A 67,888-nucleotide genomic window follows, 5' to 3' on the forward strand; every position below is an offset into this window, starting at 1 on the left:
GGGAGGTGGGCTGTACCATTTAGGACGAGAGATGAGGTTGAAAAACAAGGCAGGGAATTTAACCAGAGCGGTGGGAAGCCACTGGTGGTTTTAAGTAAAAAATGAGCATGATGAAGTGGTATTAGACGGGGCAAAGTGGGAGGGAGAGAGAGTAGTTAGGAGGCCATTAAAATAAGATCAGCATTAAGACAAGATGGTAGCTTGGACGAGGCAGTAGTCAGAAGAAGAATCGAGGTTGAGTTCGAGAGAAAACTGGAAGTGGAACCAATGGGACTGGCTCATGGATGGGATGTGGGGACGAGGGGCTGGTATCCGATATCTGGACTGGAAAGGTGAATTGGGCACAGAGGAAGGGGGTGGAAAGCAGGTTTAGGTAGAAGATGAGTTCTGCCTTTGACTTGTGGAGCTGGATAAAGGTGCCCTTGGGACAGCCAAAGGGAGTGTCAGGAGGGCTGTGGGGAGGCCATCTGGGGCTGAGGAGAGGGTCTGGGCATGGGGAATTGTCTGCACAAAGAAGGTCTCCAACGCTCTGGGAGACGTGGGTAAGTCCTGAGCGGGTGGAGGAGCAGGACACTTCCACAGTCTTCCTCAGAACCTCCCAGGGTACAATTAGAAATGCAAGTCCTCTGCTTCACCTAGAGCCACGAAGACCAATTCCCTGGGTGAGGTCTGGGCCTAGCCTCCTTACAGGATTTCTGGGTGAGTGAGCTGGAGGGCCTTTGGTTCCCCTTGGTGAACAGCAACTCTGAAGACTTCAAAAGAATAGGAAGAGCTGTTAGTGATGAGGAGTCACCCCAGCTCACAGATGCCCCCTAAATGCAGTGGATCCACAACTCCATCGGCAAAATACGGCTTCTCACTCAGCGCAGGTGGCCTCTGTTCCCCTCTGCCCTGCCAGTGTGGCTCTTAGCAGTTCCTTCATCCAGTTACAGGCGTCTCACTCCACCAGGCCCTTAGGTAATGTCCAATCCGTGGGGCCCCTCACACAAGGTCACCCATAATCTGCTCCTAACCCTCCTCTCCAGTTTTCATGCTCATTCTTTCCTTCCTGCTTCCTCTAGTCTTCTCCCCCTGCCCCCCGCCACCTCCTGCTTATGTAACACTCAGCTTTTCCTAAGTGCTTTCCATGTGGCTTTTGCATAGGTTGTCCCTTGTGCTGAGAATATCCATCTCCCCTCCCCGATCCCACCCATCCTCTTAATCCTGCTCAGAGGCTGCCTCCCCCAAAAGCTCCCTCATTCTGCTTCTCACTTACTGTGGGCCATAACACTTGCCCTGGATGTCCCCAACAGGCTTCAGGTCCACTAGCCTCTGGACACAAGGCGGGACATACAGATCATCTCAGGCGTCTTTCATCTCTGCATCTCCTTACCTGAAGCACAGTGCCTGGCACAGAAAAGATGCCTACAGGGCCACATGTGGATGGAAATGGTCTTCTATAGCAGGGATTTGCATGAGTGAGATTCTAGGGGCTCAAGACCCAGACTATCTTCAAGGATCTGAGGTCGTTGACCATGAGAACATAGATAATACTGGAGAATTTGCTGGTGGATGCTGATTTCCCTGGCCACCCTGGAGGGGTGGCTGGAGTATGTACTAGGAAGTCACAAGCCTATCTTTGAATATGGCCTGCAGCTTAGGCTTGTGGCTATCACCATTAGACTCATTCCTGTCTGATTACATTCCATCCAGAGCTATCACATGGACATGTCTAGGAGTCAGAAGCCTGGTTGCATCCCCCAGCATCTCAGCTCTCAGTGAGGGGCCTGGCTGAACACCATTCTTCCCCAGCACAAGGAGATAACTCTTTGGGGGAACCAGGATGAGTCTATTCTACTCTCGCGGTCAAGCTTGGCTTCGCTACCTCCCTTTGCTCTGCTCTGGTTGCTCATATGTTTTTGAGCTTTGCTGAAAGATAATCTGAAGCCTCTGAAGGTCCTTAGGAAATGCACTGTTTTCCAAATTTGCCCCAGCCTCACCCCAAGCCCAGGGAATCAGGATCTCCAGGAGAGGGGCCTGATGATCTGCATATGAGCAAGCTCCTTAAGGCTCAGTAGTCAAATCCACACACCCCACACCCATTTACAGTCTGGCTCATGGATGATGGCAAAAGCCCCTGTCGAAGCAGTCAGATCTGGGTGCAGGCTGGGGCTCCCGGCTATGTATGACACTCCCAGAAATCATCTCCTCTCTCTGGGCCTTGTCGTCTCCATCTGTCTGATGAGGAAGGGCACTGTAACCTTGCCTAACTTGCAGGGTCCTTGAGACGGTTGAAATAACACTGGGGGTGGGAAACTGAGGCTCAGTGGGAGAAGAGATTGATTTGCACAAGGTCATCCACCTCTTCATCTGCCTGTTATATGCCAGACTCTGGGGAATTCAGCTGGGAACAGCTTGTTGGGGGGGATGACATTCTAGTAAACGATGAAACCAGTAAATGAACCAGATAATCACGATAAAGGAAAAAAGGGACTTTCCAGAGTTAGGGCAAAGGTGGGGAGGAACCCCCTCCCCGCTCCCACCCCCAAGGCCTGCCCGGGAGAGGTCATTCCTGCAGAGATCTGGACGTCAGAGGGCCGGCTGACACGGCCCTGGAAGGTTGTTATAAGCCCAGTGGCGGCGGAGCCGGGAGTCTCCCTTGGCCTGGCCAGGGCACTCCCAGGGCACTTGGAGGCGCGGTGGGCACGGGTCTTTGTCTCCCTGGTTCTCTCCGACCCCCAGCGCGGTTCCCTCTTTGACCTCGAATATCTTGGTTTTCCTCGGGCTTTGTTTCCCCTGGGTCATAGCCTCCGGTACGCCCGGCAGCCGCCTCAGACCTCGTGGGTCCCGCAGCTGACACCCCCTCTGGCCCCCGCCCCCTACCCGCTCCGAGACAGGGGTCAAAGGCAGCCCGCGTCACGTGGTCGCCGAGCAGCACCGAATCGGCCGGGAGAGCCGAGGGAGAATCGGGGTGGAAGCCGAGAAATCCAGCCCCGAGAGCAGCGCGGGGTCCCGCCCCGGCCCCCGCCCCGGGGCGCTCGCCGGCACGCCTGTCGGCAGCCCCGGCCTACCGGAGCCGATCCCCGCCGGCACCCACGATCCATCACGAGATCGAGCCCCGCTCCCACGGCCGCGATTCGGGGAGGTAGGCGCCGGCGACGGAGGGGAGAAGGGGAGACTGGTCGGGGGCCCCTCGGTGCGCGGGATCGCCCCTCTGTGCTCCGCGGGCCCGCGAGGGGCGAGGCAGCGCGCACCAACTTGCAGTCCTCAGTGAGACCCCCAGCTCTCCGCCGCGGGAGGAGAGGAGGCTGCCCGGGCGCCGGGACTGGGGGCTGGGCACCGGGGTGGGGTGGGGGGGGGAGAGCCAGAGGCTGAGCGGGCGGCAGCGGAGGCGGAGGCGGTGGCGGTGGCGGTGGCGGTGGCGCGCAGCGGGGGTGGGAGAGGCGGGAGGCGGTCGCCAAGGGGTTAACCCCGACCGGGGCCAGAGCCTGGAGGCGCATGCAGGCCGGGGACCCAGGCGTCCGGTGGCTCTTCTGAAGCGCCCAGTCCCCCGGCAGCGCCCTAGCCGTGGCAGGTAAGAGGCCGGGAGGGCCGGGGCCGGCGAGTTCCCTGTCGCCGAGCCTACGGAGCCCGAGCCCAGCGTGCAGGCCGCGCTGGGCCCAAGCGGCCGCCGGCGCAAGTTTGGTGCGGGCGGGCGCCGGGCGGGCGGCTACAGTCTGCAGGGCCCCGCGCTCGGGGCGGGAGGACAAAGGGGTGGGGGGCCGTGCGGGGGCCGGGGGCAGGCCGGGGTGCAGGCGAGGGCAGCGCGGCAGCTGTAGGTCACGGATAATGTCACTCACGAGGAATGCCCCCTCCCCCTCCCCTGCTCGCGAACAGGGGAAACTTTTGTCTGGCGAGGGAGGGGGTTAGAGGCCGGGTCCCCGCTTCGGGAAGGGTAAGGCAGCCGGACCGGTTTTCTCCGGGCTGTGAGCGGCCTGGTCTTTAGCTTCCCTCCACCCTCAGGTTCTCAGAAGCAAGGAGCCTGTGAACGCTGTCCTTTAAAGCCGTGCGACGGGGTGAGGAGAGGGTGTCTACGGACGCGTGGGCTCTGGGACAGGACTGGAATCCAGGGACCGGCCTCCGGGCTCTTTGCCAGATATGAGCACCGGGGTCAGCCAGGAACTGTGCCAGGGCCAGGAGATAGAGAACCCCACCCTTGTGATGCCCCAGTACTATACTCCTCCGCCCGCCCCCCCCCCAAAAGCATTCAGAATAGCCTGGGGCAGTATCGGCCCTTGGTCTGAGGTTCAGACTGACTCGGGTGTCTGTCACTTTCCAGTAGTGTGACCTTGGGCAGGTTCCTTAATTTCTAGACTCAGTTTCCTCACCTGTGAAATGGGCGAAATACAGTATCTGCTGGAATAAGGATGAAATGAACATCTGTGGGACCCAGTAAACGGTGGCATGTTTATGTTCAACAAGTATTTGTTGCACGTTTACTATGGGTCAGGCATTGGGCTAATTGCTTTATATACATGATTTCATGTAATTCTTTGATGTTACTATTAACCATATTTTACAGAAGAGGAAACTGAGGCACAGAATAACAAAGGTCACACAGGTGGGAAGTGCTGGAGCTTGGATTTGACTCCCCTTCCCCAGCCTGAGTCAACAGGGCTCTCTAGGGATCTACTGTGGCTGAGCTCACAGTTTTATTTTCAGTTGAAATTATGAGGACACCTGGCCCCTCTCCCCACTACCCTTCCCTCCAAGTGATGCTCCTCCTGCCTGGTTCTGCTGCCAGTGAGGCCTTGTGCCCTGGCTCTTGTTGTTATGGGCAGCTGGAGCAGGAGGGGAAGTCAGTTGGAGCCTGGGGCTGGAGCTCCGTGATGGTCCAGTTTCTGTCGCTGGATAGGTCTGTGGCAAGAATGCTCTGCCAGTGCGGGTGGTGCAGGGAGGAGCCCGTCTCCCTGGCTTCAGCTGGGGACAGCTGGTGGCTTTGTCAATAGACCTCTCCCCAGCACCCAGGGGAGGGCAGTGCCTTTCATCTCCATTAGACCAGGTCACTTTCAGATCAGCAGGGGGCAGAGGTAGGGCCCAGAAGCAGAGCCCTTGGGGCAATGAGAGGTCTAAGGCTGCGGAATTGATATTTTAGGTGTCCTCTTGTGTGACTCATCAGCGGGGTCCACTTATGGGCTGATCTAGATGCCCCAACCCCAAAGGTCCTTGAGGACAGTAATTCAGCCAGCGTCAGAACTGCAGAGTCCTAATGGAAAATTCATGTGTATATGGGTTTCTGAGACCAGGACACACTGTGGGCCCTCAGTAAATACCCTGTGAGTGCATGTCTGGAGTGGCCCAGACTTGCACTGGCTTTAGTGCCCTGTGATGGCCCAGCCTTTTGGCAGGGGTACCATCTCATGGCTGCTGACCGGGCTTTCACTGGGGGCTTTGAGTAATTTCTTTAAAAATGGAGAGCAAATTGTAAATCATGTCTGAAAACAATGGAGCAGGGTATATAATGAGAGAAGTTCTTGGGTAATGAAAGTTTGTACATCATCTACAAACATCATCTATATCATCTAAAGTTCTAACTGCTCCGAGGGCTTTTCCAGCACTGCATCTGGCATTTGCAGGGTCTGTAGGCTTTTCCTGGGCCCTGGAAATAGGGACCCTCCTAGGCTGACAGTTTATTTTTAGCCTGTAGGAATACAAGTGGAAATTCCACTACTAGCCAGACTTTGAGGGGTCTCAGAAATGTGGGATAATGAACCGGAAGGCTGCAGGAAGCCTTGTGGGATGGTGATGACCCTTGGCACGTGGTCAGATTCTCCTTATCATTGGGATCAGAGCAGGAGGGAGGCCTCTGAGAGAATCAACAGGTGAAGGGAGGGAGCCAGCAAGCAAGAAAAGATGGAGAGTGAGTCTCCTGTCACTAAGGGGTATGCGAGGAAGAGTTTTACAATCACGAGTTGAAGATGTGGTCAAGGATATGATATCATAGACTAGAGGTTGGCCTAGGGGCCATCTAAGAAACTGTATATCTGAGAAACTTAAAAATGGACTCTGGTCTCTCTCTGCCCTGGGCTGTGGACCTGCTTGACCCATCTTCCATACTTTGGGACCAAAGCCAGGCCTGAAATTCCCTAGAGATTAAGCAGACTACTGCTGGCTTGGAATTTGCTTTCGGATATAGCTGGAGTGATGTTGGAGGACTTGGACATGTTTTACTTGAAATGGAACCTTAGGGTAATTTGTTAAATATGTATGGAAAATGTAAACAGGGGCAATGGGGACACAAAATGAGCTAAAGAAGCTGCTGGTTTCCGACAAGGGAGGCTGCTGATTTGATGGGGGAGAGAAGACGAGGATCAAGTGATGGCGAAGAGGAAGGATGTGACCAGTGATAGATGGGCTTTGGAAGGTCGATGAAGGGGAGAGCTACTCAGTTGTTAATGTCGTCCGTCAGGGCTTCCTGGGGGGAGGAAGCATTGGTGAGGCTGCAGGCTGTGGTAAAGCGGGCAGTGGGAGGCAAGATCGGTTGTGGGGAGCTTGCTGTTATCTGCTCAGGACCTTAGATTTTATCCTGTAGTCAGTGGAGAGGACAGAGGGTTGTAAGCAGCTCGTTGAGTTGATGTCTGTTACTGTGGCTTGTGCCTGGCTTCTTACAGACGCTCCATTGACATCTCATAATACCCCTGCAAAGTAGCTGCTGCTGCTGCTGGTAACGCCCACCCTCAGCCCATTTTCAGATGGGGAAATGGAGGCTCAGAGGGATGGCGTCACTTACAGAGCTGCATTTGAACGCAGGTTTGAACTGTTTCTGCCCTGTCGTGTTGCTCCTCGCAGGTCATGTGGCCAAAGATGGTGGCAGGGCTGGACGGGTTGAAACCAGCTCAGAGATGGTGGTAACCGTGGTCCAGCAGAGCTGACCGAAGTCTGACTCAGGCCATGGGACTGAGAGGGAAGAAGGGAGGGGCTGCAGGACTTTGTAACTGCCTTGGGGATCGGCGTCATCACAAGGGGTCTAAGGTTTGGGGAGGGACCCCCAAAGTGGCAATGTCACTACATCGAGGTCCCTGCAGGGCTCTCTGCAGTCAGAGGGCACAGTCTTCTTCTGTGTAGCTCCTAGGGGCAGAGATAGCACCAAGGGTGACAGGGAAGCTAACAGGGGAGTAAGCTGCTTGGCCGGGAGGCAAGGCCCCATCGCTGACGGTATGCAAAGAGGCTGGAGAGTTGGAAAGGGTGCAGAGGGTGTGTACCAGGAGGGTCAGGCCTGGGTGACCTCTTTCAGTTACCATTTTACCCTCAGCATTGGGAGGTGGTGCTTGGCCCACTTCCACTCCCCGTTTTCTCATAGCTTTTCGGATCTGCCTCTTCTGGTACATCTGGAGAAGTTCTCCGTACATGGCGGGCTTGCAGCCCTCCACCTGGGAGAACCCCTGACCCATGGAATGCACTCAGCCCAGCTGGCCTTCGAGGGGCCCCTTGGGATGTCTGGATCAGCCACCAGAGCCTGGGCTGCTGGGGGCTCGGTTTTACAGAGGACTGGAACTTTCTCCTTTTATTTCCCAGTCTGTGAAATGGGTTCAGTCTGCCTTTCCTCAGGTATGAGGAAATAAGTTCGAATCATGAATCAGGCTGAATCAGCAGGGGTTGGAGGAAAGGGCTGGAGGGTTTGAGAGTGAGGAGTGGGAGGGGTGGGGTGAGGGTTATCCCCCTCCTTCCCCACAGTAGGGGTTAAAGCAGGGCCTTCTGGTCTTGGGGTCTCCCAGCAAAGGTGCTTTGTCCTGCCTGGGGGGCTGGTTCAAAGCTCTGCCTATCAGTTTCACCTTGGAGGCTTAGAGCTTGGGGTAAGGAGTGGACAGGGATGTCTTGCACCCTGTGGCCTCAGGGCTAGAGCCAGTATGTCACCAAAGGAGTCACAGAGGGAACGAAGCTCTTATCTAGATGAAGAGGAGGAGAGTTCATATTAAGTTGACTCCCGACCCTTTTTATTTCTACTTGTTTTAATTCCTTGATACAGATTGGAGCAATCTAATTTTAAAAATGTGCATCATGAATGAACATTTATTTATCAGAGGGCAAGGTATAGGAGGTGGCCGGCTATGTAACCACAGTGCCCCATCTTCCATTTGCCCTCAGCCTTCAAACAGAGCCTGTCTCTTTTCCCTCCCTGTGTACGCCCTATCCCTTCCTGCCTGCACATGCTGCACTCCAGTTACTTCCCCTTACCCACCCCAACATCCTCCCCCTCCAGTGCCCAGCTCCAGTGTCATTCCTAATTTCACAGAGCTGGTATTACCTGCTCCCTGCTTTATGTGTGCAGAGCTTGTTATCTGGCCCTCTCATGGGCCCTTCACACACCTGGCTTTGAATTTGGGTTCCTTAGGTATACATCTCATTACCCCTAGACTCCATGCTCCAGAAGCAGAGGCTGCATGTGGCCCGTTTCTGTACCAGAGGAGGTGGGCAGCATTGCAGGGCAGAGTCGAAAGTCCTGGGTTCAAATCCCAGCTCTGCCACCATTGGCTGTGGGATCTAGAACAAGTTACCTAAATCTCTCTGGGCATCAGTTTCCTTACCTGCAGAAGGAGAGTGAGAATCCTATTTTGCTAGGGAGGTGGAGCAGATCATAGTAAGGGCCCAGTAAGTAGGAACTCTTCGAAGATAACGATGGGTGTTATTGTTTATACCTAGGAGGTGATCTGTCCTTTCAGAGATGGAGGGAAGACTCTGGGGAGTTTGAGTTCCTAAAGTTTCTGTCTAATGTCCTGAGAAGGCTTGTTCCGGTGATGAAACTGAGGCCCGGAGAGATAGGGCCATTCGCCCGGGGTGCGGGGGCTGCCGGTCTCATCCAGGAAATCTGGCAGCATTTCCTCTCTCTGTTACACCTGTTTTTCCTCGTCTCTCCTTTCATCAAGGTTAAGGTGCTCAAGTTCTGTAGGTCCAGCCTGGCAGTGGTGTTGAGCAGTATCTAAAACATGTACCAGATAAAATGCCCTGTCTGGCAGGCCCTGTGGCTGCCCCTTCAAGACGGGACCCAAGGCCCAGACTGTGTGCACTGTGGGCCTCCTACCCTGCCTCCCTGTGCCCTGGGAAGGGAAGGAGGATGACGGCAGGGAGAGGGAACCTGGGCCAGGTCTTGAGGCAGGTGGCTAGGACATGAATGGAGCAGAGGCTGGGAGCCAGGCTCTGGAGCCAGACAGTCTGGGTTCAAACCCCTGCAGGGCCACTTCCTGCTTGGGGGACCTTCAGCAAGCTGTTTAGTTTCTTCATCTGTACAAAGTGGATCGTAACTGTCCTCATCTCACAGCATTTAGAAAGATAATGCAGGGAAGATGCTTAACAATAAGCTCAGTCTATGTTAGTTATGGCGATTGTTATAGTTGATGATGTTGTTATTGACTAAGGAGCTCATTTCACCCTCCCAGCAGCAGTAGGAGATGGGCACTTCTTTTAGCGCATGTGGTAAGGCTTGGCGAGGTGCACAGCTCAGCCTGGAGAGGTTCAGACTCCTGTCAGGGCCTACTGATTTCTGAGGGGCTGCTCTGGCCAGACGAAGCACCGGAAATGAAGAAACTTAAACAATCAGAGCTAGCCAAGATGGAGGGGCTGTGTCTGGAGGTGTGGAGCAGAATCGTGGTGCTCATTTGGTCGAGATGCGGTGGGGACTCTGGCCTCCTTGAGACCTGAGGTCTGGCTCTGTGAGGCAGGGCGTGGATTCTTGTCACATCCAGGCTGGCCGAGGATCAGCCTGTCCGGGCAGGTCCAGGGTGGCGGCCGGTGGAGGTTTGTTGTAGTCATTTCACAGCGGCAGCCACCTCTGGTTTACGCTACCTGCCCAGGCAGAGGCCAGGTGCAGGGGAATGAATGTCGCCATCACAGGGCCTTCACTGATGCCGCACCCTCTGCCTGGATTCCCTTCCTCCTCATATCCGGGAAGCTCCGGCTTTTACAGAAATGTCAGCATCACCTATTCACGGAAGCTTTCCCTGATTCACCTGTAAGTTAAACAGTCCCACCGGGGATCTGCTGAATCAGAAATGGGGGGTAGGGGCTCAGTTTGGGGGGACAGGGACCAGCAGTCTATTTTAAGAAGCCTTCCAGGTAATTCTGATGCATGCTGAAGTTCGAGAAAACACTTGGTTAGATTAAAAAAAAAAAAAAAGATGCTTCTCTCCTTGGGTTGTCAGCATATTCAGATACCTAGCAAATGTGGGGAACCCAGAGGAAAGCCTAGTTTCTCTTGACCCTGTCTTCAAGGAGCCACCATCTTTAATAGCTTTGTAACCCCAGGGAACAATCTCGTGATGCAGTGATGAGGTTCAACAGAACTCCAACAGGATTACAGGAGACAGTGCTGGGGCCACTTGAGGAAGGCAGGATTGGGGACTTGAAGGTGCTGGGAGGCTTCGTAGGTGGCAAGGTTGGGTGCCAGGAATAAGCTGGCTGTGTTCTGGGGCTGGGACCAAGGCTGCTTCATGCATGCATGTGTGATTACAGTGGCCAGATGTGGTATGAAAGAGTTAAAAGACCTTAGCTGTCACCAGTCCAGTGGTTTTAAGCATCTCAATAATTTTAATGATGATGATCATATAATTGCCACTCACATTTCCTGGGAGCTTATTGATGCTTGTTAGGCACTTCCATATAATCGCGTCGGGAGTAATCCCCAGAATAATCCGATAAAGTAGGCACTATTATTGTCCCATTTACAGATGAAAATACTGAGGCCATACAGCTATAATAAGGTGGTAGATCTAGGAATTCTGTATCATTCTATAGGGGTGCTTAGAAGCATGATCTCATTGGGAAAAGGGAAGTGGAGGATTGTCCTGGAATATTTGTATAGCAGACACAACTTGGATTGGTTTTCTAGAAATGCTAACATATACATTCTCCCAAATGAGTGAATCAGGCTTTGGAGAGGGGAGGCGGTGATGTGACTGTGTTGGGGTGGTTAGGGCTCAAGGCTCCAGGTTGGGGCCTCCATGCAGACACTGTTGCCCTCCCATCTTATGGATGGGCCGTTTGAGGCACAGAGAGACTCAATGCTGAGTTCCAGGTCTCACAGCGAGGGCAAGAGATAAAATCGGAGAGAGAAAAGTGGGTCTTCTCTGGTTCTAACAGGCGGGGTTAAGAGGGGTCAAGATCAGAGCCCACTGTCTACACTGCTGTTCTTTGCAGCCTCAGTGTCCCCCAGGAGCCCAAGGGCTTTCCTGATGCAGTGTTCCCCGCCATTTCTCGGTGGGAAACCAAGGCCCAGGGAGGAGAAGGGACTCACTCACACAGGCCCACACACGGTGTCACGGCTGGGACCAGAACCTGGAGCTATCTCTGTTCTGACCAAGGGAAGGGCAAGATTTTCTTTCCCACAAACTGTCCTTCTCCCACCCCCTCGTCTTTGGCAGGCTGTGTAGCTGGAGCCCTTAGGGTGGCCCAGAGCAAGCTGGGGGGCAGAGATGGGCGTGTGCTGGGGAGAAAGCTGCCAAGGAGGGGTGGGGCAGCTTCCAAGAGGAAGAGCGCCAAGAAGCCCAAACCCCAGACGGAAACCAAATGTATTTTCTAGGTCCTGAGAGGATATTTGGAACAATGGAAGGAGGATGGGGGAAGTTAAACTATAAAAAGGGCTTCTTAATATTCTTTAAACAAAAAAATCGAGTCTTTAGGTTTAACTTTTGTTTTTCTGAAGGATGTTTATGTAACTTCCTAAAGCAGGATCCCAGGGCCCCGTAAAGTTTGCCAGATGCTGTTGTTTCTAGACTCAGGGCTTTGGGGCTGGGAAAGACTTGGTAGGGTAGTCTCCCCATTTTACAGTTGATGGAACTGAGGCTCTTGGACGAGGGAGGGGCCAGTGAGGTTGCAATTTGAGGTTGCACAATGAGGCCGCAGAAGACTTGGGACTAAAGCCTGGGTCTTCCAGTGCCTTGCGAGGGGGCTGTCATCTCGACTTACCACTCTCAGGGCCCCAGCTGGCATGGAGGCTGTGGAGGGGTCCCCGCTGGAAACACTCAGAGCTGCTGGGTTCAGGGCAAGGCCAGGTCTGGTCTGCAGCAAAGTGGACCGACCCACTTGGGTGACTTGCATCAGGAGGCTGGGATGGTTTGCTTGGTGATGCCACGCCCCCACCCATCCAGATGCTGAAGCCCAGCTGTGTGCCGTCTGCCCAGCAGCTGGGAGCTGTGAGTCACACCCAGTGGGTGCCGAGGCGAGGGTTATTGTGTGTCGTGATTCATTCTGTTCTCCCAGCCCTGAAGAAATGACTAGGCCCTGAGCCCTGATTCGTGCCCACGCCTGTGGACTTAAGCGGCATGAGTTTGGCTCCAAGTTTACAGATATGAGGGAGTCCAGAGGGCTTGGGGGAATCCTTTCTCTCTGCCACCTCCTATCTCTTGATCTTATGTTCCCTATGATCTCGACCCATCCATTCTCACCAGTGCAGGGATCTGTGAGCCCTGAAATCACGTGCAACATTTGGGAGGCATTTCTGTGCATTCTTTTTCTGCAGAGAGCGTCTAGGTTTCATCAGGTTGTCAGAGGACTCAGCATCCCCCCTGAAGTACTGACAGGAAAGCAGGGGGCCGCATGTATGCACCGCAGTCTTGAGAGAAAGTTGGTAAAGAAAGAAGGTCGGTGAAGAGGCATTGTGCTTCTAGTAGAAAGGAGCCTGGTGGCAGCGTAGCATCATGGTTCATGGTGTGGTCTCGAAGGCTACCGTTGGGTTCTAAGCCAGCACCTTCACTTGCGAGCTGTGTGACCTTGGGTAAGTGACTGTGTCTGTGCTTCAGTTCCCTTTCTGTAAAACGGGAATAATAAGAATACTTATCTCATGGTGTGATAGACTTTTAAATAAGATAATGCATGTAAAGGACTTATTCCAGTGCCTGGTACAAAGTAATTGCTTGGTAAAAGTATTGTTGGTTCTAGCTCTCTGCTAACTTAGTTCTAGCTCTCTGCTGTGTGACCCTGGTGAGTGCCTTATCCCTGGGTCTTAGTCTCCACCTCCAGCTCTGCACTCTGTGCTGGGCTTTCCAGGAGCTGCAGGGTGAGGCTGGAGAGTGGGATAGACAGGGAGGGAGGGGGAACCTCTCTGCATTCTGGGACTCCCTAGCCCAGGCCCCTCCTGGTGCCTTGAACATGGCTTTGTCCTTAGGCAGGGTTATGTAACCAGCTGGGCAGGCCAGGCAGGACACGTTCTCAACCTCGTTTTGTCTCCATTGTCTCTTCTCCCTTCCCGCTATGGAGCTGTTGCATTAGCTGACCTGTTCTTCAAGCTCCAGGGATGAAATCGAACCTGTGCTATTCTGCTACCAATTGATTTAAGCCCGAGGTTTGCTGAGCAGGTAGCCCCTCCTCCTGCCACCTGGGCACAGACAGAGCTGATGCCTTTCTGCCTGCTTTGGGAACAGAGACAGGGACTCCTTTACCAGGGGAAAGGCAGGTTGTAGGTCGGGGGCCCTTGACTCGTGAACCCTGTGGTTTCAGCAGGTACACCCAACCCTACCCCATGACTCCCTCCCCAGGAGTGCCCTCCCCATCCTTGCAGCCCAGTGCCAGCGCCTCCTCTCCCAGGAAGCCTTCCCTGGTATCTTAGCTGCAGGGAAGTCGGCCTCTCCTGATCTCCACAGCTTGTTCTCTGTCCTTTTTAAGAAAACAGAGGCCACAAACTAGCAGGCCACATCCGCCCCATGTGCAGATTTTGCTTGGCCCGTGCCAAAAATTGAGCTAGTTGCCAAGAGGAGATTTTACATAAAAATCCCAACTTTTGGCTTTACTTCAAAAATTGGAAGATCAGAAAACTTTGAGCCTACGTTCTCCAGTGGCCGCTACTGGAGATGAGGCTCACACACTCTACTTTGCCCCAGCCCCACCAGCCACTTTGTACTCTTATAGGCTCTTTCTAGCCATGTAGGCATCTGAGCTTGCAGCCTTATCTTAATGGCCTGGATGGCTTTCTTTCCGTCCTGCACTGTAGTGTGGTACCTCTTCTGTCTGCTCTGTGGGCTCTTCGAGGGTGGTGGGGGGTTGGGGCTGACTCATCACTGTGTCCCTGAAAGTACTGTGCTCAGGCTCAGGGCCTTGTACGTGGCAGGAGCATAGTAAGTACTTCCTTTATGAACGAAGGTGTGGCAGTGGTGCTCCCCGCAGCCTGTGAAGGTTCCACTTAATAGATGCCCTGGATCCACCTGCCCTGTGGCCCTGGAATCTTCTCTTACATAAGCCGGGGCTGCTTAGCCACTGACCCAGACAGCTTCTTAAGCTGCGGATAAACAGTCACTGAGACTGTCCCCATGCCACAGTCTAACCAAGGACAGGAACATTTCACCTGCAACTGTTCCCAGGGTTCGCTCTCTCAGGGAGCTTGGAGGAGTTTAGGGGCAGAAAGGAGGCTGGGATCAGCATCCTTCAAAGGGCGTCAAGTCCAGACCTCTGCGTCCTGAGGGGATAGTGATGGAGAAGGGGGGACCGTTTCAGGCATTTACTAGACTGGGCGTCGCCTCCTTCGGGCCTTTCTCCACTTTATTCTCCTTCCAGAGTGTGTGCTTTATCCATCGGCTCCTTTATCCAGCTATCTGTCCATCTGAGGTTTAATTCACCTTTTAATTGAAATCCTAACCATCCCCCAAGGCCAGCTAAGATGTCTCCTCCTGGAAGAGGTCTTAGCTGAGAGGTTGCAATTGCTTCCAAGAAAAACCTGGAAGCTTGTAAAAATGTGTGCAGATTTCTGTCTCCCATCTTTGATTCCTTCAGTCTAGGGTACAGCCTTTCCTGCCCCAGAAGATTCAGACATGAGGGTCCGTAGACACACTTTGAGGACCTTGGCTTAAGTCATGGAGTCCAGGGCAGGTAGGGAAGAGCCCTGAGTGACAGTGGTGCCGTGTGACATCTATATGCCCCTTTCCTTCTCGGGGCTTCTCTTTTACCCTCTGTGCAGTCGCACACTGGGATCCTCCCAGTGGTTGTGGCTAAAAGTTCCCGTGACCCATGAAAGGAGGGATCAGGGCAGGTGCCAGAGTCTGGGTGGGGTGAGGACTCCCAGTCCTGGCCCCACCTTGGCCAGAACCAGAAGGATTTCACAGTCTTCAGAGAACAGGTCAGGAGAGAAGTGCCCTAACGTCAAGGGAGGAGACAGGCGGGGAGCCCGGGTCAGAGGGGGCAGGGGCCGTGTCCCTGGGATCAGGCCCCACAGGGAGGGCCTGAGCCCGGGGAGGTTGGGAGACTGGCCTGGGTGGCCCACTAACCTGGCCACAGGCTAAGGGACACCCCCGTTATGCAGTCCTATGACAGGTAGGCTGAGGCTTCAAGTGCAGGCCTGGACGAGCCATTTACAGGCGCGTAAACTGAGGTCCACGGCAGGCGGACCCCTCCTCACGTCACATATGAGTGCGTGAGAAGTCGGGCCTGGACCCCAGGTCTTCTGCCTCCCAGCAGAGCCACAATCCTCCATCCTCACCTCCCTCGTAGGGTCAGAGCCTGTTCACTCAGCGGGAACAATCGTCTGATTATCAATGATGACCTCGAGACTAGGCCCGGAAAAGTGAAGCCGCCCCGGAGGCATGAAACCAGTTGGGTGTGCAAATTACCCCTCAAACATTCTCCATTCCATTTTTTTGTTTTAAACTGTTGCCCATGAGCCAGCTGCCCCTGTGCCTGTTTCCGCCTGGCACTGGGCTTCACGCTCTTTCTTCTGAGAACAAAGCTTTCTTCTGATGGTCCTCCTGCCAGCACAGGCCAAGGGCGGGCGTGGCGCTGGCCCCCTCCTCCACCTTCTCTTGCTGGGGCGGCCTTTGTCAGATGCCTGGCCAGACCTGGTGGCTCTAGGGGGCTGGGAGGAGGGCAGGCCACAGCCCAGTCCATGTTCTTGCTGGTGGCTGGAGCTGCCCCACGGGCCCAGCTGTCAGACCCAGAAGTTCTCCTTCAGAGGCCAAAAGAATGGGCAAAGGCGTCGGGCAGACACCAATGTAATCGTCCAGTTCTGGTCTAAGCAGTCAATTGTCCTAAGATAGGATGGAGACTTGGCCAGGCACGGTTTGTGTGACACCCCTCTGGGTTTCAGCTGGCACAAGTGGAGTATCCTATCAGCCTCCAAGTCACCCTGGTATCCTAGGGGGCTGCGGAAACCGAAGATGTATTCAGATAAGGAAGGCAATAGTCCCTCATCCAACAATTCTTTTTAAGCATCTACTTTGTTCTGGGCACTAATGGACAAAACAGACCAAGTCTCTGTTTTGGACATGAGGCTGACATTCTCACGGTGGGATCAAATCAACAAACCAACAAATACTAACTCAGCACTAGCTGTTTGTCAGGTAGCAAGAAGTACCTGTAAGGAAGGTAAAGCTGGGTTGGAAGTAGAAAGTGTGACTTGAGTGAGTGGCTCCGCTCAAGTTGTAGGGGTCATGGAAGGTCTCTGGTAAGGGGACAGTAGACTCCAGGAGGGAGAGGGGAGCCAGGAAGTGTCTGGGGAAGAGCATTCCCGGCAGAGGGAACGGCATCACAAAGACTCTGAGGCAGGAGGATGTGGGATGCGCTTGAGGACCAGCAAGGAGGCTGGTACGGCTGGGGCAGGAAAAACAAGAGCCATCCTGGACTTTGCTGTTTAGTCTGAGTAAAGAGGAAGCTGCCGAGGGGCTGAGCCAAGGGCTGACTTGTTTTGACATACACTGGAGAAGGATCGTGTGGGCTACCGCGTGGGGAAGACTGCTGGAGGTGGAAGCAGGGCTCCAGCCAGGCTGCGGCAGTCACGCGGGTGAGGGAGGACCTCTGTGTGGGGTTGGTCAGCGAGGCAGCCGGGGGTCACATTCTGGATCGATATCTAGATGGATATTGCAGGATGAGCCAGTGGATTAGCTGTGAGGTGTGAGAGGAAGAGGGTGTTGATGGCAAGGTGTCTGGCCTGAGGACAGTGTTGGATTCACTGAGACAGGGAAGGCTGCAAGGACTAGCAGGTTTGGGGAAGAAATGGAGATTTCAGGTCAGAGGTGTTAGGTTGGCGCTTACACTGGGGTGGGGGCACATGGGTAGAGAGTGGTCCTGGGCCTGCACGTTCTTGTTGTTGAAGGGTGCTTTCCTCGGGGGCTGTGAGGGTGCACTGTAGGGCCCTCCTGAGCCCTGAGAATCTAGTCTGTAAGAACAAATGTTTCCTGGGCGCTTCTTGTGCTTTCCCCTCTTTGCAAACCTACTCCTGCTTTCCCCTTCCTTCTAGACAGAGCAAAAGGCAGATTCCGGGGACTCATTGTTGTGGTGGTGGTCTGGGCCATTCTGCTTGGCATGCCACGTGGGTAGGAGTGCCTCCTGGGGTAGGGGTGGGGGGCCTTGCCCTGGCTTTGCTACCAACAGATGGAGCTTTCTCTCTGTGCCGTGGTTTCCCCTCCTGTACTAGAAGCATTGAGCTGGCCCGGGTCCTGAGGAGGCCGCATAGCACAGTGGTTAAGAACCCAGACTTAGGAATTCAGGCGTGGGTGTGAATTCTTTCTCTGCTAGTGACATAATCTCTTGGCTGTGAGACTGTGGGCCAGTGACATAACCTCTCTGATCCTCGATCTTCTCATCTGTGAATATGGGCCAACCATAGTCCCTGCATCACTGGGTTACTGTGAGGGTTAAGTGAGAAACTGTGCACAAGGCACTTAGCAGAGGCCCTGGCACATACTGCACCCAGTGAACAGGCTGTTGGTAACAGTGACCCACAGCCAGTCAGGTTAAAGGCTTTGCCTGGTGGGTGGTGGGAGCCAGGGAGGGTTATTAAGTAGGATCGTGTTACACTGTGTTTTGAGGGGACAGCTGTGACTGTGGAGACTTGAGCTGAGTCTTCTTGGCAAGCCCCTGAGCCCCTCTACCTGCTGGCATGAGAACTGAGGGCTGGCTCCGATGGACTCCCCAACCCTTCCCCATCTGAGGGTCTTTGCTGACATGGCAAGGGCAGCCTCTGCCTTGCACAGGTCCCTCAGGATGGAGGTGGTCATTTTCCCTAAGGTCCCCTACAGTCCCAGTGGCTGATCCTAGGGACTATGAGTGAGGGGCATTGAGGGACGGGCGATGTTGAGAGGACTTGAATTGCGATGTAGGGCCCTGGACAGGGCCAACAGGGCAGGCCCGGAGTGGCATTCCACGGGGCACTTGGATGTGACCTCAGTTCTTGGTCTGGGTCCAGGCCGGGCGCTGCTTGCTGCCATGGAGCTGTGGAGAGGTCGACAGCAGCGGAATGTGGCCCCCTCAGGACCCACACTTCAGTGGTGCCCAGGCATGCCGGCCGAGCCCTGTGCGTTTGCAAGCCTGTTTCCCAACAGATGAGCCGTGCCAGAATGGCCAAGGACATTTCAGAGTCTCCTAGGGCTCGCAGCCAGGCTGTCGCCAAGCATTGCTTATTTTCCCAGGGTCCAAGGTTTTTAGGGATGGAGGGGCCTCTGGAGATATTCCAGGGACTTTTCTCAACAGCTGGGTAAATTGAGAGAGAGAGCAAGGCACTTGACCAAGGTCTCACAAGGCCGCCTCCCTCCTCTGTGTCACCTCCCTCCGTTCCCATGTCCCTTGCTTAGACTCCTGGCCTCCTGCCTGGATATTTGTAGTAACCTCCGTCTTGTGGGATCTCCAAGAGCTTTGTTTGTCCTGCTATTATCATAATCTTGCCATAACCTGCCAGGAATACACGCTATTTAAGTGCTTCTGGTCTCTTGGCTTCTCTAGTCTCAGACAGCAGTGCAGCGCGGAGATTCTTAGCTCAGGCCTCAGAGCCAGACTGACCTCGGTTCCAATCCCAGCTCCGCCCCTTCCCAGCTTGGTGATCTGGGGCAAGATGCTTCACATTTCTGAGCCCCAGTGTCTCCATCTGTGAAATGAAAACAGTAGCAGTGCTTAATTTATGAGGATGGCGCGATGGTTAAATGAGGTAATATCTGAGGTGCTGAGTATGAGACCTGAACAGAGTGAGCTCTCAACAATGGTCATTACTGTTATAAAGGCTCATGAGTGCTGGTTGCATGGAGGGGAGACAAAGCCCTGGACTAGGAAGCAGGAGAAGTGGGCTCCAAGTTTACTGTCAAACGCCGCCTCACTGTGTGCTTTTGGGGAAATCACTCCTCTGCTGGGAACGCCACTTTCCTCATTTGAGAAAGGGCGGAGAAATCCCTGCTATGTTCCTATAAGGTTGTCATGTGATGCCAAAGCAATGTCTGTGAAAAAGCTTTGCATCGGTGTAATGATTTAAAAACGGCACAGTGGTGGCTGTGGTGTGCCGATGGTGATGAGGACATCGTGGCCACAGGGGTGGACAACTGGCTTGCCTGCAGTCTGGTTAGCCTGTAAATGCTCAGTGCCCACGCATTCTTCCCATCCTCGCCTGCTCGCAGCCTGCCTTTCACATTAGCCTCAGCATTGCACACTCAGAGATGTGGGAGGTGCAAAGACCTGATGGCATCCTCCAGGCCCTAGTGGGTTTTGGGTGATCTGTGGCTGATGCCATGGAATGCAGGGATTAAAGCCAGACCTTGGTGTGAATCTCAGTTTGGCATTTCCCAACTGGGAGCTTGAGCAAGTTGTTAAACTTCCGTGAGCCTCAGTTTCCACATTTGTAAGATGAGGCCCTTTTGAAATGGAGCCAAGCATTTAGCAAAGGGCCGAGCACCCACTTACAGTCTTGGTTGCATAATGTGTTTTCCGCTTGGAACGTGGTGACTGATGGATTTATGGATGCGGGGACTGGGGGGCCCATGTGCCCATTTCTGAGGATCTGTGGTGGTCAGTTATGCTCCCTACAGAATCGCCCAGCTTAGAGTTAGGAGGGCCCTTGGAGCCACCTGGCACCATTCCATTTTACAGGTGAGCAAAGCAAGGCCCAGAAAGGAGCAGGGGCTTGCCCGAGGTCACTGGCAGGTTAGTGCAAGGTTGATACTGGGGTGAGGCGAGAGAGGCCCCTGGAGCCAACGTGAAGGAGCTTTCACTCTCAGGTGCCTCTGTGAGGTGGCACTCGCTCCCAGTGTCATGCAGGTACACAACAACAGGAAGTGCCTGAGAGGAAGCGCTTCCTTAACGCCTGTGCCTGCTGCCTCGCTTGCCTCACCCTAGCGCGGTCTAGGACTAGAACTCTGGTCTCCTGACCCTGTGAACTGTTCCCTGAGTCATGGGGGTGCAAAGACACCTTCTAGAGTCTCACCGAGGCCTCCTGGGTCCCATTAGAAGGAGCCTGCAGTATGTAAGTCACCTGGTGCTGTGTCTCCGCTCTCTGGCTGTCTGTGCCCCAGAGAAAGCGAGGCCCTCCTGCCCACTGCTCCCCATCCCTCTCCCCTCCCCGCCACCTGCGTCTCTGTGTAAGCGCGTTGAGCCCCTCACCGCTGAGGCATGTCGGTGGCAGGCTCCTATTGCGGTGACAAGCCCCAGTGAGTCTGGAAGGACGAGACCACTTTCATGTGGGCCTTGGGTCTCAGCAGGCCCCCGTGTTGCACCCACCAGGCCTTCAGGAGATTAGGGGGGTTCTGCGGCTCCAAATGCCTCAAAGCTTTCCCTCCTTCTTCATCGTCCCCAGTGCACCTGGCTTCCCTCCACTCTGGCCACAGGGCCTGGAGCCTTTCAGTTTCCCCAAGGCTTTTGTGTCTTCTGGGCAACTTGGGCTTAGGGCGTCATTCTGGGTCAGTATTCTCATTACTACCATCGGGCCTGCTGGCTGGGCCTCAAGTGTCTTGTTAAGAGGTAGCCAAGGCTGCTAATCCCTGCAAGGGTTCCTAGGATCTACCTGGAGCTGATGGCATCCTAGGCCACTGTCATGGTGTGACATGAGGGGGTGCTGGACAGTCACCCCTGTCTCTATTCCCTGGCCCCATGCATACCCGCACGCCATCTTTTTTTTTCCTTTCGCTGCTTTTGGGGCCTGAAATTTTGCCCTTAGCGAGTTGCCTTATGCTTTCCTTGGTGTCCTCCAAAAAGGCAAACACCTTTGCAGGTGGACACCCTTACACGTTTACTGCTGAGAGGTGAACCCAGGCCGGCCTGGCCCTTTTCCAGGTGCTTTTGTGACCGTGGCCAGGTTGCTTCTTTCTGGGCTTCATAAGGCCCTTTTCAGCTCTAGCACCTGACACTCTGGTACGAGTTCTGCCCCTTCCACACTGGCAGTCACCCTCTTTCCTCCTTTGAGGGTGGGGCACTGGGAAGGGCCCCGCGGGTGAGCTGGCATGGGGCAGAGGCCAAAAGCCAACATCACAGACACTTTGACCACCAGCTGGCCCCAGTAAGGAATATCAGTCCTTCTTCTTACTTCTCAGGATAGGTGGGGAAACTGAGGCCCAGAGCGGGGGAGGGCCTTGCTTAAGATCACACAAGAAGTCAGGCGGAACTGTAGCCAAAACTCTGTTACACTTGCTGCCAGCGAGGGCTCCTCCACTCCTGGCTGCCACCTTTCTTGAGAGGGACCAGAGGACCCATCAGCATAAGGGTCAGGGACACGCTTTCTCTTCTTTCGCAGAAGGCACCTCCAGGCAGCGGTCCCTGCCTGTCGTGGGGCTCCCTGGGCAGGGGGCTCAACTGGGCAGGTCATACTCTTTCTGATATCCAGGAGGTAGGGACTGGTGGTCTCTAACAAGGAACCTGGTGAGGGGGTGCAGGGCTGGAGGCTTCCGGGAACATGGTTGGTGGCTCAGGGTGCCCTAGGGCCACCCCCCTCCCTCCCTCCCGGGGAGGGGACTGGGCCAGCAGTAATGCCATTTGTCCTGGCTCTGGGATTAGGTGCGGCCGTGTTAAGTGAGGAGTGTGGAACCATTGAGAGGACGCAGCGGAGGGAAGCGGAGCTGAGCAGCCGCCGCCTGGAGCTCCGGTGGGTCTTGTCCTTCTCTCCCCAGCCACCCTGTGCCCTCTGCCCATGGCCGCTGGTGCCCTCCCCCCGTTCAGTCCTCCCATGTCCGTCTGGACGTACGTGTCCATGCGGAGTGTGCATGTTCATACTTATGCAGGAGGGGCCGGAGGCAGAGGCTGGGCCAGGCTGGCCCCGGAGCCTGGCTCTGGGTCCTGTCTGCCTTCAGGACCAAAGACAGGTTCCTCCAGTGTCCCAACCCCTGGGGCCACCCCAGGGCTGACATGGCGGATTCCTGATGGACGAGAAGGAGGCTGTAGTTGAGGGATAGGAAGGAAGGGCTCAGTTTTTCTTGCCGCTTCTCCTGACAGCTGAACAAGTCCACAATTCCACCTAAAGCCAGCAGGTCTGAAAGTTAACGATTTACTGCAGGGCCGTGGGAGAGCTGGAATGGTGAGGTCCCAGGGTGCTAAGATGTTACATTCGGGGCTTTCATCCTGTCTAGACCTTGAGAGCCACAACTCGTCAAAGCCAGAGGGGCCCCTAGAAGGTTTCCATGTTCTTAACTTGGGGGTTAGTCACAGCTACCCTGAATTTGTAAGGAATTTTCACTTGTCTGGGGAGTCTATTAACAGCCTTCACTGTATTCTCAAAGGGTTCTGTAACCCCAGAGGTCACACACTCTGGTCCAGTCCACACTCATCACTGTCTAGTTGAGGAAACGGAGGCCCACAGGGAGGGAGTTGCAGGCGCTGGGATGCTGATGTGGACTCCAGGCCTACGTGGATGTTAGCTTCTGCGTCCTTGAGATGGAGACCCCCAAGTACACCTGCTTTTCAGAATCTCTCAGGAGTCATCTGGAGACGTGGAGTGGGCATGTGGGAGGGCGAGGGGTGGGCCTCACCGGCATTTTACAGCTCCTCTGCAGGGATGTCAGACAAGGGAGAAGTTCAGGGCCTGGTCTCTTTGTTTCTGCTTCGTTGGGAATACATGACAAATAAATGAGGTCCTGGAAGTGCTAGCTATAGGACCTGGCGTGCGGCACACCTGTGCAGCATGTTGGTCACCATCGTCCTTCTCGTTGGCCGTTAGCTAAGATCTCCTGCTTCTGACTCTTACTCCTGACTCTCTTTCTCTTCTTCCTTAGCATGAAGCCTCTGCCCGGGGGTCCTGGCCTGTCTGGGAGGACGAGGCCCTGGGGCAGGGGAGGGTGAGGATCCTCCAGCTGAGGTCCTTCCTGCCTCTCTGGGGACCTGCAGTGCTCCTTGTGCAGTGTTCCTGTTACAGGAGAAGCTGGGTCAGCCTGCGTGTAGCAGCTGGGGTTGGTCACCTGCACGAAGCTTCTCTTTGGTACTCTCTGGGCTGCAGGCCTGGCTCGAGAATGGTGTGAAATGTTGGGCGGCAGGACTGTATAGGCGTTTTAAGTGGGGGATCCAAGGTGGGCTGGCTTGGGGCCATCCCAGCTCCACCTCTGCCCAGCTGTGTGACCTTGAGTCAGCTGCTTACCTTCTCTGAGCTAGTTTTCCTCATCCGTAAAGTACACACATCAGTGACACCACCTCTTAGGGTGTGATGATTGGGTGTGACAAATCAGGAAAAGCTCTCAGCACAGCCTAGGTATGGGGCTGGCAAGTTACCAGCTCAGTCACTGCTGGCTGCTGTCAGGGAGGGAGGTTATATTTGCAAGAAAATATCATTCTGTCCTTTTCGAGTGCCTATAATCTGAGCCAAAGAAAAATAGGGATGGATTTGACTGTGTCTTAGATGGATTTGGGGGTTGGGCAGAGAAAGCCCTATTCTGGGAAGCTGCATGCGATAATGAGGAGCATTTCCTGTGATGGGCCTGCCCACCTCAGTCTGTGCTGGGAGCTGCAGGGGGGACTGGAGGGGAGCCTGTCCTTGGAACTGGAGGGTGGCTGGTCCTCATCTGCCTGTACCCCACTCTGCCCCTCCCCTAAGCTGCCTTGTTTGTTTGCTTGGTAAACCCTTTCTCCAGAGCTGATGCAAAGATAGACTCTCAGCTCGGGCCCTGTTGGAAGAAAGACGAATTCTCAATAAGTGGGTCTAAGTTCCTGAGGTTTCTTGCTGGGCAGTCCCTGCTGGGGCCCCCTACCACAAACCCAAAGGCCACTGAGGACCTGGGAGTAAACCAGGGCTTTATGCTTTGTTCTCTTGCTGACTGATGGATGATTTGTGGGTCTGCGTCCAAGAAGGATCATTAAAGGCTGCTTTTGTGTTAAAACACACACAAAATGAATGAAAACAAAAGCAGAAAGAGCACCACTCAGAGGCACCAGAGAATGGGATATGCGTTCACTCTCGGGTCCTGGGTGAACACGGAGGACCTTCAGAACTGAAGGATGATCAAGCCAGGCTCCTGAGCCTGGAAGCTTTGCTGAGATTCCTTGTCACCTGCTCATTTGCTCTGAGTGCACTGGGGCGACTCACGGGCTCCCTCTGGGCCTCAGTTTCCTCATGTGTAACATGAGTGGAAAGTAGGTCATGGTGCTGTTAGAAGGATGAAATAATAGCATGGGGTTGGTCACCTGCACGAAGCTTTGGTACAGGCATATCATGTTTAATAAAAGGAAGTTCATATTAATGCAGTTTAGCTTGGAGATGCCTCATAGCAGATTCAAAAGAGGAAGGTAATTGGTAAGGGCACATGACTCTTGGGCACCTACCATGGGTAGGAGACCACTTCTGTCTTGGAAAGCTTCCGGTGAAGTTGGGGGACCGGTGTTCTAGTTTTGAGAGCCACTGACATCTAGCAGCGTAAATCCAGCATTGCATGGTGAGATGCAGAGCAGGAGAGCTCAGGGAGGACTTTTGAAATCCACAGCTGGCGAAGTCCAACTCCCCAGGCTGAGGCTGGCCTTGGAAGGGGATGGGCAGAGTCTTCATGGACAGGAAAATGGGCCGAGGTAGGTGGGGGTGGGGCAGGCCTGGCCCATGCAATCCCAGGGGTTCCCTTTCTCTCTCTGGGCCTCAGTGTCTCCGGGTGCTCACTACAAGGTGGACCGCACACTCTGAGGCCCTGAGACTCTGTGTCAGACTGCTGACAGTCCCTTGGGGCAGCTCTGGACTCCAGGGTGACTGATAGGCGGTAGCTTGGCCCCCGGCCAGGCAGCACTGCGGGGGCTGTGGGGGATGGGGCTTGCAGCAAATTCCAGCAGATTTGCTTCTGGTCTCTGCCTCCCAGGGGTGTAATTGCACCGGAGAAACTCCCGCACAGCTGGGAAGCAAATGTGGAGGATTTTCTAGGCTATGCTGTATATGGTGGGTGGGGCAGGCTGGGGCAGGGTGGCTGTGGGGTGTGGCTGGTTAGTGGTGGTGGTGTGACTGTGCTGGGGGTGTGACAAACTGGGAAGGGCTGGCTCAGCTGTGGGGAGTGGCCCTGGGATTGCATGTGGGGCTACCAGGGCTTGGCCTTCAGCCAGCCCTCCTCCCCCAAGCCCAGTGCCCATTCATATACTTTTGAGCCTGCTGGTAGGGCTCTTCCTACACCTTCTCTCAACTTTCCACCCCATACTTGTGCCTGTGGCCCAGATGCCTATGATGGCACCCTGTGAACATGTCAGGGACATTGTCAAGAATGACTCAGGCAGGAAATCAAATCTGGATTGGGTGAGCATGTAGAGCTGCGAGGATCTTTTTCCGTTCACCCTGTGGCAGCATCACAGAGAAATAAAGCCCCGGAGCGCGGAGGCCTGCATCTTTGATGCCCAGGGCCATGCTTGTCCTTAGTAGTTGCTCCGTAAGTACAGAGGAAGGAACAGCGAGAGGTCATCTGCTTGTCCCTGATGCCCAGTGGGCTCCCGAACCTGACCTCCCTTCCTCTTTTTCTGGATCCACTATTAATTTGATATGTAGCCTTGGGCCACTTCCTTCCTGAGCCTCGGTTTCCAAATTTGTTAAATATATATTATTTTATTAACCTATATCACCATGCACCAGGCACTGAGCTGTTTTACACACATCTCTTAGTCTTGGCAACAGCCTTTCGAGATAGATAAGTAGTATAAATCCTATTTTACACTTGGGGAAACAGGCTCAGAAAGGTTGAGAGATTTGCTCAACGGTCACGAGGCTACTAAATAATAGAGGCCAGATTCAAGCCCAGGTGGGCTGGCTCCATCTGAGCCCATAACTGCCATGCTAGCAGCCACTGCACTGTGCCTCTCAGATGGTTGGGGTGAAATGGCATACAGACTTTTTAATAGGAGGCCCACTGCGCATAGTCGTCATCAAGTACATGCAAGTTACGTATTAGATGCGCTTCACCATGAAAGAAAGGCACAGGAAGATCAGTTTCAGGGAGCGCTTAGTTGTACTCCCAGAGCTCGCCTGTCCATTCAGGGCAGAGCTGGACCCCCTCCCCAGTCCCGACCTCTAGATAGCTTGGTTTTTGAGAAGGCCCATGTACCTCTGCCTCCTTTCTCTCTGGGTCCTAGAGAGGATTATGGGGGAACCAGAGAATTTTGGAGTGGGGGTGGGGTAGGGAGTGACTTTCAACTCTAGAGCAGTGGCCACAGTTACCGTGGTATTTTCCGAAAGTGCAGCGTTGCCATGGTGTCTCCATGACGACCAGAGCATCTCATTCATTATCCCCGGCACCTTGGCAGAGAAAGCTAGGCCTAGGGCTGGGAGAGCACAGTGGGAGCCTGGGTGAGGGCTAGAGGCCTCTGGTGGCTAAGGCCCCCTCATGCTGTTTCCCATTCCAACCAAAGTTCCCCTGAAGGCTCCAGAGCCTGCTCTTTCTTATGGAGTCAGGGTTCAAATTTCATCTCTGCCATCTACTAGCAGTGTGATTTTTGGCAAATGATTTAATCTCTCTGAGCCTCATTTTTCTCAATTGTAAATGTGGGAATAATGACAGTATTCATTGTCAAGATTAAATGAGATAAGGTATGTAAAGTGCTTAGCACAGGGCCAGGCTCATGGAAATGCTCTATGGTAGCCATAAAAATAAAGATGACGATAATTATATATAAATATACATAAATATACATAAATATATATATATATATATATATATAGTAGAAACCTCTTTTAGTAGAAACCTCTGTGTTTCATGGAGGAATGACAGACCTAATTTGAAATCAGGAAGGAAACCTGTTGATCAAGATTTAGTGGTTTCCTGCGTGACTGTGGCAAGTCACTTCACTTTGGAGCCTCAGTCTCCTTATCTGTAGATTGGGAATAATAACAGCTGCTCACTCACTCATATCTGGAGTACTCAAAAAAGGACCTATGCCTGGGGAAAGCTTCCAGGACAAATCAGACCTGTCCCTGCCTTTCAGGGCACTGAGGCATGTGGGGACTTTGGTATTTGGGGAGGACCACTGTGTGCCAGGTGCCAGGCAGAGCCTGCCCATGCAGAGGTCAGTAAATCCTGATCCAACCCCAGGCTCTGCAGGCAACAGGCCTCAGAACCGTGTGTAGAAATGCCCGGAGTCTACTCTGCATGGACTGTAAGCTCAGGTGCACCCAGAGGCTGGGTGGGAAGCCAAGGAGAGAAGGAGCTTGGCTGTGGAATACATAGGCAGGTGTTGTAAGTGCCTCAAGTGATGGTGGCCAGGGAAGATGCATGCCCAGTGTCACCAGAGCATGATGTTTTCAAAGAGAAGTTAGAAGTTCTGACTTTTATGTGAAATCTCTTAATTTAAAAATGTTGATAACTTAAATTAAAGAAAAATTGTGTGCAAGTCAAAGAACACACGTCCACGTCTAGCCTGAGGGTCCTGGTTTTCAGCCTCCAGCTATGGAGTGCCAAACCCCAGGGTGAGGAGATGCTGAGAGTGGGGCAGGAGCTGGCCTGAAAGTAGAGGCATACGGGCAGGACGAGTGAGCATGGGGATGACTTCAGAGAGCTGATGATACTAGAACTGGGGTCTTGAAGGATGAGTAAGTGTCTCAAGGGGTAGGGGGAGGCATTCCAGGCAATGGAAACTTCATTAGGCCTAGATGCATGACCAAGATTGGTGACTGGTTGGGCGAGGCTGGAGTTTACTAAAATGGCTGGGGATGTCTGCAAGGCCCAGGCAGGCCCAAGGCGGTAGGGGTTGTTAAGGCCTCAGCTCCCAGCTGTCCTTGAGGCCTTGATAGTTGGGGGGATCAGAAGCCCCCCAGTTCTCCATCCGTTGATCCACAGGGTTCTGGAATGCAGGCGGATGTGGCGGGCACCGGGCCTTGGAGGGGATTGCAGCAAGGGCCTTGCTGGAGGTCCCCAGCCAGCACGTGGGTGGCCAGCACTTTGTTTACAGAGCAGCTGGCTTTCCCCACCCCCACCCCAGGGTTTTTGGACTTCTCAGAGGACTGAAACTGTTTGGCTCGTTCTCTTGCTCACTTTACCCTCTCTCAGGCCTGGGCCTGGGCTTTGCCATGGCTTTCTCTGTAGCTTCCCGGCCTCTAAGCATCTGGCTCTTGCTTATCCATCCAGTTCCTGGGAAAGGCCACAGTCTCTGAAAGATATGAGAGGGAGAGAAAGAGACAGAGAGAGAGAGAGAGAGAAGGAAGGAAGGGGGGGAGCACCTATGCACAGAGCTCTACAGTGTTTCGTAGACTCAGTTGTTACCCACATGGTGAGTACATTAAATAGACAATAGGACTGTATGATAATAGCGTTGACCCTCACTCAGTGCGGTGTGCCAGCCATGGTTCTGAGTGCTTCCTATGTATCAACTTATTTAGTTTTCACAACTTTGGGAAGCTTATCTAGTTTCCCCGTTTTACAGATTAGGAAACTGTGGGCACTGAGAAGTTGAATAACTTGCCCAGGATTACGCAATTACTGGGCGGTGGGGTGGGTTTGAAAGAAGCCACCTGGTTCCAGTCTGCACACCTAACCGCTAAGTTCTATTGGCCTAGAGCTTTAGAGTCACGGATGGGTTTGGGGGCACAGGGTCTGTACTTCTCATATTTTCTAGTGTATGTGCATTTTTTATTGCAAAATATTACCAGATTCCCATGAGAGTCTATGAGCCCCAGATGCCTGAGACTGCTGGCTCCATCACTACCACACATGCTGAAAAGCTGTTAATGCAGTAGACTGAGGACCAGTACCCACAGCACCTGGACCTGAAGGAGAAGTGGGGTCAGGTGGCTGGAGTAGGCAGGTGCCTCCAGATATCAGTGGCAGGCAAGGCACCATCTCGTCCTGGCCTTTGGCTGAGGGGTGGGGCTTGCTGTGGCAGAAGAACAGAGGGCTGCCCTAACCAGTGGGAAATGGGGCATGGGTGCACCCTGAGTATAAACAGGACCAGTCACCCCAGCCCTCCTGCCTCTGGCCAGGAAACTTGCCTGTTCTTGCCTGCTCTCAGCTCGAGCTGCAAGAGTCCCTGGACAGCTCCTGCACACTCCCCCATCTCCAGGCTGCCATTTGTGCCCCTCCCTTTTCCTATCCCTGGTCAACTCCTTACTTTTTCTGGTGAGTTCAGGTACCACTTCCTCCAGGAAGCTTTCCTGGGTTCTCCCCCTCCAGTGCTGTTAAGTTGCCCTCAGGTCTCTCAAACACCCTCCGTTCTCCACCGTCACGCTTGTCACCCTGCATTGTAGGTACCTGTTTTCTTGGTGGCCTTGGGTTCCCCATGGTGCTGGCACATAGTAGGTACTGAATTGTAGACAATCAGAGATGGAAGAGACCTCAGGGATCATCTGGCCCCATGCCCTCTTTAACAGGCAGGAAGCCCAGAGAGGGCGGGGTATGCTCGGGGTCACACAGCATGTCATGGCAGAAGTGGGATCAGACCCGGTGTCCAAGACAGGCTCTCATTTCGCACCCCTGTCTGTTGTGTCTGAGTACATCTTTTAAAAGCGTTTATTTTCTGACGTTCACAAAAATAATAAATGATTATTGTAGAAAATTTAGGAAACAAAAAGAAGAAAATAAAAATCATTCAGAGATAATCATTAACATTTTGGGGGGTTTTTTGGATTTAGTACCAGTTTCTGGCCTAGGCATAAATTTTTTTTTTTTACCAAAAATATGCATACAGTTTTATACATGTTTTCCACTTTCACAATCTATATGGTAATTATATTTTTGTGTCAGTAAGTGTTCTTCTTTGACATAATGTAAATAATTGTCTGGGATACCATCCCATGCTTACGTTATAATTGGTAAAGACGGTCCCCTATTGTTGGGCATTTGGTACTGTAAATAACGTCCTTTGCTATTATAAACAGCACTGGGGTTCGCTATTTAGAATCCCACCTCCAGCTCCCAGGCCTTGTAAGTGTTCATTGTCTTACTTCTTCCTGCTTCTGGAGTTTTCTTAGACTAGTCTTGGACTCTGATAATTCTAATAAATAACAACCGCCATTTTAGACACTAGATGCTAGGTGCTGCTCTAAGTGATTTATATACATGATTGGACTTAATCTCCAGCCTCTCTTGTAAGGTAGGCACTATTGTCAGCCTCATTTCACAAATGGGAAAACTGAGGCTCAGAGAGATTAAGGAGCTTGCCCCGAATCATGCAACCAGGTTGAGCAGCAGTGCTTGAACTTGGGCCTGCCTAGGTCAGATCCTGTGCATCCACAGTCGAAGGACCCCCAAAGCCCACACTCTGACTCTTCACCTTCTGACTCTTCTCTCCACAGCCTTGGCCCTGGGGGCCCCACCAAGCAAGAGGCATGTGGCACCCCGGGGCCTACCCAGTGTCCTCCAGCCTGCTGCCCGGACCCCCCAGGAGGCCCTGATGCCCTGGGGCACTTCTGCTGTGCACAGGACCACGTGGGGGTTTGCCATGGTGACATAAAGGGGCGCAGAGGAAGGAAGGAGCGCAACCAGCCTGCGGACTGCGCCCCGGCTGGGAGGAAGGGCCGGCAGCCCGGATCCTCCTCTCCTGCTGCCCACTGAGGGCCGCACTCGCTAGGTGTCTGTGAATTTGTTGGTCAGTTGACAACTCCGGTGTCTCCTCCTGTTTGGGGCCTTGGAGTGGCCAGGGCAGGCCAGGCCTCTGGTGGCCGAGGTCTCAGGGACCAGGATGCCCACCCTGGCGCGCCTCCGCAGGCTGTGTCGGCACGTGTCCCCGCAGGCTGTCCTTTTCCTGCTGTTTGTCTTCTGCCTCTTCAGCGTTTTTGTCTCCGCCTACTACCTGTATGGCTGGAAGCGAGGCCTGGAGCCCTCGGCAGATGCCCCCGAACCTGACTGTGGGGACCCGCCACCCATGGCCCCCAGCCGCCTGCTGCCGCTCAAGCCCGTGCAGGTGGCCGCCCCTGCCCGCACGGACCCGCTGGTGCTGGTGTTTGTGGAGAGCCTCTACTCGCAGCTGGGCCAGGAGGTGGTGGCCATCCTGGAGTCGAGCCGCTTTAAGTACCGCACAGAGATCGCACCCGGCAAGGGGGACATGCCCACGCTCACCGACAAGGGCCGTGGCCGCTTCGCCCTCATCATCTACGAGAACATCCTCAAGTATGTCAACCTGGACGCCTGGAACCGGGAGCTGCTGGACAAGTACTGTGTGGCCTATGGCGTGGGCATCATTGGCTTCTTCAAGGTACGCAGGGAGCAGGGTCCCTGAGCAGTTGAGAGCTCCAGCTAAGTTTGAACCCCATCTCCACACTTGTTAGCTGAGTGCCTGACTTTTCTCATCTGTAAGGGTAGCGCCTTCCTCCCAGGGTTGTTGTGAAGGTTAAATGGGTGAGTGTATGTAAAGCACTTGGAGCACTGTGCCTGGTACCTAAAGGATTAGCTTTTATTAGGAGCACTTGGCAGGGGGATTGCTTGCCATGCAGGGGACCTAGCACACAGAAGGCACTTTCTGAAGGAGGCCCCAAGGGTGGGTGCGAGGTAGGAGGGGATATGCTCTGCTAGGTCCCTTGAAACCTGTCAAGGCAGTCCTCCCAAGGGATGGAGTATGTCCCCATTTTGTAGACAGGCAAACCAAGGTTCAGGAGGGTTAAGTTATGTATATGAGGCTGTGAAGCCTATAAGAGAGAGAGCCAGGATTTGAACCCAGACTTAGATAGTTTGGGCTCTGGATCCTATGCTTTTTCCTCTTGGCTGTGAGGGGGTGCGGAATGTATGCACCTCTGGAGTCAGCCATTTTGCATTGGAAGGAAGAGAAGAAAGAAATCCCAGTGGACAGGTGAGCTGCTCTGGGCTCTGTGGGGCACCCAGAATGACTTCTGGGATCAGAGTCCTTGCTGAGAGTGTCATGGGGGAAGCTGTCCTTGGAAGGGGGTGGGGGTTGGGGACAGCTGGACGGGAAATCCAGAGGCTCTGGCCAGAGAACGCTGACCTCAGATGAAAGCAAGCCCTGGTCGGGACTCTAGTTGGGTGCTTGGGGGCATTCATTCCTTCATTCAGAAAATATTTACTGAGTGCTTACTGTGTTCCAGGTCCTTTACTAGGCCCCGAGGACACAGTGGTGATCCAAATGTGCAAAGTCCCTGCTGTCACTTCAGTTTCATGGGGTGGTGGGGGAGTGGGTGACAGACAATGAACAAATAAACATATCAGGTGGCAGATGGTGATAACTTCAAAAAGAAAGAAAGCGGGGAGAGGGCGTCAGGATGATGAGTATGGCGGTTGAGGCTCTTTTTGATCGAATGGCCAGGGGAGTCATCCTTGATAAAGAGACTGGCGGGAAGTGAGGGGAGGAGTCGTGTGGCTCTCCGTGTAAAGGACTTTCCGGGCAGAGGGGACAGCGCGTCCACGGGTCCTGAGGCAGGTTCTTGCTTGGCCTTGGCAGAGAGAGGAGCATAAAGTGGGTCAGAAGTGGCCCATGTCCACTGCTGGCTGGCCACTCGTCCCTTGGTGTGCACGGGCACCCGCGCGTACTGGCGCTGTGCTCAGTGCTGGGAGGAGCCCGGTCTAGGGGTGGGTTTGCCACAGCGTGTTCTTTCATGTGCTAATGAAGCGGGATGCTCTGCCACTAAAAAAGGGTTTCTGAGCCAAGGAAATGAAGGCCCTTAGAAGTCCTGCAGTAGAGCAACCTGGTGAGATTTGTTCCCCAACTGGCTTGATCATAAACCCCTTTCCCTTACAAAGCACCTCTGTGAAACGCTGGCCTGGTTTACGGCTTTATAGTGGCACAAAGTCAGACTGTCTTCATTATCTGTTTTTTCTTTTCTCCTGGACTCTGTTGCCTTTCCTGCCATGAACTTCATTAAGTTCAAGTCAGAGCCCCGGGCCTGAAAAATGTCAGAATGGTTGACATTTATTGAGTGCTCACCCCACGCCGTGCCCTGTCCTATATGCTTTATGTGAATTAATTCATTTAACACTCATAAACCATCCTCCAAGGCAGGTAGATAGCATCCTAATTTAAGAGAGAAGGAAATAGAGGCAAAAGAGGGGGTGAAGAAATGTGCCCATACTCAGAACTTCAATAAGTACAGATCTAGGATTAGAACTCAGGCAGTCTGGCTCTAGAGGCCTTAGTCTTAACCATTGTTTGATGAGTCCAGGAGCCTCAGATACCATTTATTTAGTAGAATTTGCATCAGAGGCCACATCCAGCATACAGAGCTCCTAGTCTCTGGAAATCAGGCAGTGGACTGGGGTCTTCGGACTCAACTGGTACGACAGAGCTTGGATCCCATCTAGCCTCAATTACTTGCTCTATAGAAGATGACCATGAGGTCCAGGGAGGGGCAGGGACCTGCTCAGTCTCACTGTGGGGTCAAGTGGCAATTCCAGGCCTTAGTGCTCTTCCTAACCTATTGCATAAGACGAGACCCCCTCCTTGGTTTTGAGCAGAAGCCAGTGACCTTCTGCTCTTACGGACGCCCTCTTGTGGTCAAGCTACTTCTTTCGGCTCTTTAGGCAAGGCTAGCTTGCCCACTATGCTTTGGGTTTGACAAACACAGAAGGCTGTGGACCCCAAGGATCTGGAGACTCATTTTCCAGTTCCTATTGATGCTGGATTCCCAGGTCAGTGTGAGAGAAGGGGCTGAAAAGCCCAGATCCAGGTTCAAATCTGTCTGTCACTGAGAAGCAGAGTGACCTTGGACAGGGTACTCAACTCATCTGTAGATTGGGGCCAGTCACAGCTCTTGCCTCACTGGGCCATGTTGAAGATAAAATAAGGCAGTGGGTAGGAAGCATTAGCACAGTGCCTGGTACTTAGAGCCATGGCAGCTGTCATGCTATACCATCTCTGTGTCTGGCAAATAGTTGGTGATAGCACTTAGTCTTGTAGCTCTGACCAACATGCGCCCACGTGAGGTCCTTGAGGGTGGGAGCAGTTCTTCATTGGTAGCTCCGGTTTCTGGCACTGTCATGCCTCATCTTTGCAACTCCAGATGCCTTGGGGCTGAACACCTCCTGGCAGAGAACTGACAAGAACTATCTGACCTCTTTTCTTTTGCACACTATGTGCCAGACACTGAGCTTATTGCTTTGTAGTCTCACCACGTGTAATTCTCACAACTACCCTGTGAAGGAAGTACTTTCTTTACAGGAAAGGAAATAAGGCTCGAAAATTTAAATGGCTGTCTAGGGTGACACAGCTAGTAAGTCAGAGTCAAGATCTGACAACCACACTCATGGTTTCTAACCCAACCGCAGGTGAGCATGTCAGAGCAAGCCGACCTAAGGCCAAGAGAGGAGATGTGGGGTTCTCAAGGTCATCAGCTAGTCACTGTCTAAATCTGTACTAGGCCTTTCACTTCCCAGATCTGGGCTTCCTTCCTCTGCACGGATGACCCCACTGGAAGATTGGGTGTCTCCTGGGTGGATCCTCGGTGTTAGCAAACAGGAGGATTTCCCCTGCAGTGGGGGTCAGCCTCTGCGATGCTGAGGCTTACCCTCCATTCCCTTCCCGGCTGGTTCTTTTTATTGCCAACTGGAATGGACGGTCAGCAACTTGGCTTTCTCCCTTCTTCAGTGTCTCCCAGCTGAGCAAATGGCTGGGTTGCCAGTGCCCGGCAGTCAGCTTAGGGTCGGGACTTTGAAATGGGATCCCCCAGTGCCTTTGGTCCAGTGTGATCTCCCAGGCCACAGCAGGTGATGGACAGAGTCTGAAATGTCTCTGGCTTCCTCTGTCTTTGCAGTTCTCATCCTTGGCCAGTGTTGGCTGGCTTAGGGGTTGTGGGGCCCCTTGGGCTGGGGGAGGTGGCCTCTCAGGATTGGGCTCTGTACTGGGGCTGGCTCAGGAGTGGTGAGTTGGCAGGTACTCCTGGCGTGCAAGCTCCTTACCACAGTTTACGAGGCCCTGCAGAGCCTTTGTAAGAATCAGAAAAAAGCACTTCTGCATGAAGGAATAGTAAAAGGCACCCTCTGGGAAGATGCATCTCCACCTTGGGGCACAACGGAGTGCCCTTGTGCAGTGCTCACCTGGCCAGCTCTACAGGGCGGCCCTATGTACCACCCTGCCTCTCTTTCTAGCCTCATTTGGTGCCCTTTGTCCATTGTTGCTTTGCCCCACCCCACTCATTCTTCACATACCAGGCCAATGAGTCTTTTTAAAATGTTAATTGGAACCCTTCATCCCTCCGTTCAGAACCCTTTGATGGAGTCTTTGATGGCTGTCCATGCCACTTCCAAGCCTCCAGTGTCCTGCAGGTCTGGCCCCAGCTGACCTTTCTGCCTCATCACCTCCTCTTCTTGACCACTCTGCTGGCCCCTTGCTATTATTCCTTGGCTGCGCTGAGCTCTCTTCTACCTCAGGGTCTTTGCACTTGCCGTCCTTTGAACTTGGCCTCTACCTCTCCCCTAGTTGATGCTTACTTACTGTCTAAGTCTCTTTCTTTCTCCAGGAAGCCTTACCTGAGCCAGCTGACTATGCCCAGTTATCTGTTGTTCTAGAACTATGGACTGCTTCTGTGCAGCATGTACCAAAACATTGAAGTCTCAGTTTATGTCTGTGGTTCTGATTGCTGTCTCTCTTCCTTACTTAACTTTAAGGTTCATGAGGGCAGGGTCCCTGTCTGTTTTTCTCACTGTATCTGTGACACTAAACACAGTGCCTGGCACGGTGAATAGTTGTAAAATGAACAAATGAAACCTGTGTTGAACAGCTGTCTTGTGCCAGGTATTGGAGAGCTGTCTGTTTCTCTTTCATTCTTTTAAAAAATCCAATTATTCATCAAAAGTGTGTTTACTCCCATTGGGTGTCAAGCCCGTGCTGGACTCCAGCCCCTGGACTCAAGGGGGTACAGACTGGTGGGAGAGAGACCTTGAACAGAAATGTAGCAGCCAAAATAAAAAGTGCTACATCTGAGGCTTTAACATGTAATGGGTTTTGAAGGATGCGCAGGAGTTTGCCAGGCCAGGAAGACAGAATGGAATTGGCACAGGGACAAGGACAAATTATACTGTATCCAGAGGCAGGTGGCTAGGAGGGTGAGGGATGGTGTGAAGGAGCGGGGGCTGCGAGCCTAGGAAAGAGGAGAAGCAGGGGCTGGGGGCACTGCCTGCAGATCCCCAGGGAGCTGGGCGGAGCAGACTCCCGGAGGAGAAAGGAGTTACAGGGAGCTGGATTCCTGAGAGGGGGTGACCTTGGGGGTGTTGGAGGTATATGGGGGTTAGGTGCCTTTGTTCCTGCATTCCCAGTAGATATCTCCTCTTTGATCTCGTCTACGCGGGCATCACCTCACATTTCTCCTGAAGAAAGGGTTGTGGGGTAAAAGCAGTTTGGAAACCACAGGCAGGAGAGCCTGGTGGTCAGGTGTGTGGGCTCCAGGGCCAGACCGCTTGGCCGCACAGTGTGGCTTCCCCTGACTACTGTGCGACTGGGGACCACACTCCCCGGAAAGCCTCAGCTTCCTTACCTGTGACGTGGGATAACAAAGGAACCTGCCTCCTGAGGCTGACATGAGGACCAAATGATCAACTGGCGATGCTGCTGGCCCTGTTCCAAGCACTTTGCTGGCATTAGCACTCATCCTCCAACACCCCTTGAGGTATTTATCAAGTTCTCAGCCACGTTTTATAGCAGAGGGAACTGAGCAAGGCTCAGAAAGGTTATATAACTTGCCTAAGGCCAGGCAGTCTGGTGGTAGAGTCCATGCTCTCAACTGCTAAACTTCTCTCTGTGTGATTTTGGGCAAGTTACCCATCTGGGCCTTATTCTCCTCGCCTGTAAAATGGGAATGATAGTAATGCCTCCATCGCAGAGCCACTGTGAGGATTAGCAGCACCACTGCGTATAAAGTGCTTGAACCTGGCACCTGGCTTTGGTAAGTAAGTACGTCATACGTGTTAGCTAGTATATTGTGACAGGCGAAGATGGGTTTACGTGGCCAGGTTAGCACAGGGCCAGGTATGTGACAAGCCCTCCACGAAGGTTAATGAATCCTGTTGACATTGCTGTTATCAGTGTACACCTGATATTCCACGGTCCCTCGGGGTTCTGGATCTGACAGCTCCGTTCTCCCCTCCCCGCCTCACCCCGGCTGCAGGCCAACGAGAACAGCCTGCTGAGTGCACAGCTCAAAGGTTTCCCCCTGTTCCTGCACTCGAACCTGGGCCTGAAGGACTGCAGCATCAACCCTAGGTCCCCGCTGCTCTATGTGACGCGGCCCAGCGAGGTAGAGAAGGGCGTGCTGCCCGGCGAGGACTGGACTGTGTTCCAGTCCAACCACTCCACCTACGAGCCAGTGCTGCTGGCCAAGACGCGCTCGTCCGAGTCCATCCCGCACCTGGGCGCGGACGCCGGCCTGCACGCCGCGCTGCACGCCACAGTGGTCCAGGACCTGGGCCTCCACGACGGCATCCAGCGCGTGCTGTTTGGCAACAACCTGAATTTCTGGCTGCACAAGCTCGTGTTTGTGGACGCCGTGGCTTTCCTCACCGGCAAGCGCCTCGCACTGCCTTTGGACCGCTACATCCTGGTGGACATCGATGACATCTTCGTGGGCAAGGAGGGCACGCGCATGAAGGTGGAGGACGTGAAGGTAGGGCCCGGGCGCCAGGCCGGATGGGGGGCGTGGCACCACCTTCAAACCTTTCTGTGTCCCATCAGGGCTTTGCTGTCTGCATTTCCCCTGTGCCGTTAGTTTCCCTCTCTTGGCCAGTTGGTTTCATTAATTGCCTTATTAAAAGCAAGTGTTATTTAAAATCATATTGAAGTATTAAATATAGAGGAATTTTGCATCTGGAGTGAGGAGCCCAAGAATGTGTCTGTGGAGGAAGAGACCCAGTCACCAAAACACAGAAATGGGAGCTGTGCAAGGTTGTCTATTGGCCTTTTAATCCAGACGGGATTTTTATCATTCATTCATTCATTCATTCATTTTATTTTATTTTATTTTGAGCCTACAGCACCTGGTCTTCCTAGGTGGTCTCCCATCCAAGTACTAACTAGGCCTGACCCTGCTTAGCTTCCGAGATCAGACATCGGGCTTGTTCAGGGTGGCGTGGCTGTATTTTTTTTTTTTAACGGTAGAAAAGGAAAGTTTTATTAGAAAAGAAAGTACACTTCCAGAAGTGGAAGCGGGCCTGAGCAGAAGCGTGGCTCAAAAGGCCCAGACGTGATTTTTAAATCTCAAAAATGTTTATGTCAGTACCAGAGCTCCTACAAAACTTAAAACAAGAACTAGAGCCTGAACCATACGCAAGTTGTATTTTAACTAAGGTCTATATAGATAATGGAATGCAGTTTCAAAATGTGTTTACCAGACTAAAGTCTCTGTAAAAGCATTTCGCAAACCACGATATTTACACACGTCTCACTGCCGAAGAGAAGCCTGCAAATTAAGACCATTAAGCAATCTTTAAAATACAGTTTTCATCTACTCACAATTTTACTCAGTTATTTGCAAAGGAAACGACCTCATTAGTGTAAATGGGGAAATGGGTATCTGTAAATAGTGGGCAACTGAACAATAGCTCCAAAGAAAACAAAACAGAGGATTAAATTCTGCAGAGATCCTACTGCCTTTGACGCCTATCCTCTCTTCTGCTGGATTAGCAAGTGGCAGAAACATTAGCACCAAACCGAGACTTCTTTTTGATGTAGAGGGGGATTGAAAAAGCCTTCCCAGAGGAATGCTGTTCTTCTCCCTGAGTGACTCAGATTGTCAGGCTGTCTCTCTATCCTCCCAAAGTCCTGGGGCCTGGAAGGAAGGCTGGGGGTTAGGGGCTCACGCTCCTGCCTTTGTCAAGAGTGAGTTCTCTACTCTGCCTCACACCTCCCAAGGAGAAGGGCAGATTGGATGGTGTTGGGAAGCAGGCACGATCTGTGGAGCCAAGATTTGGGTTCAAGTCCCAATTTGACCCTAATTGGGTAACTTGGGCAAGTCCATTCCTATGTCTGAGCCTCAGCTGTAAAATGACAAGATGGGGTAGATGGGAGGTTTTCAGGCTATTTCCTGACATCCCAAGGTTTCACAGAGGTGCCCGGATAGCCGGGATGAGGAGCTTGTATACAGATAGCCAGGCTCTGAGCCCTCCTGGTTCCAGCCCCCTAGGACAGGGCAGTGAGTGTTTCTTTGATCTGCTTTACACTTAGTGCTTCCTCCTGAGCCTTCACTTAGGACTGACATCTGGTGGCCCAGCCTTGCTCTCTGCTGCTCTAACCTAGGTCTTTGGTGCCTGTTCAGAGTGTCGACCCCATGAAGAAACCAGGCTGCCTGGCTCCCTGTGCCCCATGAATCCTGGGGTTTCCCTTCCTGGTTCTTACTTTCCCCATTTTTAGAGTGAGAGGAATGCTAGCAGTTTCAAGCCATTTCTGTAGAAGAATACTAATAGAGATGCCCTCTGCCATGTGCTCAGCTCAGTGCAGACTGCAGAATGCTTCACCGGCGAGGGTCCCATTTGCCTTAAATGTCCTTGTGAGTCAAAAAGGGTAGAGCTTTTTTTTTTTTCTTTAATCCCAAGCACAGGCTACAACTGAGCCTTTCTTTCAGAGACATGAACGTTGCCTCATTAGCTGGTACAGTACTGGCTGTACAATGCAATTTAAATAACACCAACAGCAGCTGCTTGTTCAGGGCTTGGTGGGGGCCAGGCTCTGTGCTCAGTCCTTCCTGCGCGTTGCCTCAGCTGATCCTTACAGCAGCCCTGTGAGATGGGCATTGTCGTAGGTCCCATTTTACAGAGCAGGGAACTGAGGCTCAGAGAGCTAAAGTAACTCGCCCCAGGCCACAAAGCTGGAGCATGTCAGTGTGTGGCCTTGGTAAGATGCTGATGGTGGCCTCAGGAGGGCCAGGACTTTGAGTGTGCAAAGCAGGTTTCTTAGCAGCCTTATGCATCATGCAGGGATCTTTTTGAGTCTTGACCCCAGAGTACAACGGTACGTTTGTTTCACGAGTGTCAACATCCCTTCATTGACTTGCAAAGCACTGGGTGTGCCACGCATGAGAACATCGCATTGCTGGGTGCCCAGTACATATTTGGTTTGGTCCGTTGACCTATGGTCCTTTGACATCGGCCTCACATTCACCTATGAGGAGAAGTCCTCCACATTGGACAGGCAAAACGTGAGTTCCGCAGTGGCAGTGACCACAGACATATGATGCCACCATTTTTCATCACTTACCACATGTCAGGCAGTTCAACATGTCATATCTTATTTAATTCTCTCAAGAGCCCCGAGAGATGTTATTATCTCTATTTTACATTTGGGGAAACTGAGGCCTAGAGAAGTTACGAAGCCTTCTCAGGGACACATAGCAAAGCCAGGCTAGAGTCTGGGACTTCTCTTGCCAGAGGCCCAGTGGAGGTGGCTGCACAGTCCTGGCTTCATGGGTGTGGGGCCTGTGTGGTCACACAGGGCCCCACGCTCCAAACAGACCACATGAGATTTAATACTCTGCTTTTGCCTTCTTGACATTCTTAGTTTTTGAGCCCACATTTTTCACTGGGCCCTGCAAACTTTGTGGCTGGTCCTGCGGTAGCAGGACACTCCTGGGCCTCGGGGTTGAGGGGCAGGAGTGCTGGCTTTCCCTCACCCCTTGCTTCCTCCTCCACCCATCCTAGGCCCTGTTTGATACGCAGAATGAACTACGCACACACATCCCAAACTTCACCTTCAACCTGGGCTACTCAGGGAAATTCTTCCACACAGGTAAGTGGACCTGGCTTTGCCCCCTCTAGCAACCTCCAGGGGCCCCCACATTCAGACCCCCAGAGCACTGTGCCCTGGGGGCAGCAGGTGGGCTGACGGTCCACATTTAGGGACACATTTGACCCCTGTGGCTCCCCTGAGCCAGCAGCCCACAGAGCAGACAGCCCCAGGTGAAGGCCATTTTAGAACAGCAAAGGCATGATGACAGCTCCCACGCGTGCCTCCCTGGCCTGTAGGCTGTGTTGTCCTAAGGAGGGATCTTCACTTTCTTGTTACCCCCTCATCTTCACCTCTTAAAATTATTTGTACTATTTTTGCTTAAAAGTGTAATCGAATTTTAAGAAGTTACAGAAATATGTAACATTGAAAGTGACAATGTCATTTAATTATACCAACCCCAGAGGCGACCACCATTACGAGCTTATTTTCAAGTCCTAAGGGTCGAGGTTGAGGGCTGTGGGCTGCCTGCTTCATGCCTTCCCTCCTCTTTGGAGCTCTCTCACTTTCCTCGCGTGCTGCCCTCAGGGACCCGGGACCGGGCCAGAGGGAACGCCCCTGCAATGAGCATTTCCTCTAGCTGCCTTCTGCTTGGGCCTCAGTGAGGATAGCCTCTTTTAAATTCCAGGCAGAATCCTATTAGTCTGCAGTTCTGGGGGAACAGTAGACAATATAGCCCCAAAGCCATCAGAGCGATACTGGGTTGCCGCCCTGCATTTCTGATATTCTCAACCCTTAGTTTATCAGAAGTAGTTGTAGAAATACACATGAGACAGAGACTTAAACATCCTGCATGTGTACAAAGAGCTTCTGTAAATCGATAAGTAGAAGATGAATGACTCATTCAAAAATAGGAATAGGATCAGGGCCTGGACTGGGGCTCTGTCTGTCCTGTGCTATAGCTCAGGCATCTGTTCCAAGCAGCTCTTGGGGGGCCATGGCTGTGTGCTCCCATCCCCATGCACTAGCCCAGGCTGGAGGACCTCATGGTGGGTGGGCTGGGCTGAGCTGCCTGTGCTCGGGCTACAGGTACTGATGCTGAGGATGCTGGGGACGACCTGCTGCTGTCATACGTAAAAGAGTTCTGGTGGTTCCCCCACATGTGGAGCCACATGCAGCCCCACCTTTTCCACAACCAGTCTGTACTGGCTGAGCAGATGGCCCTGAACAAGAAGTTCGCTGTCGTGAGTAAGATCGCCTATGGGGCAGAGCCGGGCGGGCTCGGGGCTGGGCTGGGAGTCCGACTGTGGGCCTCTGGTGCTTTCACAGTTCAGTCTGACAGCTTTTCATTAACATCTTTGTAGCCACTTACATAGAATCCTTGCAGAGACCCCAAGAGGCAGGTGTCAATAGCCTCTCTTTTAGATAAGACACTGAAGCTCAGGGAGGCCACGTCAGCTAATGAGAGCCCAGCCAAGACTTAAACCCGGGCCTGTTTGCTTCCTGAGCCCAAACTTTTCTCTTCAGGCTCGAATGGGAGGCTCGGGAAAGCTGGAGGAGGTCTGAGCCTGGAGGGAATGAGGCCCGGCACTGGCTCAGCCTGGGACCGCCAGCCAATTCGAGGCCCAAAAAAGTAGGAAAAGCCCTGTCTTGTTCCTCACTCCTGGGTGCTGGAGGGCATGACACTGGGCCGAGAGTTAGAGTCCCAGCTTAGCTAGTCCCTCACTCGGACACTGGGCACATGCCCCTTCCTCCGGGCCTCAGCTTCCCCATCTGTTCCACGAAGGCTTGGACCCACCGCCCTGCCATTCTAGCCGCTGATTTCTCTCTCCCGTTCTACAAAGGGGCAGTCAGGCCCAGCAGGGAAGGAACCCCATGCTCACCTTGCTCCGGCCCTCTTTTCCCCAGGAGCACGGCATTCCCACAGACATGGGGTACGCGGTGGCGCCCCACCACTCGGGCGTGTACCCTGTGCACGTGCAGCTGTACGAGGCCTGGAAGCAGGTGTGGAACATCCGCGTGACCAGCACGGAGGAGTACCCCCACCTGAAGCCGGCCCGCTACCGCCGCGGCTTCATCCACAACGGCATCATGGTGAGTGGGCCCCCGACAGCCTGGAGCTGCCTGTGCACGTGCTGCCCTGGGAAGCATGGCTTCGGTGAGCTGGTTAGGGGTTTCAGGCAAGTTTCTACCACTTCCTCTGGCATCTGAGGCTCTCTGTCCCAGGGAAAGTGGGCTGCCAGTCTGTTCCTTTCATGAGCTCCTAACCGTAGCTTTTGTGTTAGGGGGTCAGGGGATGAACATTCTTTAAATTCTCTAGTGAGGCTTTGGGACAGGCCTCTGTCTCGTTCATTTGTTTGCTCATTTAAAACTTTTTCATGAGCTTCTACTTTGTGCCTGTCCCTTTTCTAGGTACTGGGGATACACAAGTGCACAAACCCAACAAAAGTCCCTGACCTTGTAAACCTGACTGTTCAGTGGCAGGAGACAGATAGTGTGTTTATAAATATGTAAAGTATATAATGGTCAGATGGCAATAAGTGCTATGGAGAAAATCAAGCAGAGCAGGGAGAATAGGGAATGCTGGGGGAGAGGAGAAGCTCGTTTAAATAAGGTGGTTATGGAGGGCTTTCCTGGGAGTGAGCCATGCTGCTGCAGGAGGAAGAGCATTCAAGACAGAGAAAGCAACAGGTGCACAGGCCCCGAGGCAGGCCTGTGTGGGGTGTGATTGAGGAACAAGTAGGAGGTCAGTATGGCCGAAGGGGAGCAAGTTAGGGGGAAATGGTAAGAGATGGGATCAGAGGGGTGATGGCCACGTAAGGTCATTGGATGCACTTTAGCTTTTAGTCTGAAATGGGAAGGTTTTGAATGGACTGCTATTAGCATCTGACTCATATTTTAAAAGGATTTTCATCTTTCTGGCTGCGGTACGGAGCAGAGACTGTTGGAGACAAAGTGAGAAGCAAGAGACCAATTAGGAACCAACTGCAGTATTCCAGACAAGAGATGGTAGTGACTTGGACCAGGGTGCAGTGTTGGGATGTAACCAGATTCTGGAATTATTTAGATGTTAGAGCCAGCAGGATCTGCTGATAAGTTGGATATAGGGTGTGGGAGAGAGAGAGATGAGTCGGAGACGATGCCAGGGTTTTCTGGCTTTAGCCACTGGAAGGATGAGTTGTCAACCCAGATGGGGCAGCTGTTGGAAGGCCAGGTTCATGCATCCATCCATGCATGTATATATCCATCCATTTATCAATCCATCCATCCATCCATCCACCCCACCCACCCACCCACCCACTCACCAAATTTCTCAGTACCAGGCACTCGTATTAACTCCAGGATGAGGTGGTGACAAGGCAGGCAAGTTCTCTGCTTTCTGGAAGCCCCCTCGGGGGAGACAGATAATTAGCAGTTAAACCAGTGCGTGACCAAGAGTGCCACCAGGCAGGGTCTCATGCTGCAAGAGGAGTTGCAGAGTGTGGCTGAGGGAGCTGCTCTAGAGACGGTCAGGACCCTGGCTGGGCACAGAGCCCGAGTCTCCAGAAACATTCTCACTCGCCCACCTCTGCTACTTTTGGGTCTGCTCACCTCGTACAGAGAATAGCAGTGAAGTTTTGTAAAATAGCCAGGGCCGGTGGGCCTGCCTGGGGGAACGTCTCAGGCTGTAGAAAGTCTTTGAGGGAGAAGACACCCATGGGGTCACACAGGAGGCTGCCTTCCCGATAAGACAGCAGGCCATTGTGAGGGTCTTTTCAGCACCAGCCATGCCTGGAGACGCCATGGTTCCTCTCTCCCCCACCCCCAGGTCCTCCCGCGGCAGACCTGCGGCCTCTTCACGCACACCATCTTCTATAACGAGTACCCTGGTGGCTCCAGCGAGCTGGACAAGATCATCAATGGGGGCGAGCTCTTCCTCACCGTACTCCTCAATCCTGTGAGTGCTCCACAGCCCTCACCTGGGGGGGAGGAGGGGCAGCCAGACGGCCTGCGTGTCGCGAGGCAGGCCTCCCTGGGCCTGGGAGCGAATGGGTAAGAGCATGTATGAGGGCCGGGAATCGGGAGACCTACGCTCCAGCCCTGGCTCTGTTCCTGCTCTGCTGCATGACCCTGGGTGGAGTGACTGAGCTGTCTTTTTTTCCTTTCCATTATCTCGAACTTCAATACAATAGTGTTAGCATTTTTTTGTCCATGTTCTCTTTCCAGTCTTTGTGTGTGTATGAATATATATTAATAGACATAGTAAACTATTAACATACTTAACTATGTATATTTAAACTATTCATCTGAGCTTTCTGCAACTTTCCTTATCTGTAAAATGGAGACATTCCTGTTTTAATCATATCTTGATGATATAAAACAGATAGCAGGTTGTGGTGTTATTTAGCTCTATGGGATAACCGAATACTCCTTACCTTCCATGCACCCACCTCCCCCGCAAAAACATACAACAGAGCACCCAAATAACTGCAGTAGGTCTGCTTCCCACTTCAAAGCTGTTATAGTTGGTGGTCAGTCAGACCTGCACCCACCTGGCTGTGCCCAGCCCAAGGTCACAGCGAGTTTTTCGGTGGCCCTGGTGAACCTGGGACTGGTCACTGAGTGGCCCGGCAAGCTGAAGCAAGACCCAAGGGTCAGAAGTGGGGTGAAGGTGGCTCGGAGGCTAACCAGCCCCTGCCTCCCGCCTCCCTCCCCTGGAGCAGATCAGTATCTTCATGACACACCTGTCCAACTACGGGAATGACCGCCTAGGCCTGTACACCTTCAAGCACCTGGTGCGCTTCCTGCATTCCTGGACCAGCCTCCGGCTGCAGACACTGCCTCCTGTGCAGCTGGCCCAGAAGTACTTCCAGATTTTCTCTGAGGAGAAAGATCCACTCTGGCAGGTGGGTGAGGAGGTAGGGGCCTAGGGGCCTTGCTGCAGGGATGGAATGCCTCTGACTCACAGGCACATGCTCCAACCATGGGCTCCAGGGCTCAGCACTCACAGCCTCAGAGTCTCTCTCAAGTGGAAACTCAGGTGCACACTTGCTCACCCGTGTGGGCACACTTGTTCTTGTGTGCACATGTGTACACACCTCCCACACTGACCTATGGGCATTCACTCTCATACACAGCCTCTGAAAAAAACCTCAGTACAAACCTTAAGTGAACAAGGTGTAGATGAAGTGTAGAAAGCAGCTGGCCTGGTGACTCTTAGTCTTTATGCCCTTCTCATGCCAGTGGGCCTTGAACCATGGGAAAGGAGGCTGATGGCAGGGTTTTGGGGGACATTTCTTAGGAAAGTTTACCGCCGGAGCTGTCAGAAACTGGAAGCAGAAGGTGGAATTGATGGCAAGTCTCATAGTTCAAACCAGAGGTCAACAAACCATGGCTCGTAGCCTATAGTCTGTTTTTATAAATAAAGTTTTATTGAAACCCAGCCATGCTCAATCTTGTATGTACAGCCTGTGCCTGCTTTCAAGCTACAACAGCAGAGTTGAGTAGCTGTGACAGAGACCAGATAGTACCCAAGCAGCCCAGTGGCCCGAGGTGGGGATGTGACAAGGGCACATGTAGTAAAGCCTTCCAACCAGGGCGGTAAGAGCCACGTTTCCATGTGCAATGGGAGTCCATCCACTGGGTTCTCCAGCCCCCCTAACATCCTTTCCAATTTTGTTTTAGGACCCCTGCGAGGACAAACGCCACAAAGACATCTGGTCCAAGGAGAAGACGTGTGACCGCTTCCCGAAGCTCCTCATCATTGGCCCCCAGAAAACAGGCAGGTCTCTCCACTCCTGACCAGCCTCCCCTACCACCTACTATCTCAGCCACAGAATTCTGGGGACCGCTTTGCCCTGGTCCCACTCCCTAATAATCTGCTCCTCTTTCCAGGAAGTAGGAGTAAATTCGGGGCGGACATGAATTGCCTCTCAGTGCGGAGGTGGGAACTAAGTGGAGGGTGGGCATGGAATTTTTTGATCTGTCCTGAACCAGAGCCGTAGGGAGCTCTCCCTGTGCCCTCCTAGGGGTCTCTGAGTTTAGGGAGTGAAGTCCAGGTCAGCCGCTCTGCAAGTCTGAACAGTGCCAGGCAAAACGATTCAGTGCAAAGAGAACTGCGACCAGTTAGTCATGTCCGCCAGAGCTGCAGAAGGAAGTGGCGACACAGTTGCTAAGTATTTGCCGTGCACACTCTGTAAGGCGTGAATGAGTACTCCCATTTTACAGGGGGAAAAAATGAGGCTTAGAGAAGGTAAATGACTTTCTTTAACATATTTAGTTAGGAAATGGCAGATCCAGGTCCCGAACCCTGGTCACTGTGACCGCAAAACTTACATTCTGAATCACCAAACTCTGTAGTCTCCTTCTCCGCCAGACCTCTCATTGTAGCGTATTAACTGCAGACTCACACGCAAGGAAGGCATGAACTCTCTGAAAGAGGAGGGCGTAGGTCCTGTGCTGTCAACTAGGAGAGGGATGAGCACTCAAAAGAGGCGGATTTCTCAGGCTTTCAAGAATTTCACATCAACAGACGAGGGTCTGGAGCTCCCTTTTCTCTGAGCTCCTCCCAAGTGTCAGAGCGGACAGAGGCCCAGAGCTGGAAGGGTGCCGCAGAAACTTATCTAGTTCTAGAGTTCTAAGGAGACAGTAATCAGATGGATGTGGCAGCTGGAGTACAGCGGTGAGAAGGATTCTGAGGCCAAGTCCTTGTTTAGTGTTGAAGAATGCTACAATGGATGAGTGATGTCTGCAGTGGGTACAGGAGTTGGGGTGCTCACGTCCATGCCATGTGTTTGCCACCCTGAGTTTACTATAGTTCCTTTATGGTGTAGATGTGGAAACTAAGCCCCAGAGAAGGGAAAGGACTTCTCCAGGATCTCGCAGTGAGAAATGGAGACCTAGGACTAGCACCCAGGATTTCAGACTCCATCTTGGTGTTGGGGGCTGGGCCCTGGTCTGAGCCGCTTTCTGTCACCGCAGGCACCACGGCCCTCTACCTGTTCCTGGGCATGCACCCGGACCTCAGCAGCAACTACCCCAGCTCAGAGACCTTTGAGGAGATCCAGTTTTTTAACGGCCACAACTATCACAAAGGCATCGACTGGTGAGTGAGCCTTTCTGTCCACAGCGGGACAGGAAGCCCATCGTGGAGCCTGCCCAAAAGGAGGCCAGCTGCGGCCACAGCAGGAAGCAGCTGGTGCTTGTTCACACTCAGCTAAAGTTCCTGTAAACAGGGACAAAGCGCGATGACCCTGGTGTCATGGTTCTGGAGCCTTGTCACAGATGGGACACTTTGAACCCTTGTATTATTGCCTGGGGTCAGAGGCTGCTGGAAGTCAGAGTCCAGCCTCTCCCTCGCTTGCACAGAAACATTCTGAGTCCCAGAGGAGGGCAGGGACTCACCTGAGGTCCCAAGAGCTGGGGACAGAGCAGGGGCTAAAATCCAAGTGTTCTGACCCAAGAGCTGGCCCTTCTCACTGTGTTTGGCTGACCATGGGACAGGAGGCATCCTCGTGGGCCCTTCAGAGGTGGCTTGCTGGCCTTCAGGGAGTCATCTGGAGAGGCGGTTGACAATGTAGCTCCCACCAGAACCTGTCACCAGAGGTTACCTCAGGGTGTGGGGGCCAAGTGGGGATGGTTTTACGCTCAGATTTTTCAATTTGCATCTTTCTCTACTATATGTCTTTTCTAACCTTATATATGTATTACTCTTGTTTATTATCCTTATGTCAGTGGTTTACCTGGGTGGAGAAATTACGGAGATACTTCTGTTTTTTGGCATTTTTCTGTGTGTATTTTTTTTCCTCTCTCTTTCGTCTGTCTATTGCTCTCTGTCTGATGTCCAACTACTCACCTTCCTCCCTCCCTGTCTTTCTGTCTGTAGCTCTAATATGTTCATAACCTCTTATTTAAAACCCATTGTAGCAGACGTATTATGGGAAGTCAGCATTTTTCAGATCGCAGAGAGATAATGTGCTGTGACATCACATATTTAGCAACACCCTTCAGCAGGGTCTGGGGCAGCACCCCATTAGCAAATACATCAATATGTCTGCAGCAAAGTATGTGCATATTTACGCTAAGTAAGATTAATAAGTCAGGTTTTGTTGCCAAGTGACTTTGCAACAAACTTAAGGAAAAAGCTTCTGTTTTCAGAGCTTTCTTGATTTAGGTATTACAATGGATTATGTACAGACAGATGCATTTTATAAAGAAAATTCAGAAAGATGAGAGGGAGAAAGAGAGAGAGAGAGAGCAATTCCTCAGCCCCATCCCCAAGATTTTGATTTTGTAGGTGGGTGTAGGGTGGCTGCAGGAATCTCACAAGCCCCCACGTAGCACTGATAAAGGGATCCCTGGGGCCACCCTGGAGAACCCCTGTCTCACAGGATAGAGTCAGGATTCTAAGCTTTAACTAGGGTGGGCCACATGGGCTTTTGTTCTCACGGACCCCCGAAGTTATACCTCTATTTTGTATAAGTAGGTGCCTCTGGGGGTGTCTGGAGTGTTTTCTGAGGAGTCTTCAACCTAGAGGTGGTCCCAAAGGACTGGGGTGGGTGGCTGGTCACTGGCAGTCAGATATGGGAGGTCCCGCCGGAAAGCTGTCAGGCCGCTCGGAGTCCCAGATCGCCCCCTGGAGGCAGTGAGAGTTAGGGCCCGGTCGGTTTCACTCCTGGAACATCCTTTTAGGATGGAAAGACAGAACCCCCTTCCCATGTCCTGCAACTCATAAGTCTTCAGCTCCTCCTGACCCCATGTGTTCTCCCTGAAAAGGGATGAATTCCAAAAAGGGAGACTGCCGAGAGGCCATTTTTCTAGAATCGCTGCCAGAAACGAGTCCTTGTTTGGCTGGGAACAAACAATCTACCTTGCTTGCTCTTGGAAGTTCTACCCCCAGCAATCCTTGCCCTCTTGTGCTGCATCCGTCCAGCCCCTCCTCATGAGTCTTGCCTGTGAGCCCCCTCTCTGGGCTTCCTGCAGGTACATGGAGTTCTTCCCCATCCCCTCCAACACCACCTCCGACTTCTACTTTGAGAAAAGCGCCAACTACTTTGACTCAGAAGTGGCGCCCCGGCGGGCAGCCTCCCTGTTGCCCAAGGCCAAGGTCCTGACCATCCTCATCAACCCTGCAGACCGGGCCTATTCCTGGTACCAGGTGAGCTGGGCCGGGCAGGGCCCTGGGTGGGGGTATGGGGCTCTGTTTGCCATTCAGCTACTCACTCGTTCATTTAAAAAATATCTGCTAACCACCTATTATGTGCCAGCCCCCGGGATGTGGTGGTGGGTAAGAATAGAGATTCAGCTCCACAGCCCTTTTAGCCCGATGGAGGAGACAGGCAGAAATCCATGGTTAATCCCAGCCAACAGCTACTTGCCCACCCTCCTAGCTTTGTCTGGGGTCCAGCCTCTTTCTGACACCAATAAGTGGTGGAGGCTAGTTTCACTTTGACAAAGCCTAGACTTGGTGAACAGTGATCTGGCCTGATACTGACTGTGGCACTGGGTGGGGTGGCAGGCAGTAGGCATTCAGAGAAGGGCAAGACACAGGACCCGCCATTCTTAGTGGAGGATGCAAATGCCTGATCAGATAAGGAAGCTACCTGGACTGCATCCATGCCAGAGAGAGTACGACTCCGAGTCCTTACTTGATTATGTAAGAACCAGAGCTCTCTTTAATTTTGATGACCTGACTTAATTTCTTCTGAGCACCATTCCTCTGGGCTTACAGGAAAGCTTATGCTCAGGCCTCTTTGGGGATTCCCTCCTTTGCCTGCCACATGCGAGGGTGTCTACAAGCCTGTCCAAGAAGGCCTCCCCAGGCCACTTTTGGCTGCTCCCTGCCCCTCTCTGAGCCTATTCACCCAGGTGCCTCTCGGGGCCTCATTGTGTCCACAGTGCTGGCATGGGACAGGGTACAGACCCTCTTTGCTCTCTAGTCCCCAAACCTTTCCCCTCCCTGAGCCGTAGGTGAGCCTTAGTGGGAGTGTGGGAGCTGATGAGCCTTACCCCTGGTCGGCAGGTTCCTGATCTCCGGACCGTGGGAATTCTGCAGATGTCCACAGCCTGTGGCATTGTTTTAGGTGTTTCAAACTGGTGTTTTCTCCTTTCCAATTCTTTCCCAATCCTGTCTTAGTCTGCTCAGGCTGCCATAACAAATATCATAGACTGGGTGACTTAAACAACAGACGTTTCTCACAGCTCTGGATGGTAGAAGTTCAGGGTCAAGGTACGACCCATGTGGTCCCTGGTGAGAGCGCTCTTCCAGCCTTCTCACTGTGTCGTCACACCGCAGAGAGGGAGAGAGGGAGTGTGCTCTCTGGTGTCTCTTCTCACAAAGATGCTGATCCCATCACAAGGGCCCACCCTCATGACCCCATTACCTTGCAAAGACCCCATCTCGAATATCATTTCGAGGGTTAGGGCTTCAACATGTGAATTCGGAGGAGGGGACAAATGTTCAGTCTATACCTCCTGATTTCTATCAAGGAGAAATTCTTAATTTGGCGCAAATGGCATTTAAGTCCTTTCTAACACCGCTAAGCTCTTTTTAACAGAGAGGGGACAAGTTTTGGGTTCAGGGCCTGTAGGAGACGTTTGTATCTGGCTGGCGTGTGAGAATATTGCTTTATTTTGATTATATTTATGAACAGCTACCTTCTATATGTGACAGCTGTTCTGGTTTTCCATTTATGAAGATGGTAGTTTTATTTTGCAATAAATTTCTGCGAATAAGAAAGATGGGTCAACATAAAGAACAGTGTGCCGACACTGACTCATGCCGGAGGTTTGCGGGTATTGCAGAAATCACAGAAAGGGTGTACAGGTGACCAACATTTGGAAACTCTGATCTAGTCCAACCCACATCTTGCAAAGATGAGGACACTGGGCTCAGAGGGGTCAGTAACTTCCCTGAGATTGGACGATGATGTGAGACAGAGCCAGGAGTTTGGACCCAGGATTCCCGATTCCAGCCCAGGGTCTTCTGGCCACCTCATGGCTGCTGTCCCACCGCTGAGCGACATGCTAACCCTCTCCCCTTGCCCACAGCACCAGCGAGCCCACGACGACCCAGTGGCCTTGAAGTACACTTTCCACGAGGTGATCACAGCTGGGTCCGATGCCTCCTTGAAGCTGCGTGCCCTCCAGAACCGCTGCCTGGTCCCAGGCTGGTACGCCACCCACATAGAGCGCTGGCTCAGCGCCTTTCACGCCAACCAGGTAGCTGCTTGTCCTTGACCCTTGGGAGGGCAATCACAGTACTACTGGCTTGCTGTAGTTAGCAGAGTCTCAAAATCTCTTTCACCAGTCATAGGGCTGGGAATACCATCAATGGCCAGTTAGACCTTTGGGTTCTTCAAAGGTTTCGATCTTGTTTATCCCAGTGCTGATGGATGAGAATTCCCCAAGCCCTTATCCCATCACAACAGGCCCTGTATCCCTAAGGGGACCCAGAAAACTCTGGAGTCGGTCTCTGGGAGGGGAGATTGTCGGTAGTGGTGGAGCGAGAGCCTGATTGGAGAGGTAGGCGGGGCCAGATCACACAAGGAGTTTTAGGAAGACTTGGAGGATTTAGGCGGTGGAGTGACATGTGAGCCGGAAGCCTGGGGAGAGGCCAGAGAGGGATATTGTAGAGATAGGAGAAGTAGGCAGGGTTTGATGATAGCTTAAACTCTGGAAAAGGATGACGTCAGTCAGAGGAAGCTGGCAGAGAGCAGGGTGTTAGACTGCAGAGGACTGAGGTTTGGGGACACCTGCCATTCAAATGTGGAGGAGGAGGAAGCAGATTCCAGTTTGTAACCATGGCTCCTGACCCAGAACTTGGGGGCCACTGGAGTGAAAATAGGTTCAGATCACCCTTCTCCCTTTTCTTTTTTTATAGATTCTGGTCTTGGACGGCAAACTGCTACGAACAGAACCTGCCAAAGTGATGGACACAGTGCAAAAGTTCCTTGGGGTGACCAACACCATTGACTACCACAAAACTCTGGCGTGAGTGTTGCCTTGGCCTTTCACCAGAGGGGTTTCCTGAGCAGGCACCTGGGCCAGAAAGCCAAAAGCTTGAATGGTTATGGGAGAGACACAGGTTTATTAGCGCCAGCTGGTGTGATAAAGTATGCATGTCCCTGATGGCAGTTTAGCAGAAAAGATAATATTAATATGACTTGAGTCATATTTGTAAAGGTATCAACTCAAGAAAAAGGGAGGTGACGAATCTGTTCTACTCTGGTCAGTTCCACTCCTGGAATGTTCTTTCCATTCTGAGCTGAACACTTTCAGAGTGTTTTAGGCCAATAATGAGCAGCCCCAACTTACACAAGGATTTCTTAGCATTAGATTATAACTCAAATATAATCTCAGAAAAAGGAAACTACAAATATTGTTGATGGCTAATGATCCCACTCCCTTGGGACCCAGGGCTAGTGCACTGAGAATGCCGTCCCAGAAGAGTAGGTTCCAGCCTGTGTTGCAGGGGCTCAGGGCTGGGTAAAGGCTATCTCCCAGTGCTGTGTCACAGACAGGTGACACACTCAGCTGGATGAGGGGGTCTCAAGAGAAGGAAGAATAAAGCCACCTTCCTCGGTTACCTTCTTGGGAAAGTCTTGCAGCAAGAATGTTCCCTTTTCACTATCTTGGAAGTCGAAGGTGGGAAAGAGAAGTCAGTCCTTCACTTTGAGACAGAAAGGAGTAGCCGGGTGTGGGCTGTGGCATCAGAAATGCCTGGGTTAGGAGCCCAGAGCCATGACTTCTTTAGCTGTATTAACTTAGACAAATATCTTAGCTCCTTCAAGTCTCGTCTTCCTCATCTGTAAGTTGGGGATAAAGGTAATAATTCCCGTCTCCCAAGAGTTACGGTGTTGAATGAAAGCGTACATGTGGGGCTTTTAGCTCAATGCCTGGCATGTACTGATGCTTAATAAAGGTAGCTGCTGGAATCATCATCGTCATCTATGCCTTCCCAGTGGCCCAGTCAGAAACCCCTATTTCCCTCACCTGCCGAATGTGAATTTCGTGTTTTTGCTGTCCTCATGGCCAAGAATCTCCTAATGGTTCCTGATCTGGGGCTGAATTCTGATGCCAGTATCCCTTCTCTGCCTGTGACACCCTCAGATCTCATTGCCCGAAAATGCCCTTGAAGGCTCACGAAATCAGTCTTGCTCTGTCATTTCTGAAATTTACTCCAAAAACCAAAACTTTCCAATGATGGACATGCTTAAGGGCAACTACAGACATTGCATTTCTTGATAAAAATACAATTTATTAAAAAACAAAAGAACTTTACTAAACTATTGCCCCCTATTGGGTTCTTGGGTAAAAAAAATATTGCTCACCCTGGAGCTGAAGAATGCTCGGAAGAGGTTTCCTGAAACCGTGAGGGTTGCTTTAGGGTTGCTGCAGAAACTTGGGCTGCCAGCCAGGAGAAGAGGAGGCTCAGAGCATGTGAGCTGCCCTCTGCTGCAAAGAAGGGGCGGGCGGGTTTAGTGGAGCCCAGGGACAAAACGTGGGCCGAGAGATGCAAATATCAGCCCCACACAATCTGTGAGTTTGAGTGTGCACAGGGGAGTGGATTCTATAGTTTTCTAGGCTCTACTATTCCTGGGGTCTATGAACATTGCCTTACAGTGGGATGGAGGTAGGCTGGGCCCGCTCCCATCCACAGGCTTTCCCCACCTCCACAGGTTTGATCCAAAGAAAGGATTTTGGTGCCAACTGCTCGAAGGAGGAAAAACCAAGTGTCTGGGCAAAAGCAAAGGCCGGAAATACCCAGAGATGGACTTGGATGTAAGTGGTGGGGACACTGCCTGCGGCAGCTGGATACAGGAGGGAGCTTTCTCTCCCCTTTACCTTATACTCAGCATGTCAATGACTTTGTTACTTTTTGGATGGTGTTTTGAAGAGGAGGAAATGCGGGCTGGGATATGGTGGGTCAGAATTGACTTAGTCAAAGAATATTTACTACCTTCTGCTGAGGGCTGAATGCTGTGGGGCTTTGAGGATGGGTCAGACATGTTCTTTGCCTTCAAAGACCTCCTAGTCTAGGAGGGAAACAAGTCATGCACACCAGTCAGTAGAATACAAGGCAGGAAGTGCTCTGTAAAGTAGGAGAGGTGCACACAAGTGCCATGGGAATTCAGAATAAGGAGATGCCACTTGAAGCTGGGAGGAAAGAGATTTCTCAAAGGAGGGGAGAGGCCTCTGGAGTTGGGTCTGGAAGGGGCGGTACATTTAGACCTATGCCATGGAAGGGTGAGGTGTTCTTGTAGGACAGAATGGACAAAGGGTATAGAGCAAAGGCTGCCCACTGTGACTCTTGTCATTTTGCCTTTTCCCATTCACCTCTGGTTTTGATTAATTCTCTCTCTTTTCTCTCTATCACGAGAATTTTGACCTTGTGTGCTATATTTGGGTACTCCTGCTATAAAGAAGTTTTCTTTTGGAGGCTACCATTATGAAGAAGACTGTGCATAGATAATAGGCGTATGGGAATATGGGATGGCGCCAACAGAATGGTGGTTTTAAAGAGGAGGGGTCACTCTTGAGTCAGCACATCACCGAGGTCTGAGCTTTCCTTCCCGTTACAGTCCCGTGCCTTCCTGAAGGACTATTACCGGGACCACAACATCGAGCTTTCCAAGCTGCTGTACAAGATGGGCCAGACACTGCCCACCTGGCTGCGGGAGGACCTCCAGAACACCAGGTAGCCGTGGCCACCACAGCCAGACTGAATGTTCGTGACAGCGGGGATGCCCCGCCACACGCTGAGCCAGACTGACCTGCAGAATGGGAAGCTGGGCCCGGGCTGGCCAAGCACTTATGAGCAATACTCTGCCGAGGCCCGGGCAGGGCCAGGAGAAGAGCCCAGGCAGGTCCACAAGCGCCTCAGAGCATCCAATGCTGGGTCTGTGGCCTCTAGGACCTCCGTAGCCACCAGAGGTCCATTCCATTCACAGCCTTTCATGGGGAGGCCACTTCTTGGTAGGAGGGAGTCCATGAGACTCTTTCTGTCCCTCACTGTGTTCTACCAACCACGCCCTCTCCTTCATCCCAGCATTCCCTGCCCCAGCAGGGTATCTCCTCAGTATTAGCTGCCGTATTCTCCCTGTGCTCCAGACAGCAAGCGAGGAGCCCAGCTGGGCCTTTTGCCAAACCAGGGGGAGAGACTGGACATTGCCCTGACTGTTTTGAGCCAGGCCCTTCAGAGGGGTCAGCTGGGTACCCAGAGTTGGTCACTAGGCTGGATATGAGGGTCGCTCCTCGAGAGGACTCTGAGCTTCCACATGCATTCTAGTTAACACCTTCACATCTCACCTTCCCTTTCTGGGGAAAGAATCGCTGGTTCCTACGGTGTCCGCCCAGTCCTCAAGGCCTCCTCCAGGGCCCTGGGGCACTGCCATGCCATTTGGACCGAGAGACCCGGGCCTCAATCTCACCCCGTGTTTTCACCCCGGGATATGACATGTGTGGTATTTCCTGTGGTAAAGACTGAGGCGGTTCAGAAGTCTGCCAGTATACATGTTCCAGTGTATATACGTTGTCCCCATGCCCACCCAGCCTTGGCCCCTGGCAGACACTGAGCAGAGCTGGCGACACTGCCATCTACGGCTTTGCCCCAGCAACCTGTGGCCGAGGGCTCCTAGAGACCCCGTTAACCTCCCCAATACTAAAAAGCTAAAGTATTTTAATATTTTGGTTTTTTTCTTGGTGCCAGAGTTTATACCCTGGGTCCTGGGGTTGCACTGTGTTATATATATATATACATATATATATATATATATATATAATTTGTATGTATATATTATATTTTTTTTGGTTGGGTTTGTTTTTAATTCAGTCATACAAAATGGTGGCAAGCCCCAGTCCCAAAGGGTGTCCTATCTCGGTGCACGAAAATGAGATGGAAGGGAAGGGGCGGGCATGTCTTTGTGTGTTCGGGGCCTCGAGGAGACAGTGTTGAGGTGCCCTGAGAGAGGTCTCTGTTCCCTCTCCCAAGTGCCATGGCTGTCCTGGGGCTGATCAGTGGTTGTGAGATGTACAGGGAAGACCTACTCTTTCCAGGAAATCTGGCTTCATGAAGCGCGGTGACCCTGGGGGAATTTTGGCCAAAGGAAACAGCCGGGCTGGGGTGGGAGGCCTGGGCCAAAGTCTGGCCTATTCCCCTCTCCTCATATGGTGCTAGGTGGGGAGCTGCCCTGGGAGCTGGGAGATCCTTGGGGACCCACAGAACTGTCTTTGGCCCCCCGAAGACAGTGGGGCCTTTGGGCTATTTTCTGGTTGGGGTCTGCTCCTACCCCCCTTCTTTTAACAATGTGAAGAGACTAAGCTGGGGTGCTCTCCCCAGCCCCTCCCACTGCCAGTTCAGCTTCGAACTGACACCCAGGAAGTCCTTTCTGGAGAGCCTTGTCTCGTTCAGAAGACTCTAGCATCTTGGGGCTGGAAGGGTCCTTCAACGGGTATGGAAACAGGTCCAGAAATGGGAGGTGGCCTCCTTGGCCCATGTCACAGAGCTGGTTGGGAGCGGGGCTGAGAATGAACTTGCAGCTCCTGATCCTGAGTCCAGTGCTCTTTTTCCAATGCCACACTGCCTCTGAGCCCATCCTTGGGACCCTATTCTGTGCCAGGTTCCTGTCCCTCCCTCAGTCACACTCTTGGTCACTCCGGGACATGGGGACAAACCACTCCTTCCCAGCCAGGGTGCCTTCGAGCCTTTTCAGTTCCGATCTGCATTTGTATTGCCTGTCTTGCTCTCCTTACCTGGGAAGGATCTTCCCAGCCAGCGGGGCCTGTGTCTGTCTCAGCTCTGAACCAATTCTCTTTTCTTAAGTTCTCCACTGGGGTGGATAAGACGGTTATTCAACGAGAAGGTTACTCAGCAGGACCAGCTACGGTTTCATTGTCTACCCAGGGAAGCGTTCCCATCATGCTTCTCATTGGGGCCTTTGAGCCTGGGAGCCCTAGGTGTCGTCGACCCCACAAGGGGTGCAGAGTGCGGGTACAGCAGCATCAGCTTCTTCAATGTTCCCCAATATACTTAGCACTTCCCCCCACCCCCCAAATAAGAAAGAGTGAGAAATAGCTTAAATCATGTAGATCAGGGGTCCTCAGCCTCTGGGCCATGGACCGGTACTGGTCCATGGCCTGTTAGGAACTGGGCTGCACAGCCAGAGGTGAGCGGTGGGAGAGCGAGCAAAGCTTCATTCGCAGCTGCTCCCCAGCACTAGCATCACTGCCTCAGCTCCACCTTAGCTCATCGGAAATTAGATGCTCATATACCGATCCCTAGTGCCAAAAAGGTTGGGGACCGCTGAAATGACTCCACCATTCATCCTGGTGTCCCCTCCGTGAGCCTTTGCTCCACAGGTAGGAGGTCGGCTGAAGTCACTTGAGGTTCTAGAGCCACCCATAATGCAGGTACCTTGCGCTGGGTAGATGAGTCTGAAGTTTAAAGATGGGCCTTTCCTGAGCCCTTAAGTAGGAGCAGGCAGAGCCTCTGGGGCCTAGCTGAGGGAGCTGTCTGTCCCTAGCCACAGAAAACTGCCAGGCTGACCCACAAGTCCCAACGTGGAGCTGATTCCGTGGGTTTGTTAGTGGAAAGAGCAAGTAAAAATATGTTTAACCAAATGTTTTATTATTAATGCCATTACCCACCATCTAGATTTAAAATTAACATTTTCCCACATTTTTTTCTCTCTCTACATAGATATTTTTTTCTGAACTAGCTTAAAAGTAAAAATCATGAGATTTCACCCCAAAATGCTGCAGCCTGCATCTAATAAGAGTTAGGATGGTCTCCTATGCAGTGGCCCAGTATCACACCTGAGACAACCGTAATGTTCTAACATCTGTTCTCCAATCTGTATTTTGATCTCCCCCAAATAACTTGTACCTGGTTTTGGAATTTGGATTCAATCAAGGCACACACATTGCATTTTGTAACTGTTTTAAATCTCTCTAAATGCCGAAAAGTCCTCCCTTTGCTCACTCTGATTTTTGAAATGACATTACTTCTGGGACCAGCAGGCCTGCTGTCTTGAAGAAGTCATTGCATATTCTGGGTTTGTCTGATTGTTTCCTCCCAGTGTCATAGAAGAAGTTCCTCTAGCCTCTGTATTGTCAAGAATAACTTAGGCTGGACGGATTTTTGCCTTTCGTGCTGATCTGACAACTTCCCTCCAGCCTAAGGTGCCCCTCAACTGTAACCTGTACCAAGTGCCAAACCAGCAGAGGGATAGCTGGAGCTCCAGGAGCTCGGGAGCAGGCTGAGGGGGGCAGCCCTCAGATGGGCCTGGGAGGAAGGGCGAGAAAGAGGAGGCTGCACACTTGGAGGCCGGACCAAGCGGTGTTGGCCTGTTGGAAATGAGACATCTCTGGTTCAGAAAAGCCTCTGCCGCCCCCTTGATCCTGGTGGTGGACCGCAGGGCACCCAACAGCATCTCCCTCTCTGCCTCTGTCTTTCTTTCTCTGTGTCGTGGTCTCTGGTCCTTCACATCCTGGAGGCCTGTGTTCTGTGCACTGGAGCAGAGCTAGGCCGCTGGAATGCACTAGGGAAGGGCCTGGCCTGGGAACTGCCTCCCCCATGTTGTGGCATAAGAGGAAGAGCACTGGGCTGGAGGCAGGACATGGAAAATTTTGTCTCAACTGGGTATATTTATTAGCTGCGTGACAGTTTTCCTCCCAGGGCCTCAGTTTCCCCATTTATAGAATGAGCAAGTGGGGCTACAGCAGAGGCTTTTAAACGTAAAAGAGAAAAAGAAGTAGGTCTGCTCTAGTCGAAGTGCGAATGGAGGGCCCAGGCATGCCCCCACCCCTTCGTTCCTGGTTTGCCATCCCTGGGTTGGCTGCCCCCTGGGGCTTGCTCTCGCCAGCTCTGATGGCTGGAGGTTTGTTTTTTTTTTATAGCTCCCATAAGGAACTGGCCTGGGTTTTGTATGGGGTCAATGTCAAGGGCCTGGGGGAGACTCTGGCTGTGTTTTCTCCTAATAAGTTCATCCCTCCCTCTCCTTCCTCTCTGTGGCCCTTGAGGAGAATGAGGGAGGAGAGGGTTTTCTATGACTGTGCTAGCTTTTATTATCAGCAAGAGGGCTCCTTTTGTAATTCGTGCATGAAATTCATGTCTTTTCCTGGGGAGAGGAGAGGGCTGACTGGAGAGGGTGGGGGGTGTATTGGGGGAGCAGGCAGAGGTTTCCTTCCCTGTGGGGTGGGGAGAGGTGTGGAAAGGGGGCACTACCTAGCTCACCTGATCAGGGCTCTCGAACCAGCCGTTTTGGGTTGTGTTAAAAGTGGGAACCTTCCTCTATTAATGTACAATCTCGAACTAACTGCTAATAAAGTGGGGTTCTGTTTGTACACATTGGTCATGTCTGTCTGTCTGACCTTGTAGCGAGGCCTGCCGGGGAGGGTGGAGACGTGGACGTTTGCATGCATAGCCACTCTGGCCGCCCCACAGCTAGGTGGGGTGTCCCAGATGACGAGGAACCTCCAGACCTGCTAGATCGCTGAGAAGTGCTGGGGACTGAGCACTGCATGAAGAAGAGGCTCGGAGTGTAGAACCAGTTCTGCCGCATGTATATCTCGTGCCTGGAGACAAGCCGCTTTTACTTTTTGATGCTGTTTCCCTCATTTTTCAGGGGTATGGAGGTGAATTAGACTCAGTGGCTATTCTTGGAGAATTTGCTTAAAATATCAGATTCCCGGGCCACATTTCAGAGATTCCTCTCTGGAAGATGTGGGGTTGGGTTCAAGCACCTGCATTTTAACAACCTCTCTGGCACACTGAGGCACCCCACTTTGGGAAACCCTGGCTCAGATCAATGGTTTCTACAGGCTCTAATTAATTCAGAGTCTCTCTGTCCAAGGAACAAAAACTTCGGTAAAACAAATGAATTTCTAGCCCTCGTAGCCTGATTGAAATTTTCCGAGGAGGGGCCCCGCCAGCTGTTGCAATGCCGATGTCCAGACCTACTCCCTCGGAACCCCCTGCAAAGCTTTACAAAATGCACATCCCCCGGCTCCCCCAAATCCACTCAATCATAGCCTCAGGGAGTAAGACCCAGCCATGTGCATTTTAACACAGTCTCTGATGCACGCAAAGGTCTGGAACACTAAGCCAGGGCCCCTGAGTGTAAGCCAGAGAAAGTCACAGAAACGGGGACCCAGCTGGGAGCACCAAAATGCCAGCCTCCACAGAGACCACTTTGGGGTTTGTCATCTGGGAGGTCAGTTCGAGTCATGTGCCATCACCAGCAAGAACGTGGCCGGAGCCTGCGTGAACGGGAACAGACACAGAAGGCATGATACAGAAGGGTTTCCTTGCCAGGTAAGGGGTTAGGATACATCAGAAATCTTTGAATTTTAAAACAGCCAAGATTCTTTTTAAAAAGAGAAACTTACTTGGAAGCCAGGTAAAGGCAGTGTGGTGTGGTTGGAGTGGGGGTGAGGATCTGGACTCTCACCAGCCCAACTCTTCCTCCCTGTCCCCCATCATATCTGGAGCCCTAAGATTCCTTGAAACACATTGTGAAAACCCAGCCCGGCTGCTCTCAGAGATCCCAAGAGTCCCGCAATTCAAACAAGTTGAGGGAACAAAGACACATTAGACCCTCCTCATCCCTTAGAGTGAGGGGTCCACTCAGGAACCTGGTATCCTAGGGGCAGTCCAGACTCCGGAGCTGGGCATTTTCCTCGGAGAAGCCCTTGGGACATGTGCATAGGGCAGTGTGTTTCATCATAGCGAAGCACTGGACACAACCTGGATGCCCAGTCATGGGGCATCAGCTAAATAGCCTCTAGTGTAGCCACATGCTGGAACACGATGATGCAATTGAAAACACTTAGCCCTGCAAGACTGGCCTACACAGTGTGACCACTTGTGGAAAGGGAATGCTCCGTAGTGTGTATTTTTTTCTGGGAATATAGATATAGAGCTTTCACACCACACTGATAACGGGAGCGGAGGGGACGGGAACGAGGAGTTTTCCAAGGGGAGTTTAGCTTTGGCTGAAACATTTAAAAAAAAAAAAATTAAGATAATGTATTCATGTATCATTTGTGGGATGAAAAAATCTTAATAAAAACAATATGACTAGAAATGGATGAAGCAGGAAGGAGGGGCCTCCAGGCAGCCAGGCTATCGTTGGAGGACATCATGAAGGCGACGTTGCTGTCCACCCATCCTGAGGAGGCCAGGCCAGTGGGGAGAAGTTCTTGCCTTGCTAACGTTACTCGGAGCACTTGTCAGGACCTGAGGATCCTGACTTGCTGTGTGGCTATCGACGAGTCTCAGAGCCCAGCTCTCACACGCTCACAAGTGGTGGACTTAGAGTTAACATCATCAATATGGTGACAAACTAACATCATGTGAAAAGGACACAGCCTGACGCCTGTGACAGTCCTCACAAAAAGAGGTAATGTGAATCTAGCCAAGAGGAAACAGCAGACACATTCACGTTGAGGTAGATTTTGCAAAATAACTGGCCTGAACTCTAAAAATGTCAAGGTCGTGAAAGATAAACAAAGGCTGAAAGACAGTTCAAGATTAAAGGATACTAAAGGGACCTGGCGATCGAATGTCACATGTGACCCTAGACCTAGACCAGGAAACAGTTATAAAGGACACCATAGAGGCAATTGGCAAAATGTGAATGTGGACTGTGTGGGTTGGATAATAGTATCGTATCGTTATTAAATTTCCTGATGTTGATTATTATACTGTTACGTCAGAGTATATCATTGTTCCTAAGAAGTACACGCTGAAATATTTACAGGTAAAAGGGAAGAAATGGAGCTGAATTTTGACTCAAGCTTTCTCTAGTGGGTCAGACTTATCGGGTGCAGTTCAGAATATGTCCACCAGAGGACGGTAGCACCTCAGCCTCTCAAGGCCAAGGTCAGTGTGAACCTCCCCATAAGACTGGGTTGGTGGTTAGTGGTGGTGGTGGAGGGAGGGGGCAGTAATGCTATAAATAAGAATATCAATAAATTAAATAATATGAATAATAAAAAGTGTTTCTTGCTCTGTGTCAGGCAGGCCCTCTGCTAGTCAAGTAATAGCTCTTAATCCTCGTAATGACCCTCTGAGGTAGGTGTTATCATTCTCATGGTGCGTAAAACCTGGATGTCACATGCAGAAGTTTGAAGTTGGACCCTTACCTCACACCATATACAAAAAGTAACTCAAAATGCATCAAAGACCTAAATTTAAGAGCTAAGTTATAAAACCATTACGACATAGTTGTACATCTCCATGACCTTAAATTTGGTAATGATTTCTTAAATATGACACTAAAAGCACAGGCAACAATGGAAAAAATAGATAAATTAATCTTTATTAAAATTAAAAAGTTTTGTGCACAAAAGGACACATTCAAGAGAGTGAAAAGACAATCCATGGAATAGCAGAAAACATTTGCAAATTGTATGTCTGATAAAGGTTTAATATTCAGATTATATAAAGAACTCCAACAATTCAATTCAAAAGTTGGCAAGGAATTTGAATAGATATTTCTCCAAAGAAGATATGCAAATGGCCAAGATGAAAAGATGCTCAACATAACTAGTCATCGGAGAAATGCAAATCAAAACTATTTCGTACCTATTAGGATGGCCTTAATCTTTTTAAAAGGAAAATTAGTTTTGGTGAAGATGTAGAGAAATTGGAACCCTCATACATTGCAGGTAGGACTGTAAAATGGTGCAGCTGCTTTGGGAAACATTTCTTCAAAAAGTTAAATGTTATTCACAATAGTCAAAGCTGGGAACATTCATCCACCAACAGATGAATAGATAAACAAAACGTGGTAAATACATACAATGGAATGTTTTTAGTTAAAAAAAGGAATGGAATTCTGGTGCATGGTACAGCATGAGTTAACCTTGAAAACATTATATCAAGGTGAAATAAGCCAGACACAAAAAGACAAATAAGATTTCACTTATATGAAATATCTAGAATAGGCAAATTTATAGAGACAGAAAGTAGATTAGAGGTTACCAGGGCTGGAGAGAGGTGATGGGAAGTTACTGCTTAATAGGTCCAGGGTTCCTGCTTGGGGTGGTGGAAAATGTTACAAATAGATAGTAGTCTTGGTTGTACAATAAGGTGAATATAATTAATACCACTAAATTGTGGTATTAATTAAAAATGGTTAAAATGACAAATTTTATGTTATGTGTATTTGCCACAATAAAAAATACATATACAGCATTAAAGGCAGCTCTGATTTTTAAACATAGATATAATTCACATGCCATAAAATAATGCTTTAAAGTGTACAATTCAGTCCTGTTTGTTTGTCTGTTTAGTGCTGTTTAATATATTCACAAAGTGGTGCAACTATCATTGCTATCTAATTTCAGAACATTTTATCGCCTCAAATACAAAGCTCATGACTGCTAGCAGTCATTCCTCATTCTTCCTTTTCGGCCCCTGTCAAACACTAAACTGCTTTCGAAGTCTATAGATTGCTTATTCTGGACATGTTGCATAAGTGGAATCCTACAATATCTGGCCTTTTGTGTCTGGTTTCTTTCACTGACCGTAGTGTTTTCGAGGTTCATCCATGTCATAGCATGTATCAGTACTTCATATTGTTTTCCACAGTGGCCAAACCATTTTTACACTCCCACGAGCAATGTAAGAAGTTTCCAATTTCTCCACATCCTTGCCAAAAGTTGTCATTTTTCATTTTTTAAAATTATATCTATCCTAATGGGTGTGAAGTGGTATCTCATTGTGGTTTTTAATTTGCATCTCCCTGATAACCAATGATGCTGAGCATCTTTTCATGTTCTTATTGGCCATTTGTATATCTTCTTTGGAGAACTGTCTATTCAGTTTCTTTGCCTATTTTTGAATTGGGTTGGTCTTCCTGTTGCGAGTTGTAAGAGTTGTTTATATATTCTGGATACTAGACACTTATCAGGTAAGTCGTTTAGGTCTTTGATCCATTGTGAGTTCGTTTTTTGTTTATCTTGTGAGGTTGGGGTTCAATTTCATTCTTCTGTATGTGGATAGCCAATTGTTCCAAGAGCATTTTTAGAGAAGACCATTCTTTCCCCCATTAAAATGTCATGGCACCTTTGTCAAAAGTCAATCGACCATAAATATCCTCAATTCTGTTCTGTTGATCTGCATGTCTATCCTCAAGCCAGTTTCACACAATCTTGATTTCTGTAACTTCGTAGTGATTATTGAAATCAGAAATAATTCCTCTAGCTTTGTTCTTCCTTTTCAAAATTGTTTTTGGCTATTTAGGTTGCTTGCATTTACCTGAATTTAGGATCAGCTTGTCAATTTCTGCTGAAAAGGTAGCTGGGATTTTGATAGGGATTGTGTTGAATCTGTAGATCATTGGGGAGTTGCCCTCTTAACAATATTAAGTTTTCGTTCTTTGCCATGCCAGGTTGTGCGGTTATGTGATGGAAGACAGACACTAATTCCTTCCCTGTTTGACCCCCAAACAGCCCCATAAATCCCCTCTCTCTCAAGTCTTTCCCTTTTCCTCCATCATGACATTTTTGGAGGTTCATTTCCTGTCAAATTCATAGCCCTTAAATCTCTCTTCTTACAGGAAGTCTTCCCGGCTTGTCTCTATAGACTCTCATATCCATATATATCCATACGTAGTCTTTAAAAAATATAGATATATGACATTAAAGAGTATGCTACAATAATATAGAATATGATACGTGGGTTATAATACAGATAATTTTATTATAGTATATTTATATTATCACAGGGTACATATTTTTATTATATTATGGATAGGCATATTATAGTCATTTAGTCCCAGTGCATAGGTTTATGAATTAAGCATAATGTGGTAGAGCTGAGAAGGCCCATCTAGTTTCTTAGTTCCTCTCTAACCCATTTTAGAGATAGGTAAATTGAAGCCCAAGGATATAGGTAATGGGGCTCAGGTGACTTTGAAGATCCTTGGCCCACATATTGCCTGCTCACTTGAATATAAGCACACTTACGATTGAGCCACCCAATTCTCTAACTGCCCACGGCAGCTCGTGGTCTAAGGATGGGAGGCAGAGGGAAGCCCTCAGTGGCCAGCCCAGGCCCCATCCAGCCCCTAAGCAGCCCCCAGCATGACCAGGCCGGATGGACCATCTGCACAGCTGGAATTGATTATCCAGCTGTTTATGGGTCTTTGCCTCTGGTGTTTATAGTTCCGCCTTTGGGTCTGCTTTGCGTCCCTACTAATTAGAACAATATTCCGGGAGGCAGCATGGGGTGGGGTGGGGGACCACTAGATGGGGAGTAATGGGCTGCGCCTGCACCTCGGCTCTTGCCTTGCTTCGTTCCAACAAGGATTTCGGGCTTTTTACAAGGACACGGGAAGGAAAGCAAGATGGTATCAGTGGAAGAGAGTGAGAAAACAGGCACACAGAAGTGGGGAGAAAGTGGAGGCAAGAAAAAGCCTAAAGATGTATCCGCTGTGAGTTAGACACTTAATGTAAGCAAAATGTTAGGCCGAAGCCCTCCTTATAAGAACAAAAAAATTATCACAGAAGTTATAGATGTCCGACGTGAGAACACACAGGCAAATGAGAAGAAAATGAAAATGTCTACATCCCACCATCTGGAATAACCACGGTTCATATTTTAGGACTTCTCCTTTCTGTCTGATATATGAAGCTGTTCTCGTAGAAACGACATTCTGTTTTGAAAACCACTTTTTAATCGTAATAAATGGTCAATGTTTTTGTGCTATTAAATATTTTTCTACTACATCAAATTGTCATTTTCATTCTTATTGATACAAGATTATTGTGGAAAAATTGCAACCCTCAGTAAAGCGCACAGAATGTAAAGCCCAAGTGTCCCTCTTGCCCTGGCCTCTGGGGGAACACTTTTAACTCTTTGGTGGAACTGCTTTGCACGTTTTATGCACATTGTATAGCTGGGTCATCATTTATTTAAATGATCCCCTCGCATTGGACATTGAGGTTAGGCACACAGCTGAAGCCCACAGACAGCCAGCACGATCAGGGAAACCTCCTGGTACCAAGGGCAGATTGTTTTCTTCCAGAAAAATCTCATGAATGCATCCTAATAAGCTACCTCCTCAACACACTGGCAGAAGTGGGTTCCGTTGGGCTGCTTCCTTGCGAAGTCATGCTTGTTTTTATTTTTTTTTAATTAACACAAGTAATCCACATTCATTGCAGAAATTTTTTAAACTACAAATAAGCAAACCTAAGATAAACATCATTCCTAACACAGCGATAAACACTGCCCACACTTGGGTGCTTATAATCATAAAAGCTAATGTTTACTCGTTGCTTGGTCCGGGCTAATCACACTGTGCTAAGTGCTTGGTGCACATCGTAAGGGCAGTGTCCTCCCCACTACACAGATGACTCAATGGCGGCTTTAGTCTTAGTGACTTGTCTATTGTCTCCTGGCTATAGGGTGGCAGAGTCTGCCTTTAGACATGGTCCCACTGGCTTACGAGTCTACACTCTTACATGACACCCCCTGCTTTTTTCACCTATCTACCTGGAGGGTTCCCTCTTTCAACATAATGTTTCCTGATCTGCTTTTTTAAAAGATAAATTGTGACCATCTCCTGGTGTCATTAAATATTCTTCTTGGGATTCAGTTTTATGAATGTTCCATACTTCATTTACCTGTTGGACGTGTGGGTTACTTTAGATTGTTAGTATCATAAAGCCACGCCGAACATTTTTTCGGCTTAACCTTTGAGCACATCCATAGTTATTTTCACAGGGCTGCTTTCTCTAATGGCCTTTACTGACCTGTTACACCAAAGAGCAAGGGGGTCCAGGCGATAGGGGCACCCAGTGAGATGCGCACACCCAGTTCTTGACTGAGCCGTCCCAACTTGAGGGAGACGCCCTAGTCCGTGCAGAAGACAGCAGGGACTTTACACTGTCCTCCGGAAATTGTCTCTCAGCGGAGCTCAGAGAACCACTGAGAGGCTAAGAGCTAGAAGTGACCCACTCAGCAAATGACTCCCATGTAGCCATGTGGGTGCAGCTCCCCCTCTCCTCCTGTTGGGGGCCGTTTTTTCTAACTCAGATGACTGAGTTAGAAAAAAACCAGCCTGAAAAGGTGGCGTCCGCTCTCCAACAGAGAGGAGAGGAAACTTCTCCTTCCTCTACAGAGATAGATTCTGAATTTGGGGCAGGCCCAGTGGAAGGCCCATGAGGCTGCAGGACTCTGCTCCCAGGAGCATGGGGTGAGGAGCGGTTGCTCTGGAGCCCAGAGGGCCAGACTGGGTGTCCTGGTGCATGGGGTGCT

At 51.4% G+C, this 67,888-nt stretch overlaps 1 protein-coding gene across 5 annotated transcripts; it reads left to right on the top strand.

Moving 5' to 3' along the window:
- Positions 1–2,607: 2,607 nt before the first annotated feature.
- NDST1 (N-deacetylase and N-sulfotransferase 1) lies at positions 2,608–59,961 on the top strand. Of its 5 annotated transcripts, none has more exons than XM_039836558.1 (16): positions 2,608–3,124; positions 21,676–21,763; positions 30,344–31,242; positions 37,094–37,588; positions 40,614–40,701; positions 41,728–41,882; positions 42,547–42,732; positions 44,447–44,575; positions 45,342–45,524; positions 46,303–46,399; positions 47,599–47,722; positions 49,600–49,774; positions 51,667–51,837; positions 52,499–52,608; positions 54,297–54,399; positions 55,200–59,961. In XM_039836558.1, exons 3-16 carry the CDS (start codon positions 30,730–30,732, stop codon positions 55,317–55,319), a joined length of 2,649 nt encoding a protein of 882 aa, XP_039692492.1. In that variant the 5' UTR covers positions 2,608–3,124; positions 21,676–21,763; positions 30,344–30,729; the 3' UTR covers positions 55,320–59,961. The 5 variants fall into 5 exon arrangements, with proteins under 5 accessions (XP_039692492.1, XP_039692491.1, XP_039692493.1 ...); XM_039836560.1 differs by lacking the exon at positions 2,608–3,124 and adding an exon at positions 3,407–3,553; XM_039836557.1 differs by lacking the exon at positions 21,676–21,763.
- The last annotated feature ends 7,927 nt before the right edge of the window (positions 59,962–67,888 follow it).

Source organism: Pteropus medius, unplaced genomic scaffold, assembly GCF_902729225.1.
Source record: "Pteropus medius unplaced genomic scaffold, Ma_sr-lr_union100, whole genome shotgun sequence".
NCBI lineage: Eukaryota > Metazoa > Chordata > Mammalia > Chiroptera > Pteropodidae > Pteropus > Pteropus medius.

Bases quoted from the DNA above. Each gene is read 5' to 3' on its own strand.
- NDST1 (XM_039836558.1), top strand. From the start codon at position 30,730: ATGCCCACCCTGGCGCGCCTCCGCAGGCTGTGTCGGCACGTGTCCCCG. The intron at 44,576-45,341 runs GTGAGTGCTCCA...CCCCTGGAGCAG, and splicing joins TCACCGTACTCCTCAATCCT to ATCAGTATCTTCATGACACA. The intron at 51,838-52,498 runs GTAGCTGCTTGT...CTTTTTTTATAG, and splicing joins GCGCCTTTCACGCCAACCAG to ATTCTGGTCTTGGACGGCAA.